At 31.9% G+C, this 65,458-nt stretch overlaps 1 protein-coding gene across 1 annotated transcript; it reads left to right on the top strand.

Annotated features, from left to right (window-relative positions):
• The first annotated feature begins 19,203 nt into the window (after positions 1–19,203).
• On the top strand, positions 19,204–62,218 carry LOC132938574 (POU domain, class 6, transcription factor 2-like). Its single transcript, XM_061005492.1, is given in 3 exon segments — positions 19,204–19,583; positions 60,843–61,585; positions 61,587–62,218. Coding segments are annotated over 2 exon segments (906 nt in total). The 5' UTR covers positions 19,204–19,583; positions 60,843–60,857; the 3' UTR covers positions 61,765–62,218.
• The last annotated feature ends 3,240 nt before the right edge of the window (positions 62,219–65,458 follow it).

The following is a 65,458-nucleotide window of genomic DNA, read 5'->3' as shown; positions in this document are numbered from 1 at the left end:
ATGTTAATTTAAAATGTATAATATACACAATATAATATAATATAGACCTACTGGTATTACAATGATAAACCAGCCACGGGTACTTACCCAAATCTTACTTATTTTTAACCGTTACATTAATGTTAAGGCATCGTTCGAAATTAAAACATTTTTTTATGGTTTTTCAATCTTTTATAAAATCTAGGTTTCAAATCTATACTGATATTTTACAATGTAAAAATTAAATTAAGACGGCGCAGTGAGTAGGCAATTTAGGGCCATTGATTAAAATGTCTGTTTAACAGGGGACTTAAGCAGCGATTAAAATATAGTATTTTAAATTTAATTTCACAGTGGGAATGGTATTTTATGCAATAATTTATTTATTTATCACTAATAAATAGTTTATTAAAATAAATTAAACCTATTTTGTAAGAAATAAATATTTTTGAACTTCTAACAACTTTATTAAAATGCAGATTAAAATTGTTACGTGTTACAAATATATTGTAAAAATCTGCATTTGAAATCCATTTTGTACAGATTGTATGAAATGAAAGTAATTTAACCACAAGAATATTTATGAAGCATTTAATGTAAATAAGTTTAAAATTTGATAAAAACTACATAAATACAGCTCCTTAAAATACGTAATTTGATTAATAACAATTGAAAATTTTAAATTTTAAAAAATTAATGCAACAATTAAAATGTATTTAATTTTGTTTACAGAGTGATGTAAGTAAGTGGTGCTATAATAATCAAATTATATGTTCTTATATTTATATTATTATTATTATTATTATTATTATTATTTTTAATTGATCTTGAGCCCGGCAATTTAGGCCATTAGCTGTTTTGTTTGTTTGTATGTTTGTTAATAGGGAGAGGAACGGTTGAAAAACGTTTTGTATGTGTGGCAAGGATTCGTTGCTGAAAATCCCAGGTGGTCACCCATCCGGGAACTAGCAACGTCGGCCGTTACGTACACTTGGTGCGTTTCCGTAGTTAAGTGCACGTACTGCGCCACACCAAGCCACATGTATATTATTATAAGCTATTTTAATGTTATTTTAAATTGTTTAGGTTTACAATATAAATAGGGTTGTTAATTGAAAAAAAAAAGAATTTTGTACAACCCAAGGACACTTTCAGACACACTTAAAGTGCAAAAAAAGACTATGTATTAGAATATATAGTCAATCAAAGTTTTTAAGAACTCGAAAAATCAGAATTAAAAAAATGCATTATTAAAGGCTAAAAGGGGGTGTGAAAATACTTAGTGAATCACCCTGCATATATTATATTATTACTTTAACAAAACAGTTAGTATTTTGCACAACAGTACAAAACCAACAGATAAACAGAAGATTATGTGTAACCGAATTTATTGTTACACACCTATCAATTTAGTTATAAATTTAAAGTTATAAGGCGTTAGTAAATAAAATATTTTTAACATCAAATGAGCATGATAATATTATGTTAAAAGTATGAATAAACATAGTCAATACATTTGTAAAATTACCAACGAAAGTACTCGATTAACATAAATACATATTATTGTTTACATAATATTCGGTTATGTATTTACAGCAATAGTAATAATAGTATGGTATATAATAATAGTTATAGTAGGTATGTTGTGTAAATTGATATTAAATGCATACACGAGACCCGTTATCGACGGTACCTACATGAAAATTCGGCAAAAAAATAAACTGTCAGGCTCCCTCACAAATACAGTAATACTACATAAATAAACGAATAGATAAAAATAATTTTTTGAAAGTTAGTCACTCAATGTCCGACTTTGTTCAAACTTCAAAAACGGAAACCATAGGTCATTAATAAAGGTATTTGATTTAATTATTGCGTAATAAATAAATAGGAAATTGTGTAGGTATGAGGTAATGATTGTAATAATAATTTAAGAGACTATGTTAAAAAACATGACGTAGACCTCTGCTTATGCATTTTGTTATTTAGTATTTGCCCGTTTTACATCAATATATTAACATAATACTTCCGTCTCATCTACCTATATTATAATTTTCAACGTAAAATTAATAATAAAAAACAATAAATTTTTAACTAATCGTTATTCTTCAGCGAACTTGCAATAATAATATTTATTGTCTAACTGGTATTGACCGTAAAAAAAAAACGATTATATTCGTAACCTTTAAAAAATAAATCAAAGGACCAAGGTAAAAAAATATAAACACTTTCACTTCACAATAATATATTATAGTAGCAAAAACAAATAACTCAATAGGTACTGACTTTAATATATTCATCTTCACTAATTGCTAATCAAGTATTATATTAAAACAATGTCTTAATTTACACAGTAAATATTACGCATATATAAATTATAATATATATATATATGGCATTGATTGTAATGTTATAATTATTAATTAAATATATCTGAGTATATATTTTAGGAATTAAATTATCAAATAAAATACAAAAAATACATAACATGATTATAAATTAACTCTAGTTAAAAAAAAGTGATAAAAATGATTTGAAACTATCTAAAAATCGTGATTTGAGTAGTTTGAAAAAAATATAAACAAACAATACGTTTGAATTTAAAATTCGTAACTATCCATTATACATTACTAAACAATATTACATAATCAAATTGTTATACGTACCTATACGGATATTGGCCATGAACTACAAAACAAATCATTACACACAAAGAACAATTCTGAGCGAAGATTCTGTCCGTCAACCTATATATTATTAAATATATTTTATAATAATAAATAATAAATCAATCATTGATATATATTTTATATTTGAATATTATAAACAAAATGGTTTTTTCAAATGTTTTTATAAAAGTTGTTATTTATTTAAGAATTATAATTCATCGATACTTATACTCATTATTAATTAAACACTTTTTTTCTCAGTTTTTCCTGCTGCCGCTCAATATTACTTTTAGCACTTCGATCAGAAACTTCATGAGCGCTTATAAACAAAATAAGAGGCAACGATATAGTTCAAATGTGTACAATTTAAACTAATAGTATGTACTAAACGAATTAGGAATACGCACATGGTGGATACAAAAACAATTTTCTTCTACTTTATCTTTTACTTCTGAGCTTCAAAGAACATTTTATGAGAGCCCAGGATACCAAGCATACAAATTGTGGAGGTCCAAATTTTTCCAAAAACCTATTATTATTCAATTAAAAGCCCTTGGACCTTGTTATAATGAAAATAGTCCATTATGTTCAATAATTATGCTTACAGAGTATACACGCACAAATAAAATTGATTTTATTAAAACACAACTACGGTTTCATATTACAATTTATTGGTCATGTGAATAGAAAACTTCCAAAATTTAACATTTAACTATGCACTGTGTATAGTATAAGTAACCGGAAATTTTAATAAATTGATAGTGTCTTAGACAGCAAACATGCGTTATTATTTAGTGTTATCTTATAGAAACAAATAATTGTAATTATTATATTAATTAATTGTGTTTCCAAAAGGATTTCAGTGTCATGTATTTCACAACATGTATATTTTATCAAGCTTGGTTATTTATAATTTTTTAAAAATTTTAATTACTAACAATTAGGTGCCTACATATTATATAGCTTTATCAACGTGAATCCTGCAGCTGTATTATAATACAGATACATTACAACTATAATTTTGGCGCTTAAACGGAGTTTTTCAACCTCCTCTTATATACGGGCGACTTGAGGAGGACCGATCAAAGAATTTTTGTCGTTATCGGTCATACAAGCATACGTTTTCTCCGTGTTCGCTGGAGTAAATCGGGCAGATGGTTGCATCTTCTGTGACGCACATACGCCTTGCACCATTGCCGGACTACACACGGTCAACGTCAGCAATGATTATATTATAATACGGCCCTCTATGGCAATAGAAGGTGCCGGCGGCGAAGGAGTATAGGTGGTGGGATCTCGGGTACCACTATATAGAGTCAAGCTTACCGGTTGACCCGCAATAAGCCCGGTTGAGCCGAGGGTCCCGGTTGAGCCACGGGCCCCGGTTGAGTAAGGTGTGCTGTATAGCCCGGCGTTAACGGTGCGGCGAATGCAGCAGTTTACGGAAACGAGAATACATTGTGGCAGCGGTTCCGTAGCTCTGCCACGCCGCATGCTCCGACGTCCGATTGGATATAATGGATCATCATTCCAATCGTGTGAGAACAGTTATTACTCTTCATTGCTTCTCCTGTAGACAAAAACGTGTTTATTGGTAAAAACAATAAATACGAATGACATAAAGACGTATAATTGATATATATATTATATAAATTACTTTATAAGATTTCAAACGAAAAACAGGTGGCGCATATTTCATACGTGTTTTCGATGAAAGTTATGTGTAATTATATTATTAAGGTATATGTAATATATTACTCAATACTTTCTACGGAAATCAATTTCCCAAGTTGTGCACGTTTGTTATCAGCGAATTTTATGGACTATTAATCATTGTTTGACGCGATGATCATCAGTTCTGAGTTCCCTGCATAGTTTGTTTCCATAAACGACTGCTTAGCGTCTGCTCAAGTGCGCCATGCCAGTTTGACATTGGTTTATTATGAAACATTCATCGTACTCACGCAACTGAAATCAAAAAAGGATTATATTATTTTTAGTACTATTAGATCCATAGTCAGATTTTGTTCACCATCACGTATCTTCGTTTCTGTATAAAACCTATTAACGAAATATGCCAACAAAAAAATAATATACATTTTGACAATAACTAATGTTGCGTAAAAATTACCGTTTTCTTTCATTCTTATTTATTTTTCCTGATAAATAAGAAAAGAACTGAAATTTTTTTCAGTTTGACCCATCAAAGAACTATAACTAGGTCCAGTTTTCTACCGAAATTCGTCCTCAAAGATCCAAATCAATTGTATTGCTCCAAAAGGTTATAAAAAACACAGAAAAAAAAATGTATAAATAAAAATAAAATATACACATTATTGTGAAATTAATTAATTCATCGATCTACTCAGAAACTAAGATCTACATATGAATATTATATCAATTTCACTTTTACTCATTAAATGTAATAAAAAAAAAAGTTAAGTGACAAATTATAGTCTATAGAAATTATTTTTTAATTATTGTACAATTATATGTTTTTTACACTATTTGCTAATTATATATATTTTCCGCTAATATAGATGGCCATGACGCCATTAACTTTGTTTGGTGTAAAATTAAATTCTCAGTGCATTAAAAATTAAAACAATGTATTCGTGGTATTTTTGTTAAGGCATTAGGATTTAAGATGGTACAAACTAAAAAAATTGTTTTTAAAAGAACCAAAATAATATTCTCATCTCCGTTACATTAATGTATTAATTATTTTTAGAAATCATTTAGACTTAAAACCATTTAAATATCAATAAATATATAGTTGAGAAAAGTAAATCCGTTTCATATAATTTTTGGTTTATTAATGAGAGTAAAATGTATTTATTTAAGTATAAAATATTTTGTCATAATCACATTGTAATAAAATTGTATGATAAAATAAACCGGTATAATATAGTTCGTAAAAAAAATAAGCCTCATATAATAATAATAGTTTACTTAAATAAATATAATAAGCCATAAAGGCTTACCTCCACATCACACGCATATTGTGTTTGGACTTAGACTAGGTATCAATATGATATATACGCTCTACATAGATTCAAATAATAAATAAGCTTATATTTTACAGTTACGTATACGGTATACCTAGTAAAGAAGAAAAGTTATTTAAATTAATGTTATCTGATAATATTATGCTTATATATATTTATTTTTGGTTAGTTTATGTTTATTGGTTTTTTTTTTATATTGGATTAGGTGAGAAAACTTAAAAAGAGAAGAAAATGTATAGTTACTTACAAAATAACATAAACCATCAAAAAACTAAGCCCTTACAGATTGAATATATTAACATCGATAGTGGTTATATAGTAAGTTTTTTTTTATAGTATCTGCTACAATAATATATTTATGAACAGAGAAAATGGTGTTAAAATGTTATTTAAAAACAAAATGTGCGCAATGTGCAGGAATGCGAGACCTACATATAAACAAACGTATTTAAGATGTTTTCAAGAATTAGTCACACAATACAGAAAATTAAAAAAGTTTAAATGAAAAAAAAGCCAAGATGGAGTGTAAAAAACCAGTTAGGTTTTATCGGGAAAAATGTGAGATGAAGATGTGTATCGATGTGCATTAATATTATAGTATTTTATAATAATGCATAGTGAAGAAGAAGAAGAAATGTACGGAAAAACAGTAAAAAATAATAATAAATATTGCGTGCATATGGGGTTATATGATAGAAATCCGAGAAAAATGTGTAATTATAACACAATACCATCATGTTTATATATCTATATAATATATATGTATGTGTAATCAAGTGCAATATATAAGTGTGAAGAGCGCAAAATATAGATCGGCAGGAAAGTTTTCAATGAATTCCAGTGATTGACAGTATGGTCGACTGTTAATTTCTCACTTTCTTTTCTCGATAATAATTAAAACCATTATAGTATTATATTTATACACTGCAGGTACAGGTACCATCAAATATTTTATATTTCGTTCGACGTATGTACAATGGTCGTCCAAAGGCCATACGTACTTGGATTGTACATTAATATTGTAGTACAGTAATATTATACAGTAACAGCAATAAGTGTATAATATAATGGTCCTAATATCATACTAGCAGTATAATATAACATTATCGTGGTGTATCGTATAGTTAGGTTTAGGTATAATAGTACATTATAAATCTACTCAAATACCGTATCTTACTTTGCCCAACAATTATTTGATTCGAAAATATTAATATTTTTCTGTACTGTGTACAGAACGATCACGTTATACAGACGAAACAATATTACCTATTATTATTATACAATCGGTAATTATTATTATTATTATTATAATTATTTATCGCGAAATGGATATTATTGTTAATCACGAAATAGATAATATTATTTAGGTTTGCCCTGTCGCGTAGGTACGTTATACTAAAATATTCGGCAACCTGTGGGATTTTTCGTCGGAAAAAATAGGTAAATAATAATAATATACACACGCATTAATCATTTGAATGTAAATCCGCTTACTGTAGGCCGTAAAAAATGATATCGAGTACATTGGAACCGCCGTCGCACGCAACGCTGACGCCGATCCTGGTGTAGGTACATAATCGCGTATATACATTATACGGGGTGATCCATTTGACGTAAGCCACTGGTGATATCAAAAAACAAGAACGTTTTTGAAAATATTTCTTTTACAACATGGTTTACTATTTTTTTTTTAAGTTTTTTACCATTTTGAATAACAACGACATACCTACCTATACCTACATTTTTAATTTCATATTCCGAAGCAGAATATTTTCTGAGTTATTCGGTCTATAAAAATCAAATTTCGGACAAGCCAGTATAGCTTATAATATTTTAGTACATTATGTAGTTATATATAAATATTTATAGTCTAAGACGAGCGGAGTCCCCCAAAATTCTGCAGCACCGTTTCACTCATCAAAGTTTTAAATACTTATTAGGTACTCATAAACTACACCACAATATGTATATAATATATAATACTGTTCATAAACTACCCGTCCAAAATATAATTTTTATTGATCGATGTAATCCAAAAAATATTTTGCTTTGGAATAGAGAATTAAAAATGCACGTTTAAAAACTACAGACAAAAATAGTAAAAAATATTATATTTTTTTTTAGGAAAATGTCGTATATAATGATTTAAAATTAAGTACTTAATAATATTTTTTTCAAAAATGTTCATAGTTTTTGAAATAATGAGTGCGTCTCACGTTAAATGGATCACCCGGTATACTGCTGCTTTTGTATAGTGGGCATATCATACACGCGTAGGCACACACTGAAAGCATAAATACATATTATATACCTATAGATATACATTTTATTCATTGTAACATCGCGGTGACTTTAAGTAAACCGAGACGACGCCGTACCATATATATATACAAATTATACACCTATGGAGGTATATAATAATACGAGTATATACTCGCGGTGTAATAATATTATACGCGGGCCGCGGTGAATGGCAAACGGCGAAGAAATACGCACATTTACTGTAAACTTTTTAAACACGAATACTTGTTAATGCGTTATTATTATTATTATTATTGTTATTATTATTATTACTATTATTAATATTGATGTCGACGTATTGTGTTTATGAAAATAATGTAGTCGATATTGGAATAATATCTCTTTTTCGTGATAGCTGTATAATAAATTACAATATGAGTTGAGTATTTAATATTATACTGCAGAATCGTGGGCCTAAAGGTAATAATATATATTATCACTATCTAAAATACATACAATTTACCTGCAGTGGCGTAAACGTAATTTTTGACGTAATAATATTTAAGCGGACGATCGATCATGGTGGAAAAATAAATCTATGCAAAATACCTATATAAAATTATTTCTTCGAGGTACCTGTTGGACAAGAAACCTTTAACATCTATCCATGCAGATGAGTTTTCGTATATATTGTGATTTTTTAAAGACTGATGAATAAATTATAAAATTAATTAGGTAAATACTAATTATCTTGGTATTTTTTAATTGCCGTTTTGTCTTTTGTTATAAAAATTGCGGGGGAGTGGGTAAATCCCACCGAGTAAAGAACTCGACTAGGTCGTCTACACTCGTAACCGTACGTATTACATGATATACTTAATATTATATTGATGAACATGAATTTAAAATTCAAGTCTTAGTTTTCGATTTTAATTAAAATACTAATTATTTACAGCGTTTGATTTATGAATATTACACGTTTATAAGCGGTGTAAATATAAAGGAACCACGAACAGCGTCATATATTATTATGAATTATGATTATATTTTATTATTTGATCAAGCGGGGTAAATATTTCCTAAAATATAAAATATTTTTTAAATTATACTAATTATACTAATTATACTATAACTATTATCAATCAAAATGTATACTATACATGATCATATATTTAAATCATATTATAATATGTATTAATGTATTATTATTTAAGATGTATAGATGAGCCATAAAGGAGGTAAAATAATTAGCAAAATAAATTATGATTCATCATTCGATTTTATTATTTTTTTGTGAATAGGTTGTATAAAATATGTTAATTAATTAATTAATTAAAACAATTATTAATATTAATGTAACAAAAATGAAATTATTTATAAATATCTGAAATAATAATGTACGATTCCGCGGGGTAAATATTTCCCTCGTATACTACTTATTTTTCTTACGCATTTAAAACACAAATAAAAATAGTTTTCAAATAGTCATCATAACAATATTTTGATAAGCTACTTATATTGACAATCAAAAACCTGTTGTACCGATAACCACGTAAAAACCGTTGTACATATATTATATACTAACTGGGAGATTATTTACCATGAGCGACTGTTGACGGATTAAGGAAGTTAAGTGGAGTTGAAAACTATCATCCTACATGGCTATACATATTATATTTTTCTATCAAAACGCGTAATTTATTGTACATACTCCCTAACCTAACATCTTAACCTATCTATAGCTGTGCTGGTAACGCTGTCGTACAAGCGTGTTACCTATTATCATAGGTAGGTACTAGATATAATATGAGATTTGTAGATACGCGTAATGCTGCAGCCTGTTTGTCATAGGTAACAGGTGTTAGTTGTATTGCTAACGTTCAAACAAAATGTTATTTCGTTTTATTATTGTTTGTAAATTATTTGAAAATAATCAACAGCGTATACATTTTTCTCGATATTAAGAAAACTAGTTTTTAAGTTTTTGTTTTTGAGTACAACCATAAGCGAGAATAAGAACATATACTTGCATTCTAAACGAGTCAATAGTATTTCGAAAAATCAGCATTTGCTCAAATTCAAAACAAGCTATAATATAGGTACGGTAAAAATTAAATTTAAAAAAATTATTTAAATCCAACATCGTTAGTTAATAATGATTAATACCTATACAAAGGTGAATTATATATTTTTTGGTTTTTTCTTTAATGCGATTTAATAAAAATAAAATATAAACCACCTCGACCCGAGAAGTAATTTTTCGGTGGGTTCACACTTAAACGTACATATCTATAGACTATATTGTATGCATAGTTAAAAAATATGTACAATTTCGATACACTTTTAATTATTATCAAACATAACATATTTTATGTTATCGAAACCTGTTTTCTATTCAACCATACATACGTTAGATTAAAATCCAACAAATAAAACACATTCATATTCCCTTCTCTTAACTTCGTTAAATTAAAATAATAATAAAAAAAATTGTACCCATAAAGAAACGCAAGTTTCCTTTCCTTTCGCTTGTCAGGTCTTCCGTATCTTTCGCACGATGTTAATTGGCAATGTTGTATGATTTATTTTTCTATCGGGATCTTTCTTTTTTTCACCCTCAACTTTGGCAGTGACTTTAACGAAGCGTATGATAAAGTGATAGCCAATGTATAATATTATTATAGAAAGAAAGTATTCTCAACAAAAAAAAAAAAAAAAACAATGAAAACGTTAATACATATTCATAGATATTGTTCGCTGCAATATCGGTACATCACAATAAATGTAAGATGTAAGCATATAAATGATTACCTATTATAGGTAAGGTACAACATTAGAATTTATAGTATGTATTAGATTAGTGTTCGGAAATGTATAGTATAATATAGATGGTATATTAACTGCAGAAATCGTCTAGGATTTGGGAGGATTATCATTCTGAGTTTCATTAACCCCGTATCTATTATTTCTATTTAGCCCACAGTGCCCAATAGATATTATCATCGTATATATATATATTATTTTTTGGTCATTTTCAGAAACGAATCTTGTAAAAGTAGCGATTCTAATCATTAAAAACATTGTTTTCTGGTTGAAAAATAGAGAAATTCGTTTGGTTCATCAATACAGGACGTATTTTATGTTGATGACCATACGGATAGCAATATCTGAAAAATATACTCAATAATTGAATATAAAGTAATGTACAAATGGTAAATATTCTGAAAAAAAAAAACAATGTTTACCTAATAAAATAGTATACAGGATATCGCTGGTCGTGAATTTAAATTTTGCTGTGAACACACATATTTAATAGCAAGCCTCACTCTTCATATAATATGCAATATAGTAATAATATTATATAAGTACCCGCCCGTATAATAATACATAAAGTACGATATTATGATATCATTATAAATTATTGTGAAACGTTTGATAATATTTAACCGTGACTTTTGAGTATTTTGATATTGTGTTTTCACAAGCAATTTCGACCATCTACGCTCTCGAAACGCGTCAGACTGAACACAACATAATAATATTATAAACATTGCACAGGATACACTGCCAAGCCATTATGGCGCACCATATTATACATATAGGCATTTCTTATTGTCTTAGTTTTGTTCAACACAATAACAATTAATATTATTCACTTCCAGATGTTTAACATGGTTGACCAATCTCATTATATGGTTAATCCGGGGGCATTCCCCTTAAATTTTACATTGATGCAAAACAGTTCACAGTATTAAACACGATTTTTGCAATGATTTTACATTTTTTGCAGTCGGCTGTATCTGCGTCCCTGACACCTCACAATGTAGATGATACCTGAAGATTCACAAACCGGTGCGCGTCATTCATCCGAAGTGTTCGAAACACTGTAGTAGTGTCATATTATTATGTATTGAATATAAATGTATTGATATATAATATAAATTATACGCGATATCATGCATTGCACAGCTGACGTTGTTTTATGAAAGATATATAATATTCCGAGAATAAAATAACACAATATTATTATTATTGTGCACGCAATCAAAACGGATTAGATCTTTGTTTTTGTATAAAGAATTTTCCACGAAAGCGTTACATTTTTCCATTTTAATTACAAACTACAAAGACCTATTTACGTATGGGTTAATATACATTATAGGCATGAAGAGCCGAAGAGTACGTCCTATAGGCTTGGAAAATAATCCGACGTACGTCGGCCAACAGACGATAAAAATACATAAACATTTATAATAGAAATAGGTACGCGAGTAGGCGCGTGCGTTTATGGCATGTTTTATTTGCAATTAGCCGTATGTTATATGTATATAAATTAATCATAAATTAAATTCATCCAGACTTATATTACCGTTTGAGATATGAACAATTGAAAAAAAACCGCGCACGCATTTTAAATTTCACATGCAATAATATATCATTTCACGCGATCATATGACAAGCAAATAACGTTTCGCTTTTTAAACGTTATTAGAGCGAATTGGTCTGCAGATACAACAATGATAAACACGAATATTCCATTATTCGTAATGAACGCCCCGAGCGTTTAAAATACAACGATACTATACCCATACGAATAACTCATCGGTGGAAATTACTTATTAAAATTCGTTAATGATCTACATAAGAAAATAAAAAAACAAATACCACAAAAGTATATTATAATAGTGCGAAAAACATACATATACTAAATTGTAGAACGCAATAAATATAATCGATCGCTCGATTCAAAAATCTAAGATATCTATCGGTTGCGATTGCAGAACTCCTACGTGTAGGTATTTCTGCCTGTGCGTACCTACCATATACTCTACTGCAAGGTGTCTCATCAAGTTTGTCCTCATGATGCACACCCACGACCGACCATCCTACATACTGCTATAATGTATATTTTATTAATTTATAGCCATCTATAATATGCTACCGCACGAGCTTCAAAACGTAAAATATAGCAGTTGTGCGAGCGCTTAATGGAAATTAATAATTAAACTTTTGGAATATTTACATAAATTGATGGCCGTCTTACAATGTTTGTGTAAGACTGTAAAACGATAACGAAAACGAACATTTTGTTTTTATTTTTAATTTGGTAATTATGCGAAAAATGTAATTAAAACTATTGTAAATATATCTCTTAGGCCTTAGCGCAACAATTACATTCAAAAATATTTATCAGACAAAAATGTATTAATCAATAAATAAAACATTTATAGTGAGTTTATTATCTATAGTCTGATTTATAAATATTAATAACAATAGTCAATAATAATAAAAATATTATCATCTGTATAGTTTTTGACGTTTAGTGGATCTAAAATGTATCCGATATCATTATTATTATTTATTTTTTTATCTATTATATAAAGTATAATCAATATTTTTGGTAAATAGAGGGCTTTAAACAGTTTTGAGTTTTTTAGCTGGAAATTTGATTCCGATTGTATTCTAAAGTTTAAAGATTAATCGATATATTTAAAAACAACTAAAATACTGAGTAATTTACGTTTAAACAAATAAAATATAGTAATCCTACATCTTTATTTATTATATATAGAAAGTTAAAATTATGACTTTTATTATTATATAATTACTGAACATTATTATTCTATGCAATTTACATAGAATATTTTAAAGAAGTATCAACTTTTTTTTATTCAAGCACTAGAAATTGTAATACAAGTATATTGTGTCTATATTGGCTATATATTATGTACTTACCTAATCGTTCTATCCAACTAACTAATTTTGAAAAACGCTTTTAATATTTCAAAACGTCCTGTAAACTACCTGTATGAACTGCATGTAACGACGTAAACCGAACTCCGCTAAAAATATTTTTTTGATTACGATATTATCATAAATTAAAAATTAATGAAGACTTGCACTAAAGTGAGCGAATAAGTGAAACGAGTAATAGCTGCAGGAGTACGCAACATAATATGCAGTTCCGGTTTAAATAATTGAATATGACTTTCCTAGAAAAATATACAATATAAAATGTATATAAAATTGACATAATATATTTCATTTAAAATAATCTTTTTTTGAAATCTAATAAACGTCTTGATATTTATTGATATATTTTTATTTACAAAAAATTACTTAAAATGTACCTACCTATTGATAATAAAAGTGGATACATAAATTTATAAGATTAGTTTTTAAACATTGATTATAATACATGAATGTATAGTAAATAATACTACATGCAACGGAGTGATGTATTGCAAGTAACAACAATTTTTTAATACGTTTTCTAAAGATCAAAGCTTTTAGCAAAATTTTTTTGCGTGTTACGGTATTTGGTTACAAGTAGAGAAATTATCATTTAGGTTGTCGTATTCAATTATTTCCAGTTTTGCGTAAGCGACGTATATTATGTGTTGAGATTAAAGATTATTAAACATGATGTGACGCATCATTTTTAAGAAGTTTTTAATGATAAATTATGCGGTGATGGAGAGTTTCTATAGCTATAATGCTTTATATATATATATAATATATATGTATGAATATAACTATATTTGAACGTCTATATAGGTAGCTGTACACTATTAAATTATAGGCATAAATAATTTATATTCTATTACTATAACAGAGCTGGGATTTTGATAGTATGTTATTTTTTTTCTGGTGTCTTAGAACGTAGCTCTGTATGTGAAAAATGTGTACCTACCTACCAGGAGTTACTGATTATATTAATAATATTTTCGTATTGCGTTTATTGATATACTATATACTGATCATAAAACCTACGATAATATTGAACGTAAATTATTGTTGTGCCAAACTATTTGTTGACTGCTGTAATAAAAAACAGCATATTGGTAGATAACATAAAAGTACACACAGGCGCGATAAAATAGGGCACGGGATGCTACACAATTTAAAGGGCAAATAACCAAAATTGTTGGCGCGAATTTAATACATGTAGATTATTTATGAAATATTAATATATTTTATTTTGTTTTAAAAAAATAATGAATAACGTTAAAAACGTTAAAAACGTAAACAATTACAAAGTTACAACCAACTTTCAATCAAAGTTGTACAATATTATAGATTACTAGTAACCGTAAGTTGGTAACAATCTGCTGTTCATTAGGTGTCTAGAGTCTTTAAATATATATTATAATAAATAATATTAGGCAAATATATTTTAGGGCAAGGGATGCTGTATCATCCCATCATCCCAGCCAGTCCGCGCCTGAGTACATGTAGTGGTCAGGTTGTGTTAAATGTTAGTGTTATTAGTATTTTGAACTGTATTCTAAAATATAATTCATCGTTGTATAGCCATAACACCTTACTATCGTATAACTTTTTTAACTGAAGGAATACATTTATAACGGATTATTTTGGAAATATTGCATTTTTATATAGGGTTTTATTGAGATTGTTCAAGGCATTAAAATCCCAGCACTATATCTATTACAATAGGTGGTTTGAAAATATTCACTTATTTATTTTTAAATCATACATAATGTCTTTGATATTATTATAATCTTTTTTTTACATATTTCATGAACCATCAGACTCCACAGATAAAGAAATAAAAGAAGAATCGAAATAGGTTTTTACAAATTATACTACATTTATAAGCTCCAGTATTCCAGTCACATGTCAGGTGAATGATGGTAACGTTGTATTTTATTTATAATAGTAATAGAATAGTTAGGGCATAATGTTGTATGTGATGTATACATTTTTTTAAAGTAATATAATATGACTAGTAACTATCATATATAAGAAGTATCCCCAGTAGTCCTCGCAAATCTTTATGACAAATTTATGAGCCACTCTAAGTTGAAATTAATTATTACGTTTTAATCGGACCCACCAAACTCAGTGTGCCGAGCACCTTAATCACGTATTATAAGTTACCATGTAAAACCAAAAAATCGGTAGTTTTTTATTTTTACGTTTCCATTAAACCAGGAATAAAAAAAATGAGTTTTTTTTGAACATTTATATTTTGGCTTTGATTGAGTTTGGGTTCTAAAAATAATAATTTTCAATTATTATTGTAAAAAGTACATTTTAAACTGATTGTTTTTCAATAATATTACAACAAATCCTGTCACTGAATATATCATAACATAATTATTTCAGTAAGTAAAAAATGTATTTTCCTAGAAACTTATTTTTTTGCTTCAAATCCATAGTACTTTGGTCGTAAATCACAACGTCTCCTAAAGTCATTAAGGACGTCTCACGGTTGCGTTTTATCCACTCTACATTCAAGCTAACACAATGCCATTTTATTCTTGCCTAATTGTTTCTTCTTAATGTGAAGAATATCTGGGTTAGCTAAAAAATCACTTTAAGCAGAAATTTGTTGTGTTTGACGTTATCAGATGTCGAACGAGATTATAATAATTGTGTTATAACCAAAAGAATTATTCACATTATTAGTATAATGGCCTTGGTCTATATAACAATATATCACTGATACAGTTTCTAACATAAAATATTATCTAAAAATTTCAATGACGTTTTTAATTTCAATTACCTTTTTCATACAAATTTATTTTATCAATTTTGTATAGTTAATAAATAACTACCATGGTTTTAGTAGGTACATGGTTAATTTTTCAAAATCAAACCTGTGCTAAACATGTACTTATTACTAAAACTATAATAATAAAATGCTTTGTATGATTAATTATAATAAATTTATAATTTTCAAATATTTTTGACTAAGACTGAAGATAACATTTTTAAACTATAAAAAATTGTATAGCTTGGCAATATAATTTCCGAAACTATGAATATAGTAAGGATGGTGAGAATTTCATAAAAAAAAATTATAAGCTGTTCTAGAGAAAATTTTCATTTATGTAATAATTTAAATCAAGTAGGTAAACTCTGACAGCAAACTAATTTTCTCTTTTCTAAATTAATTTACACCATAAAAATAACATGCATAGTTACAAAAATACCAGTTTTATGTAAACATAGTTGTAAACTATAAAACTCATTAGGCTTGTCGAATTTTAATGACCCATGCTGAGAGTCAAAGTTGTTTAATACAGTGTAGAAAATCATACTCCAGTAATTATTGTATTATCTATTATATGTTTATGTACATAATATTAAATCATAAAGACAGAGAATTTTTTTTTTAGAATAACACCCTCATTTGTTATTATATTTTCAAATTTTTTATGTAGATTTAAAAAATAATATTAAATTTACTATAGCTTGATATTTTTAATTAATATGTCCAATTTTGATTCTATATTTCTGGAAAATATATTGATTATTTTGATTAATAATATTAATGTTTGAAGTTCCGGGACAAGGATTTCAAATATGTATAGCGTAATTATATTATTGTTATTAAGTACTACCTATTGATATATCAGCTTTAATTTTTAAATTCTTTGTCATTAAATAAAAGGTATGTATATCGTAATAAAATTAATTATTGATCGACAGTTATTAAAAAATCTCGTTCATTTTGGATTATTAACTTTCTACGCTTAGTTTTTATACTTTAATTACTCATATATTTTTATATTACCGACTGCAGTATAGAAATATTAAAACAGTCTCAACAATAGTTATAATTTATGAATGCATAATTTTGTTTTATTCAAATTATTCTCAAGTTACCTATGTGTGATGATAATTAAGAAAGCTAAAATTATGAACAAGACGTTCAGCTAAATGCAGATGCATCGTTAATGCATTAATATTAGAAATGAAAATGTTTTGATAGGATTTACACACAATAAGATATACTTCTTGTCGTGAAAGACGTATTTTTAAACACTCACGGATGTGAAAATATTAATGTTTTTAAAACTGCGTGTAATGTAGGTATTTTCGTACTACAAATAATATTCTAGACTGCGTTTTAAGCACACAACAACGTTAAAATATCTCAAACAAAATATAATTGTCGTTGTCCTTTTTAGTTTTTTTACATAAAACTGTCCACACTTAAAAATAATTTGTATTTTTCATTTCACTACAAAAGTTTCTTGTGTAGATACCACAGTAATGATTGTAGTAAAACACATTTTCGCGGAACGCAGAACTCAAGAATCAAGATTCAAACACAAAATAAACCCAAACTCATACGAATCCATTGGACCAGACATATCGAGCAACCTCCCATCAAAGAGCACAGGCTAGATAATCAAATTTAACAATTAATAATATTCGTCCAATATACCTACATATTTTATAAAATATGTATATTTTTTACACAAATGAACTTACGACATATTTAGACGTTGTATAAAAACGCGGAAACCCTTAGGCTTAGCTGATGTTTAATTAGATCAACAAAATAATAATAATTGTATTCGATAGAATTACCAGTAAAAATATGTTTTCACAAGTTTATCGCTTCTACATCACGAATTCGTGGTGTATAAAATATGGACAACTCGCGAAAGTAACGTAAAATGATGGAAAAAAACCTAACCAAAAACGAGTCATCTATACGTGCAGATATAGGAGTCATATATATAATACACCAAATACGGCGAAGAGGATTTGACGCACGTCACATCGAAACACCTTCCTATACGGATATAATGTATTATTATGATTCTACCTATATAATAACATATTAGCAGGTACATTGCGTTAAATTAAATTATCTGATGATTAAAAGTCGGACGACGACTTTCGCGATTCCAATACAGGTAGGTGAGTAACGATACGGTGGTATGCGTGCGGTGCAGAAGTGGCGTGAACGAATCGCTCAAGGTCGGAACGGATTTCTCGAAGGGACTCCGACGCCTCGACGCCCGGCGCCCATCACGCCCACGAGTCACGATGGCGGTGCGGTGGCAGGAAAAAAATTATACGAATAATTTCGAGTCTCCGAAATCGAAACGATACATCGTGATATTTCGCATTATACCTACCTATATATATATATGTTTTAGTTGGTGTAGGTACGCACCGCGCGTGCCGTCGACGAAGGGGAAAGTGTCGGGGAAACGGAGATAATGTATCGTGATAAAAAAAAATATATATATTATATCCGTAGCGCGCGCGACTCGTATGGGAAAAACTGGCCGGAAGGAAGGGAAAATCGGCGGTATACCTATAATAGCCGCGAGTGTTACCTATTTACGTATAGTTGTAGGAGAAGAGGGAAAAAAATCGCGTTCACATGTCCGACAGAACGCATGGTAATAGTAACATTACAATATTATAATATTATACGCGCGCGTCCTGCCGCCGCCGTTTACCTGTCGCTGCCGGGGTGGGAGGCGCGGCCGTCTCGCGGAGACGGGTAAAAACCAGGATGGCGCACCGGGCCGGGTATCACTCGTCCGCGAACGACCGACGGTCGTCGAATACGCCGAATAATATCCGCGTCGCTTCGATAACATATTATTATACCAATAACGATATCACAGTATTAATTATTATTACACCTACCCAAGTAATTTCTGTTACCGTGCACATCTTATTATAATATTATCTCAAACCTACGATACACCGTAGTTGTCGTCTGTACAATATTATATTATTGCAAACGAACTTTTATTAAAAAAAAAAAAAAAACAAATTATAGGGCCGAATGATATCGTGACCCGCGACCGAACACCGACCGCCGACGACTGACATCTCACCCGCTCCCTGTAGCAGCAGCGACACGATCCCGGAACCCTTCGCACGACGTCTGCATCAGCAACAGGTATGTGAAACAGGGCCACACAAGTCGTCTCCCAAACTATATCATATATATATATATATATAATATACTGTTCAATTACTGTGCGATCGTCCTAACTATTATAATAATGTAGGTATCTATATATATATATTATAATATTATATAGGCATAGATTGAACTATCTAGGTTGGTTTGAAGGGAACATTTTGAATCCGGAATGCCAGGCTAGCCCATCGCCCGAAAGAGAAGATCATTACGAATTGCTTGCTAAATTTTAGTGAGTATAGTTCGACTTCGGGGTGCCCGGCAGACGGACCTGGCATTGGAACGCGTGTGCGGTTTTCGTCTACGACTATACCAAATCCTCCATAGTCGGGCTTCCGTTTTTATAATCCGTTTCCGTTTACGACTCGTACATTTAACATGCAAAGACCTTGTACAGACATACTTTATAATATATCGATCAGAATCTAGTGCCGGATTTCAATACGCCTACAATAACCATCCCGTCCATAGGTGATATCCATGTATACACAACATTATAGGTAGGTAATCATATTACGATCCGTATAAACCCATGTACCGCGATCTCCCACGACTCGTTAACATATTATTATTATTATTAACGTATACGCGTGTTACGTCGGCGCGGATAAACGTGAGCAATCAATCCGCTGTGAATTACCCGTGATGATAATAATATAGCGATAGGTATTATAATATCGCATATACAACACTTGTATACGGGTACAATCGAAACGGCCGCGCAGTCAAATTTCTTATGTATATGATGGTAAAATTGAAATAATATTTCGGTCAGGGCTAAAATATATTATGTACGATACGTGCGCTTGTATACTTAACGCGCGCGCGCGGATATTACAAAATTGTTATTAAGAGGCGTATGTATGGGTATAGGTACCTAATAAATCGAGGGCCGCGTGTCTGTAAAATGCGGCGGAGACCATAGACCGACTGGTTAAATACAATTTTTTACTGAATTATACATAAAATTATTATACGTGCGTATTATTGCGGCACACATTGGTACCCGTGCATTTAATTTTGCCGACATTTTAACAATTACAGAATTCAAAAGTATAATCGTGAGCATTAAATAAAATCCCGCGCGGATAATAAATATGTATACGTTTTATAGTTCATTGTTTTAAAAAGTTATTTACTCGTGGTGACTTCGACCAATATGGGTATACCTAGTACCTATATTATAGTGTTTGTTTTCGACGAATGGAAAAGTCATGTAGGCACAAATGTATTGTGCGCATTTTATCCACTGGCGTCGATGTCTATTATATTTGAGTCGTGTATAGAAAAAACATACATTATCTATGTTAGTTTATGACTACAACCAGATATGTGAAATCGTTGAAATCTTAATAGTCATTAGTCTCCCTCGATCGTCCTTCTTTTTATTTTTCTTGTAGATAATAATATTATGCGCGTATCGCGTAGGTACATATTTTAATGGCCGCTGATTGAGTTTACGGAAAAATGTTTATAATTACTTGTGTGCTTTACTAAATATTTTTCACAAACGATCTATTGTTTTTCAACAATATTACGTAATTTTGTGGTTTTTGTTATTTTTTTTTTATTGAGGATAACAGTACATTATAATATTATATTATTATTAAGAAGTTATCAATTTCAACAAAAGCAAGTATTTATTTTTACAAACCAAAAAATTGTATTTATTGTAAATTGTGCATAGCTCTAACCTACAAATAATATTATTAATTACACTTCTAAACCACTAATAAGTAATAATTTGTTATCAAAAAAATAAATACATTTGCTACATTGTTTAAGTTTGATAATAATATTGTAACATATTAGTAAAAAAATGAATTTAAAAGAATAATTTTTAAGATAAAAATAATAATAGTTAGGAAATATATAATATATTAAATGCTTTCTATATCATACCTAAATTACATATAACATGAAAATTGCAAATTATTGTTACTTTAAAGTAAAATTATCTTAGAAAAAAACACATTGCCTATTTTGGATTGTCCGTCACAACGGGAAAGATTTTAATTCTATATTTCGTTTTTTTGCATCTGTCAATTTTGATATGAATCGTACCATAAGTTTTTTTTCTACTTCTACATGATATGTTATATATGCATATTGTATATTATTATTTATACGCGATTCTCAATTTGTTATGACGGTGTATGATTTTTCTTTTTATTATAATATACGTTTTTACAGCGTGTCCAAACGTCTAAGTATTCATATTGATTCTATATAATATATGTTTAATAGTCCAGCGTGTCATTCCACTCAGCTAAATTGTATTAAGGCGTCTTCTGTTTCAGTGATATTCGTGATCATATTATATTGATCCAAATGTAAACTATATTCGTCTGATTCGAGTACTGAACGCGGCGTGAGCGTTTTCGCCTACATATTATTATATTCCTTCTGACAGTAACAGTATAATATAGAGTATATTATAATCGTAAATGATAATTCGCTCTGAACAAATAATTTCATTTTATGGTACCGTACCAGGACACCGGGTACACCTATACGCCCTATTATATATATCCAAAATAATATTATAAATTAAAAGTGTTTGATTTGATCTGGTTTCGTTTTAAAAAGTACTTTGTACACATTATGATTATACCTACCGCCTACCATGATACACGCGTGTGTAAAAATAAAAGTGAACCGTAAAACGACACCCAGATGTCGCATGCAAATATATCATAATATACGTAACTGCACTGAAGCACTTACAACAATATAATAGTAATTTGACTTTTCGCATCAGTTACCCAAATGTGAAAGTATTGCACTTATTTTCGCTTTGAAACCCTACACTCACATAACCATTTAAGCGCCATTAAAATTTTCTTTTTTCCGATGTATAACTGAACACGGGTGTAGCAAAAATTTAATTAATATCGAACAATGCCGGTTATAATAATATTATTATTATTATATGGTACCTAGTGAACGGATTCGACTAGCTGATAGCAGCATTATTAGTTTAAAATTAGAACAGTCTCCGACGCATTGACAAGATACTGTGGTCGTCGTAATTAGATAATCTTAATCGTCGACGACATGTGTGTACCACCACTAGACCAACTATATATACCAGTAAGGTTTATCGTAACGCAACGACTATAAATTGCCATCTATTATACAGTGACAACGTCAAGAATACAAATCGATTATCGGTAAAGTCTTTATAGACGCCACTCACGGTCGCCAATCACGCGGCGCCGCGGATAACAGCTACTCGCGTACATGGGAGGTATAGCTGGTACCTCCTATATACCTACCCACACACAATTATATACCTACTATATAGTATAACATGGTTCTTGACTCGTTCCACTGTCCAAACACGGTGGACAGGTTAGGGTTCGACAGCACAATAATCTAACGAAAAAATCTTACCCGATTTATTTATAATAATAATTAAGGTTTAGCGTTCACGGACGTTTTATATCCTATCCCCGAGATTTCAATCGTTTCCAACTGTTCGACGAGTCGTAGGCATATTATATTATTATTATGTTACCTACCTACCTAATGAAATAAAAATATAAAATTACATTTGTACAAACGGGCACAAAAAAATATAATAATAATAATAATAATAATATATAACAATAATGCGGTCAGATCTAGTTTTTATTTTATTTTTTTAAATCACTCGATTTTCGAGTGAAAGTATAATAGTGCATTCTGCGCTGCTTATCCCGTGCACGCATATTGTCATTATTATATTAACCGTATGTGTATACAACAATTGTGTATCATGTATCCGAACACCCATGAATATATCCATTTACACTCTCTAATTGCATTATAACTCGGACGAATTTTCCATACGCATGTTCTTGTATATATATTATATTATACACGTATGGCCGGCCGGTACGTATGCGTATATGTGTATACGCTTACCTATATAGATTTGATATTATTATTGTTTCCCTCGTAATAATTTCACTTTTCACTGAACCGGTCGCCTGCCCTTAACCGGCGGACGCGATCGCTTTCTACGTATATATATACGCTCGCCATATAAGTGCATAGTATATTATGTATATAATGTATATTTTAATATATACCTATATCTAATGTGGTACGCGCGTGCATCTGGAGTAAATTGTTTTTTCGGCTGGCATGATGGGCGATTACGGCATTTAGGCGTCCGTCGGAAAGTTTTTTTGGCGTACTCCGCGTGTCGTCGCCGGAGATAGATTGCAACCTAGGTACCTACTTACCTCGTACATTATAATACCCATGTGCTGAGCCACCCAACGCGCATACCAACTCACACTCGCGCGCACGCACGTACACTGCAGTATAATATGATATACGAAACTATATCGTCATAATCGTATTCAGCTGTACAAACCTTTTCGCCGGTTTTCACATAATATGCGTACGTTTTGTTTCCTTTATTATGCTGCTGCGGTGGGAAAGCCGAAGAATAGCCTCTGACCCAAATCGCGGACGACCAGACGCCGCACAAAAGGGAGATGCATGCGCGAAATGCACTTGCCGCGCGCTATCTTGCATCGATTAAGATCTACCGCTATATATATAGAGGGTATATACAGGTGGTACACGCCGATCGTTTAAAATAATATAATAATAAAATTGTGTGTTTCATAAAGTCCATACAACGGTATACGCGGAGGAAAGAGTTAAACAATTTTCCCGTAACACGGCTCGTTAGTAGCTATGTGCGCGTATATCTACACAGCATAATATGCTCATGAAAGTTTAAAGGGTAGTGCCAATATATTATACATACGACGACGACGACGACGATAACGATTTATCGCGGACGACGCGTATCCGAATCACATAATATATTACATACCTATACCTACACGTGAACGTAGGTTCAGATATACCGTACGTAACCAATGCGGTCTCCCATTTTTCCGGATTATGAATAAATGGAACTTATACTATATAGTTAGACAAATATTGCCTTAAAAATTATCGGTTTGAGTACCGTATTACAATGCGGTCGTCTACGTTTTCCGGTCACGATATAAACAATAAATATACGCGTAGAATTTACTCAGCCAATATATTTTAATGTCTGAATTCTGTGAGTGATATATACACAGACAATACGTTTTCCTTGAAAAATGTTTAAATTGTTTTCGACGTCACTTCACACCGATGACTATACTATAATAGACGACAACGACGGCGAAGACGAAGGCATTGATTCGGAACAGTGTCACATAATCAATTAGTATATTTAAAATAGTGTCGCAGCGAGTCACATAATTACGTTCGTTTTAAATCACTTACAAAACAAACTGTAAAAATTACATTATAAATCATTTCGAACATATCCCCTACGCTCATTCATCTGGTCCAATAAATATATTGATTAAGACCGTATTTTTCCCTGTATTTTTCCTCCATAGACCATAAATATTAGATACTATATATAATAGAAAATAATAGAACGTTAAAAGTCTGATCTTATCGACTATATATCATATATTTTATGACATGTTGAACCGAAACGACCCGCGAATTTCCAGTAAACACACCGGCTGCGTTCTGGTAAATGTTATAAACCTTCGTTAACGTCACCGACTAGTGACTGCTGCAGCAGTCATAGGGCCACTATAATCTTAATTTCGGGAGCCGAACATTTATGAAGGTAATTCGAAGCGGGCCACATTGTTGAAATGTTTATAAAACGGATTATAAAGTGAAGACACACCTTTTCATTTTATAACAAAAGAATAGGAACATTTATTTATTTATAGAAATAACTTAGAGCCACGAGCCTCGTCGTTGTGGCCACCCCTGACACAGACTATAATATGAAAATGTTCTGCATATTATAGTCTGTGGCAGTGCCCCGACTGCACACTAGACGTCGTATACAGTATATACGTAGTATAGGAGGTAGGTATATTATATCTACACCATACTATAATAATACTCGTGCGTGTATTATAATTTAATAGTACACGCGCATAAAACGATAGCGATGATGATAATAATAATAATAATAGCAGTAGTAATAACGAGACGATAATTTATGCGTATCATATCGGTGTGCGTGTGTGCGAAATCCGCCGCGGGAATCCTTAATACACACATACTACATGTAATATATTATGTATAAGATATTATATTATGATTTCCACGTGACGTCGCGTATTGTACCTATCGTCGTACACGCGTATAATATATTTTATATTATACCGAACCAGCGACGGCGGAGACATTGGGTGACACTCCGTCCTGCTCGGGGTTGTTGACCATCGGCGACGAGTCGTGCAGATACATCCGAATATATAACAACATATTATACATATATATTATATTATTATTAATGTGAAAGGGCCGTGGGTGAGGATATACGGGGTGATCCGATTGACGCGAGACGCTCATTATATTATTCCCACAGAAAACCCTAACGTTTGAAAATATTTTTGTTTACATAATCTTAAGTTGTTACAATACATCGTATTTGGAAAAAAATTATATTTTTTAATACTTTTCAACGTTATCGGTTTTTTTTTTAAAGTTTTTTCTCTTTTCGAATCAAAATAATTTAAAATTTTGATTTCATATTATTCCGAAGCAGAACATTAGTCAGAGTGTTTCGATCTATTAAAATCAAATTTCAGACAAGTAATTTATTATAGTCAATAGTAATAGTGTCATATAAGTATAGGTAATTATTAAAGTTTAAATGCGCGGAGTAGGTATAGTGCGAGGTAACCGTGATTTTAAAAACGTTTATATAGCCATCCGAAATAACGAGTGTCTCGCGTTAAATGGATCACCCGGTGTATAATATAACATAATAATGATAATAATAATAATAATAATAATAATAATAATAATACAAATTGAATAATATGACGCGCGTACATTTATTATAATAATAATATTATGTGTGTGTGTGTGTGTAAAATATTTACACCACGCCCTCTCCGCGCGCACACACTGCACATTACGTATATATGCATATACCTACATAATATATAATATTGGTACCCACGCTGGTATATGGTATATACCTGTATTATAGGTATACGCGGTGTGACAACCCGACGTGTCGGCAGCGTAAACGATTTGACTGATGTGTGGTTAGGACGCCCTTGACGCGCGGCCCGATCGAGTGGAAGGCGCGATATAATATTTGTCAACGGTTATTATTGTACATAATGTAACGACGTTTTATCTCCGTCGGATGCGAGCAAACGCGGTCTATCGCAATGGTGCGCACGAGCAATATAATATTATAATATTATATAATATATCGTTTTTGTTGTTTGTACAGAACGTGTAAGACAAACAGCGAGCACTGTACAATATTATTATTATTATTATCGTCGTGTTGTGTACGACCGACTCGCCCCGCAGACTTCCCGGAAATCGTTTTGTTTGTTTCCCTCGCGTGCGATCGATCCGACGACACTCGTTGTTAATCGATCGTCGCATCATACGACCCGGCCGAAACCATCTGTACAGTTCATCTGTATCGATCGGAGACGACGACGACGACGACGAGTGCGTTTAAAAGTGATACCGATACGATATGATAATGATACGTTAGGTGTAAAATGTTCAAACGCGAACGGGTTCGAAAAAATAAATATTACTAGTATCCCGTTAAATCGTCATATTTCTCATATAATTTCCTTAACCTCAGAATCTCTGCGTGTATAACGGTGCTAACATTATAAGGCTACAATAAGGCGCAAAAAAAACTTACCACATTTTTTTTTTCACAAAAGTTGGATTGCGATGATATTATTATAATATGCTCCTCGGATGAGGTATATAATTTGCCAGATTTTGGATTTGGTTAATCATTTGTTATTGTGGCCGGCGGTGTACCGTCGTCGCCGCGTCCAATTAACCGTTATTGTCGCATTATTATATATTATAGGTATAATGCAAACAACAAAAATGGTCTAATAAGGTGTATAAAAAAAATTTATAATATTTTCCTAGAAATTACGATTGTAGAAAATGTTTGTGTTTACTTGCATATATTATATTACTATAAATATGAGTAAATAAATCTGTTATATAAATACTCAAGATTGAATTTACCTAGGTAAACACGATTGAATTTCGAGTAATTTTTTTATTCACCAGTCATGTCATCAATAAAACATTAACATATATTATATAGCTAAACGTATGACAGTTTACACACTTCGCGACCGTGCATGAGGATAACGCGCCTGCCGTTATGTTATAAGATGCGTCGAGAACCATTGTACAAGAGATAAATAAAACGTGACAGACGAGACATCACTGACAGTATAATGTAGTGAAGTGTTAAATTTCAAATGAATAACCGATTCCATTTGAGTGCGAAATTTCCGACATAATTGACACTTCAGACTGTAGATTTTCTAAAATATATTTTTTCGTCCATATGTGTGTAGGAGGTTAAAGTTGTTATATGGTTTACACGCGTGTGTAACCAATTCTGACGATTTGATAAACGTACTACGGTCTGCGAGAGTAGACGCCAACAATTTTTTTTTCGAAACTTTCAAAATTATGTGATACAATGATAATAGTATAATACATATAATATTATAAAAAAAAAACCATCCGTCCGATTTCACAAACTAATGTCACGTAGATATGTTACACGTTTGTTCGCGTTATTCGAAGAAATATAATATTTATCCGTATCGAACAAAAATAATATTAATATCTATATCAGTTCAAAATATATTTTGAAAGGCACACTCTTCATCTATATATAATGTATAAAAGTGAAATGAACTATCCATCAATGTTTGATCTTTGAGGGTCTCCTAAATGTAGAATGTTTAGTTCGACCCCTAGTGCATGGCCACTCATTAGCTACCAGGTAGAAAATTATTGGGCTATATTTGAACCTTGGGGAAATATATTAAGAGTACAAAAGTTACAAAAATACAACATAGTAAAAACTGATTTGTGCGGGACAACTATATACTACCTCTGTATTTATAGTAGAATTACCAAAATTCCGCAACGCATAGGGAAGAACTTTATCTGTGTCGAAGCGTTTTTAATATTTGGATAACATAAATACACTTAAAGTTATCAGTTTGAAAACATTAAGATTTTTTCATTTATTTATTAAAAATTATTATTGTTTATAGTGCTAACAAACAATAAAAACGCTACGACATAGATAAAGTGCTTCCCATATGCGTTGTGGAATTTTAGTAATTCTACTATAAATACATGAGGTACTATAGTTGTCCAGCGCAAAACAGTTTTTGCTATGTTGTACATTTGTAAGACGGAGATGCAGGTGTAGCGTCCTCATAATATATTTTGGTCTAAAGGCTAAAAGTATATTATTATGTATGTGTACTAGTGATACTACATTTGGGTGAAACGATAGTGGGAAAAATATGAATGAAAAACTATATATTTTCTAATTTTAATTTTCATAATTTAATGTCTATAATATATATATATTATGTATACTGCAATTTTTTATTACGTCGTTGATTAATAATTTTACCAACAATATATACAGGTATCTAAATAAAAAAAAAAAAAACTAAATTTTACTTATACCTTACAATCTATATATTGATTGTAGATTACATGATTTTAAAAACAATATTGTGATTTGTAAACTGTATAGTCAGTGCATGGATGACTGCGAACATTAAACCGTGGTAACGCTAAGTAATAAGTACAGGTACATAATGCAAATATGACGGTGAATAATCTTTGAAGGGTGATCAAGACGATCAAATATTATATTGTTTTATTAATAAATTATCATTCAAAGCGTACTTAATTTTAAGTGCTTGTCAACGAATAATTTTTATGTTTAGAATTATTAAAATTAAAAACCGATTATTATTCAACACATACCTATGCACATACAATGAAACATATTATAGTCCCTCCAACATTATTTCACTTTATGTCCGACCTAGCGATTATTATACTGCCAGTCGCCAGTGCCAAACTCTTATATATACATTTTCAATTCTTCTGTTACCGTTTTCATAATTTTATTGTTGTAATATAATGTTTCACTTCAGAAGGCTATAGTTGAATGCTTATAGTTTTGTATTTAAACCCGAATAAGTTGCTATATAAGGGTGACACAGGAATTTTGGCTCACAAAAATCGAATATTTTTTTGTAGCCATTGGTTTCAGAAACAAAAGAGACTTTTATAATATAAAAACCTGTATAATACGTAAAAATGAATGTGTCTATGTTTGAAGATCAGACGCTCAAAAACTACTCAACAGATTTTGAGGAAGATATTTTTTTTTAGAGATATGGCGAAAGTTTAAAAAATAGTTTGAATCGCGAATCGAAAATAATATACCATTTATATTTGTCCATTCTTTCCATGGCGAAGTCGGGTTATACCGATGTTATAATATGTACATAAAGAAAACACTTAATTTTGATATGTGGGTACGATTAATCGCGTCGCGTCTCGTCGCTTTGAAACAATCGGCCACGGCCGACCTCCCACGCGCAGCAGTCCACTGAGCTGCAACTCGCGTTGTTGCACGGGTGTTGCTTACATTCGGTCTTAATTGGTGGCCTCTGCGATGATTTATCATAGTATGGTTACGGCGATGATGTATTGCAGGACACGGTTTAATAATAAACGTTAATAATCGCACGCACGCGTATATATTATTGTTATTATTCCCCGACCAAAGACGCGTGCAGTATTATACGACGAAGTGCATTTTTGTCGGTTTATATACCTAGATACAAGATCAATAAAATCGACTATTCGACTGTGTGTACTACACGAGAAGCAGAGAAATCCGCGAAACGTCCCTTTCACAGGACGTCGCATTATTTGGCACCTTTGAACGATTTCCAAAACGGCCGCCCGTTGCCGTATGTTTACCTACTAACTATATATAATATACTGAAGGTACACATCGCTTTCTATAGTCCGACTAAATCATGTTCCGCATCCTATTCCGCGTGATATAGTGGTGGCGGTGGCGGTGGCTGTGCAGCAAAGACACACAACAAAATATATAACATTTAATTATATAAAGGTCGAGGTCGGATGTATTTATATGGGTAGGTATACGTTGTACGCGTATAAAATAAAATTATGAGATTTCACGGCAAAACCAGTATCCGGCAGAGCTTTTCAGTCAATTAAACACAATTAAACGATTATCTATTTTATTTTTTTTCATTTATTTATTTATTACTATCTTCAGATCGCGCCGCTCTGCCGCTCGTGTCCGTCTTACACACGCAACACTGTACGACCGCGATGACCTAGTAAAGACGGCACAAAACAAAAAAGGAAAAAAAAAAATCCGCGTAAATAACGGCAGCGACGGGGCGATGGCGGCGCTCCGCGAGATGTTTATCGCTCTCCGTCCTGCTGAAAACCCATAGCTCATACGACGCGGATAGGTAGGTAGTTGTAACTTATAGGTACGCAAGGGGGGTAGGTGTAATATTATTATTTTAACGACGGCGGTCGCATTCCGAACAGGATCTTGCGATTATTTTAATAATATTATAATAACAATAACAGCGATATTATTATAATAATATATTATATTATATTTATCTCGCCTCGCCGTCGAGACGTCGTATACATGCGTGCGTATGCGGTTTACATTTTTTTTTTTTTTCACTATAAAATGTTCACTCCATCCGGACGCCATGGCCGTCGTCGTCGTCGTCGGCACCGTTCGATCGGCATAATATTATTAGGTACTTTATTTTAAATACACTTTCAAAAACATTACGCGAACCCGATAATACACATATAAATAGGAGATATTATAAACTTGATGGTCGGTCAACCGATACGAAACACTCCCAGTCACGTTTCCAGAGTCACCACGGGGTTTTTAATAAACCCATTCAGCTGTTCGTACGTATAATATAATAATATGTATGTGCTATATATTATACATGTTTAGTCGTTGTCGGTTCGATATTTTTTTTTCTTCTCTTTTACACCCATTCCCGTCGTTCCACGCGTAAAATATATTATAATGGTGCACATAATTTTTGTCAATCGAAAGTCCACACATTACCCATATAATATAGTAGTGTATGCATAAAATATAATGTCAAAGTAATATGTTATACATGCGGGTTTGTGACAAACACGCGTTTTTCCAACCCGTTGGATTTTGCCGCTTTCTAGAGAGCTAAGAGATCATGATTGCATATGATGGACGACGGCCACGCCGATACATTGTTATTATTTTAATATTTTTTTCACTTGATCGGTCCATATATTATTTGAACGATAAATACGATACCTATACCGCGGTTACCTACACTTAGCTACGATATAATTATTATAGTATTGCCTTCTCGCCCTGCGTGCGGACGTGTAATTTCGTTTCATACCCGATTTGTTTCCCATCATAGGTTACCCAATAGGTAATTTGTATTGTTTTCTTTAATACTTTATATCATTTTGTGCTAATTAAATACTAAAAATCTTCTTAAATCAAAAAAAAAAAAATAATAATAATAATAATATATTGTGATTCAGTGGCGGCGTGATTGGGTATTTCGTGTGGCCATTCATCTATATTGTCATGTCAGTATAAAAGTTCTCTGCTCTACACTGTTGTAGCGTTGTTATACGTATAACATATTATTATTATATCATCTCCCACGCCCCCGACAAAAACAGAGCTACTCCGAGAGTGTACCTTAAACGTCTTGGCGTGAGTATACTATGCAGGTACTATGTACCTATACATTCGGAAGCCACAACGGTAGCGTTTCCCACAAGTACGGCGGCAGCGGTGGCCGTGTCTTAATTGAACAGCGTAAGACTGTGGCGGCAGTGAAAGCACACGCATTATTGTTGTTTTTATTATTATTGTAATGTCGACTATACACCGCGCGCTGAAACACGGAGGGAAGAAAAATAGTAATAATAAAATAAACAAAGGATAATACCGGGTTTCCAGGTTCGGCACCGAGTCTCTCTGTAGAACAATTTTCCACGTGATAATAATAATTAGAAACGCGCGCACTTTCTGTGTTCGACTGCGCAGCGGATTGTTTCACAAGCGCGCCAGGGACCGTTCGCTTTTTGTACAAGCGATAATCAGCCATTTAGACGTTAACGATATTACATTAGACTAATAGACTATATAATATTATAATACAATAATATATATATATATGTGTGTGTGTGTGTGTGTATAGATACGCGGATTATTATTGTTACATACACGACAGGTAATAAGAATTCACGTCGTAAAATCCTTCCACGTCGGAAACGAGGTTACCCGCGGTTGTAATACGATTATTTCCAGCACCGAGATACCTATAACACACGTATCTATATATGTACGAGTAGTTAAACGTATTCGCAGCATCCGGGAAGATGGTTTTTTTCTCCTTCGCCGGCAACTTCGATATTTTCATACAATTTTAACGATCATTTTCGCTCGACGGCCGTATCGTTTTATCCTCGAACTCTCGCGTATCTATTTAATAATAATAATAATAATAATAATAATAATAATATGGGATTTCGTAAGTCGATATAATAATATGATTCACCGCACTACGGATTTAATGAAATTCCCAATAGGTTCGCTAATATAGGCACAGTCTTGATTTTATTTATAGTTTATGAATCATTATTTCGTTACTCACCGGTGGTCCACCGCTCATATTTTGCTCAATTAATACGTTGATAATTCGGATTCTGTCGAGAAAGTGAAATCATCTGTATGGCCATCGTCTGCCGTCGCGGCAGTAGTTGTACACGATGCAGAAATTAATTAATATGCCGTTATAAAGTAGACACTCTGAAATAGTAGTATAATAATATTATAATATACGTGTAGAATTAGTATATTATACCTATTACCTACATTTCAAATGGAAAATGTGTTTATAAAACGCATATTTTTGATATTAACAATTGTTCGATAAATATATAAATACAATATAATATACCTATGTGATGCATATAATAAATAAAGTTCTGACTATAACAGTTTTCTTTTAATATGAAAAATATAAACAATACATTGTCCCATGTCTCATAAATCAAATTATGACGATTGATATTTATAAAAAAATATATATATAAAAATTATATACTTTTTAAAAATCAAATTGTTGAAGAAAACAATGGCTACGGTGAAAATGTCATAAAAACAGATCCAGTTACTTTTAAATACTATTCATAAACATAATATTGTATAACCAATCTAAAAAAAGAAACCAATTTAAAATGGGAAACAATAAGCAAAATAGTTTTTATTTCAATAGATATTATTGATAGTCTAAAAAAGCCTCAAATATTATTAATTTATATTTTCAGAAAAATGTTAATACTTGAAAAGTTTTGAAACATAATTAATTAAATTAAATGATGAACATATAGTATGTTATTTTACTCAGGAAATATAGTGTCCCGAAAAGTAAAATACAATATTTCGTTCAGCTGCTAAAACATTATGTTAGGTTTAACCTAATGAGGTACGTATGATGAAAACATAAAATATTAATTTACAGAGATTTAATAGTATTTACTGAAGATTCTGGGAAAATGAATAAAGAATGAATAATCTAGGGAAAAATATACGGGAAAACAAGAAACCAGAGAGAAAATAACCAAAATTTAATTGAAAATAAAAATGAATTTTTTGCGTAATTATACTAAACAAATATTATTTTTTGATTTGATTTGTCCATAGTTTTTTTTCCCGACACCCTCGAGAATTTCCATGGTGACGTAATTGCGTTTGTATTTAACAAACGTACAATTCGTTTAATTTTTCATTTAGTCATACTATACCCCGCTTTCCCCTACTTAAACGTTAATAGGTATACTAATTAACTAATACAATATTTAGATGATGATGTAATATTTGCTAATAAGCAATATGTTAATTAGTCGAACGGTCTATCAATATCATATGTCTTACAAAATGAATAATATCCTTATTGAACACTGATATAATACACTTAGTGGATTTATTATTTATCACACAAATTATTTTTATTATTCCCAACTTTAAATCCAAAATATATTCGGTAGGTATTAACGATCAAAATTCTAAATATCAAATTATCTACACTTATAGTACGGTTCCAAATTGTTTTTATTCAAATACTTCATATCAAATCATACGTTTCGGAAAACTAGCATAAAAAACTTAATAGACATTTAAGTATTCATACATAATTGCGTTCTATAAATAGTTAACAATAAAGCGACATTTCTAGTATATAAATTAAAAATCTACTAACTATAATTTATTCACCTTTAGTAGTTTTTTATATTCGACGGTATTCACCGTCTTGGTTGCTGGTGAAATTCGACTAGTGATACACTGATACGTACGTACATACAATTAATTTATTATTGAAAAGGTGAACGATGCTAGGTATATGAGTCATCATTAAACGTAGTTAATTGTAATAATACTATATATTATATATCGACAGTTGAAAAATATGTGTTCAAATAATATTGTAAATGTTCACGGCAGTTATACCCTTGCAGGGGTAACTATTAACAATAATTTACATTGACCGTAAAAATAAATAAAGATTTTATTTTTCATTATTATAATATATTATATAGGTAAGCACTCACGTGTGTCAAAATTTCAAACTCGTATAGCTCATAATATTGAAATACATTAGATACAAGTTAATGGCAGATTCTTATTCTATACGCCCAACAATATGACACGCGAACCGTTTTATATAATGATATAAATATATACTATATACTCATAATTTAAAATCGTCCAAACCGCTTGTTGTTTTTTTTTTTTTTTGTCGAGGGGGTGGGGCTTATCTAGAAGAATTATTATTTAAAAACGCGTATCCAATTAAAATTGTAAACGGTCGATTCTTAACATTATCGAATATCATATTATAGATACGCGCGATCATTGTGCGCGCAAAACCGAAAGTGTAATATACGCCGCTGTAACGCACTTTTCGCGTACCTATTCATTCCGGTGGCGCTTCTTTTTTTTTTCGCCGGACGCATTCACACAGACATATCATAACATTATCATCATCGTACTCTCATTATAATAATAAATAGTGTGCGTTTTAATAGAGGTGCCAACGTCGTCGTGTATTTTACTTTCGTCGTCGGATGTGGCCCCAACCGTAGTGCAGTATACGTCCTACATGTGTACACGCCGCGATCCAATAATGACACCGGCGTTTATATTGTATATTATATTATTACGTTCAATAAACCATCATGTACCAATGAGTAATCTATATAGTATAATATAAGACGCGCCTGAGTGCCGGACGCGTTTTCGTGTGTGGCGATAGGTTTTTTTTTCTCTTCTACTTCGTATTCGATTAAACTACAGCTGCACGCATAATATAAAATATAATTTGGACCCACGTACGTTATCGTTTGTGGAAATGTCCGGGTCCCATTTCACTGCAGCCGTAGTGCAGGCTGTACTTATCGTGCGTGTTCACCGCAAAACGTTGTGTAGCTGCACCGGTGCACACAACCTTTTAACGGCAAATCTTATTCTAACTCTGACATACATCACGAAATCGAATTTACACCTTTAACATATCAATTTTTGGTGTATGATATTATGTATACGCCTATAGAAATCGAACGCGCCACCACCTGACCGTGGAATGCGGCGGATAATAACTTATTATATTGATAAGAGTGCATAATTTCTTTATTATTTGTCATTAGCTAGTACATAATATATGTTATGACTTATGAATGCCATGATTTACGAGCATGCGCGAGTACCTACGCACCGTGCCACTGTGAGTATTTTTCTGTAAGAAAGTTGACGGACAATCGAAAAACATATGTAATTACATTAATCCTCGGCATTATTATTACACCATTAATAACGGTGAGAAAATTATACACAGCGAGTGACTTTAAATGTATATATATTATTATCATTGATGCATCTCCTTCCATAAGGTGCGCTAAAACGTATGTGTACATACGTATAATTATATATATTATGATAAAAGTGTACTCTCACAAAATGTAACTAAAAAGTTAGTTTTTAAATAAATTGATTTCCCTTACATTGAATTTGATAATATATTTATTTTCATAAAAATATGCCTATCTGAGAAAAAAAAAGAATTGATAGAGCTTTCTATATACACGGTACACACTATAGTACACAACAATAAAATAATCTACATTACGTTAAACTATGGAAATATTACTATGTTCAAACATTTGTAGTATTTTTTATCTATTAGTATAGATTGAATTGCATAATATAAACGAGAAAATCTCCACGCAATGAAGATTTAAAATGTGGGTACTATGTTTAAACGTTAAAGCCACGTCGTAAAAATGCTTTTTAATTGTTTTTTATGTCATCGCCTTTTAAAACAATGTAGGTATAATTGCATTGGCGTGTAAAGGTCGAAGATTGAAAGTACAAGTATAAAATAATACACAATATTTTTGGTAGCACCAATTCAATCGTCGCCTTTTTTCGTAATTACCCTTAATTCTTTACTACGAAACAATAAACGAACCCAGTGTACCACTTCAAACAAATCCGCCCGTCGCCACGCCTCTTTAATTCTACTTTATAATATCGTAATGACTCTATCATTAAATCATATACATATATAATTAGACATGTAAGTTTTCTCATCAATTTTCAACTCTTTAGGTGCGCGCCAGTCGTCTAATTTATGTATAATTTATGGTGTTCGATGTAGTAGAGTTGTTTGTACGCATCTAAAACAGATACAAATAATAACATATAGGTAATTAAATATCTGGAGATGTTGACAAAACAAAAATCATTTACTTTAATCGCCCTTAAGGCAACACGACTATTGTACATGTCTAATATTGAAAAACCGTAAAAAATCACATTCGAACGCTTATAGAAACCCGTCTCTATATTATTATGCACAATTAAACATGTCGATGGGCACTACAAATACATATATTATATTATTACACCTATAATATTGTTATACAGACAGCAAAAAAAGAATACATCGATTTGTCGTCGCTATAATATATACTTATATAATAATAATAACAATAATAATACCCACAATATATCGATACCAGCTACGATGGTTGCGGTTAGCGGTATACAGAGGTACCTGGGTTCCTACGCGCGAATGATATTATTTCCGATTGAATACCACTCTACTCACCTGCCACCGGCGGAGGCGCCTGTGGGTTTGATATACATCATCATTACATACCTTTATAATATATAGGTTCAATAGGACCGTATATAATAATAATACGTATTACCCATATACATCGCACGCTATTTTTTTCCGCATATTATTATTATTAAATGTTCATGTGCACGCACGCACGCCCATTAATTGTGTGTGTGTGTCGCGAATCATTGTTGTTGTGCGACGAATAATATAAGAAACGATTTTCCATTCGTCGTCGTCGTACGTGTGTGCTCTATATAATATTATATTATTATTAAACCTACGGCGGGCGCGGGATATCGGTTGACCGTATACCTATTTAATGGTTATCGTTTAATCACCGCGGTCCGAACATGATTGCGAGTCCCATAATGCATACCGGCAACATACCTATCCAGGATTTCTGATGATGGAAAAAAAAAATTCAAAAACTCTTTTTTTTAACGTTAACTGTATATTATTATATATTTTTTTTATAACGTTTCTAAAAATATATATACCGACAAGCCATGAAATACCGACATGAACAAGTCCATTCTTATCAGTGTAATTATATCTATTTTTATGGTTTTAAACTAATAGTAATGACCATACTCTTCTTTTCAACCACACATTAGCTGCTGTGCCCTTATAATATTGTTGTGCGCCTATGTGGTGTACGTTTTTGAATAAATTATATTTTTACAATTTGTTAAGTTTTTGCAAAATATTTTTCTGGGAATTTTTTATTTCGAATTAAAAATCTAATTTCAATTAAGATTAAGAGGAGCAGTTTAGTGGGCTATTATTTTGCTTCTGTGCCACGCCACTGAAAATCATGTTCAAAAACGTTTCGAAATACTTTTTGTGATGATAGTGTCGGCCGTATTTTAATAATCACCTATAGTACTAGGGAAAACTAGCTATTATGCTATATGCGACTATACGAGTGTATACGAAATAAGCGAATCGGAAGTAACCGTCAATTTGTGCAGTGTAGGAGGCGTCCTCTACCTACTAACTCTCCTCCGGTCCGCGAACAATCGCTTTTACGCTTAACGGTACATAACGTCTTCATCGACGACTCTATAAATAATATACGCCGATACCCATTATAATACGTGTATAAATGAGTGTGTGTGTGTGCATTATATTATTATATCGCGTACTTGTATTCGACGACAATGCGATCGCGTAAAAAGGCAACATTTACCGGCGAAAACGACGACGTGTAGCCGACCGTTTAAGGACATGGCGGCGGTGGCTCGGACAAAACTCAATGATATTTAATAATACCATATTATTATGTACCTATTATCGGTGTACAACACGCATACATACCCGCGTACCTATAGGTAAATTGTCATTATATTGTCCGTTTCAATATACACGTTACGTCACGCCGGGGCGATTAACGCGTCCCATTAGGTAGATCATAATATTATTATTACCATTAGTGTAGAAACTGGTCGGGGAAACGGAATGAAAACAGTAAATAAATAAAACGGACAAATGACATGCCGCTGCCGCCGCGTAATAAACGAGACCGTCGTCGGACGTCCGCTGCAGTTGTAACATGACTATATAGGTGCATACATTGTATTTATATATATATTATACAGGTATATTGTCACTATAATATATACTTAGGTACAGAAGTATGTTGTGCGTAATGTATAAAATGTCGTATAGAATAATAATAATATATACCTGTGTTATTTGGGGCGAATGTGCACAAACCCAATTTAAAGAAATTGCAAATATTTCAAAATAAAACCTTTAGAATAATAGCAGATGCTTTATGGTTTTTTTTTTTTTTATTGATCAAGTAATTTCTTACAACCCGGCATCTAAGGCCATTAGTTACAGTTAAGGTGGCATAAAAGTTAATTTTAATGGGTATGGATTATGTTATCATTTTCTGAAAAAAAGAAAAAAAAGTAAAAATAAAGGAAATGTATACATAATTTTTAAATTGTGTTGTATAAGTTGGTTGATTTTAGGAAGTCTATCATCTTGAAATTGTCTTCGGTTTCTGGTCCTAGTGCGGAGTCGAGTGACGTGTTGATTCCAATCCTTTGTCTGTCTTGTTCATACTTGAGGCATTCGGTTATTATGTGTTTCACTGTCAGCCTTACACCACAAACTTCACATATTATGGGAGCTTCTTCCTTAGCCATTAGGTACCCGTGGGTTAATCTCGTATGTCCGGTACGCATACGGTTTAGTATTGTTTCTTCTTTCCTTTTTAGAGAGCTGTTAGTCCATCGGATGGTGGAATTTTTGATTTTGTTCAGTTTGGTAGTTTGGTGCTTTCATAACCGAAGCCATTTGTCGTTGGACATCTGGTTGATCTGGGTTTGTGCTTTATGGTTTGTAAGAAACCTTAACATATACAAACACCTCGAAACTCTCGAGACCACACTTAGAATTAGGCAACAGGTTCAATGCATACAACACATTAACTTATAGCTAGAATCGCCACTCCAACGCCGCTCAAAACGAGGACATCCTCGTGAATTATTTATTTTAACTTCATATTTTAACGTATAGAATCAATAGCTACTAATCACGTTTAGTTGCACTACTCCATTACAATTAATTAATTTTATCGATCGCAGTCATAGCAGTAAGACGAAGCATGTATATAGGATGTTTATAATCCCTATGCATAGATATAGATCTAGGCGTATATAGATAGTGCGAGCTAGGAATGTCTTATTGTATAAAAAATAAATACATAAAAATAAAAAAAATGTAACATCGGTTGTACGTACGGTTAGGTCAGTTATACACATGCTCTTGTCCTGCGAGGGGAAACCAGTCGTACGATAATATTATTATAATACCGTGGTCGCGACGGCGGCGGAGATGTGTATCCGAGATACGCGCGCGCTTTTAATTCGACTGTTAGAAACCGTTTGATTTTATTTATAAGTCTTATTCGTAAGTCGTGTACATTAGTATACTTCAAGGGTGCCTACTCCCTACCTATACCTATACGAAGCGTCATCCGATGGCACGCTCGAAACGCATAATAATATTATACGTCGCTGCCACCGCGATACACAAAATAATAATAATAATAATAATAATATATCGAATGTATGGCACTGCGCTGCACGGGCGGCGTTCAATTAAAAAACACAGTCTCACGTTATAGATTTCCAACGGAGATAATACGACGTATAAATTTAAGCATTATACATGCGTATCGTTTTAGATAGTAAAACTGTGTGTGTGTGTAGAGATAATGAAACGTTATAAACACGACCTATTTCCGCGGCAGTCGTCATAAATTACCGCGGCAATCAATAAAAACACACACATTTCTACGCGCGTATCGAAAAAAACACACATTTTTTTCTCCCCACTAGGTCGGAATGGTATTCAGTCAACGGCATGTGTATAGTTACATCTATGTATAGGTATACTTACACCGGATACTTGGGTCCGTCACGGTGAGTGTGTCACGAGACTTTGGTCGTCGCGACGCTTACCACACACGGCGGCGTGCACTATACCGTATTATAAAACATCGGTGACGTGGTGAACACAAGGTCCAAATGGTCTCACTTGTAGGGAATTTTAAAAGACCATAAATCAAATAGAAGGTGGTTAGTGAGTGTGTCCGTGTGGCAAACAGGCTGGACATTAATGAGTTGAAAAGTTTATTTTATTTTAACTTAACATGACTAGGTTTTGGCATTAATTTATAATTACTAACTTAACTTAATTGTTTTTTAATTAACGAGTAAAATCAACGAATTTAACTTTCATTTTAAGAAGTCGAGTTAATTTTTTTTAGTTTTCAGTCAACAAATATTTCGAGTAAGGTTGATGTGAATTGTTTTCTTTTTTTTGTGACGAAAACTTTTAACGAAGTACTATAAAATACTATATAAGTATACAACAAAACTGTATGAATACTAAATAGCTTTGACTTGGTAAAAAAATAAAGAAGGCTAGTGTTATAAACAAAAAAAATCAACTCTTTCAAGGTTTGCTAAGTTAAAAAAAATTGTATTAACTTTAAACTTAAGACTAAGCTATAACCAAATATAAAATTAAATTACAACTTTTTTTCATAAACGAATATTTACTAAGCAGAGTTAATAATAATAATTAACTTACCCAGCTTTGACGTGTGTATGTTATTTGTGTACTTATTAAAATTTTTTTTTTTATATATTCGGAAAATGTACAATCAGTATTTGTTAACACATTAAGAAAAAATAACTGATATAAACAAATACATAATAATATAAAACAACACATCAAACACAAGATGACGGAACCTTCCAGCGATGGAACCCTCCGATAATTTATTTATTAAATCAATGTTATTTTAATAGGTCACGGCACCAACGCCTCTTGAGGTGGCGTGGTAGGTTGTCAGGAAAATTACGTGATGATAATATGTGGGAGACTAAAGGGTTAGGATGGTGTTGCAGTTTGGACTGTTTGGAGTGAAACCTAATATAATATATTTTGGTTAGTTGGTCAACTGTTTCAATTTTTAAATCTTTGTGTAAGGATTTATTAATTTGTTACTTACCCAGAGGCCGAGGCTATTAGGCGAAGAGTGATGGACTGAAAGGCTTTGATGGTGCGGGTTTAAGAAGATTTAGCGCATCCCCAGATATGCATACCATAAACCCAAATTGTCTCAGTAGAGACTTGTATACAGTGTGGGTTTTGTGTGAGTTGGTAGTTTGGATTTGAGTATAGGTCGAAGCAGATGGAGGCGGTTTAAGAATTTATAGAAGTTATTATAATATTGTTCGGCAGTAAACTTAATGAATGATAAATCATTATTCATTGATATTATTATAAAGTCATAAAATAATAATTTTGTTCTGTCTCCTTTGCCCGTAGTAAAAAATATCACACCCCGCTGATAAACACTCATCGTTGAACTTGATGATACATTGTAACAGACATTATCATTATTCATGGTTCTATATAGTACCTGTAAAATATGTTTATTGTTCAGCGGAGTTCATCGCGATGAATGTATGATGACGTTATCCCTACAGGCTAAAGCAGTTACTATATATGTATTAAGTACTCCAACGTTATAATATATTATTATTTCGCCAATTCTATGATATTAATTTTTGATTATTTCGTATTTATATACATTTATACTAATATACTATAATATCGTGATATACGTTGCCACTTGCCAATATATTATATTATTATGGTAACCGGTATTTAGCACGTGTCGTTCGTATGCGTATGTTTGCCGTTCTTGCAGTATTCCTATATACAGTCACATATACGTATATTAAACATTATGATTTTGCAACATAGAATATTAATTAGTGATCATATTTAATTTTAGATTTTTGAATAAATTACGCATAGAAACCAGGAAGTTCAGGTACCTATGTATATTTTTACTCATCAATTAGTGTACCTATATATAAGTATGTATATGGTTTTGCACAATTATGTGATATTAATTGTATTTTTGTTTGATTATTTTAAAAATTAGAACTTACTTTGTTTATCATTTGGTTCTCCCAATCTTCAGTATACATAAATAATAATAGATACTTTCGATATAGGAGTACAAACATCGATGCGCATATTTAATTTAATTGTGTAAACTTTTTATCGTCTGAACTGTTATAAAATGCTCAATAATTTTCAAATAAGTATGTGTAATACAATCTATGAGAGAAAGCAGTAATAACTTCTAATAAGTTTAAAATGTTATGTTTGACATGTTAAATGTGAAAAATAAAAAGGTAAAAAAACAATTTGAACTGCGGAGTGTAAGAAGTAATAAAATTATGTTAAAAAAATTATTTCATACCCTTTCAAATTTTTTTCCTTATGGTCGTTTTAACGATATTGTTTTCCATATCACGTGTGTGAGTATTGTACCGTCGCATTTCAAATTAATACACCTACCGTTAACAGTAGCTATTTAACACTGAAACAGCCGAACACAAATAAATCATTGACGATTTGGATCGCATCGCGTGCGTTTAACCGATGATAGTATATTATAAAGAATTTTGATTCATTATCGAACGATGTGTTTTATACAGTATATATCAAATATAAATACTTTATAATAATATATTTTATTAAATAAATGTTTGTAACTATACAGGGTCATTGAAACGAGCTGGTCTAAAGGACTTTTGATCGCACACGCTTAAGATAGCTATTTTAAAATATAATACCTACATAAACATATACCTAATTTACTAACACACACCATCGTCATATAACACCTTACTCCACACCATGTTGGTACCTTATATGGAAAACTATAACGAAACGGATGGTAAACTAAAGTGCTTTGAAAAAATCGTAGTCGTATGTAAAAATATATAATTAATGTTAAATGTATATTGTATAATGTATATACATTATAATATTATAATGCGTTAAATATTATGCAGTTATATTATATTATACTAATTACGGGCTTGCGCGCGAGGCATGGAAAAGATAAATTGAATAATCAATAATTATATAATGATATAATGATAATATATTACATTCATGTCAATCATAATACTATGTTCTATAACAATAGAGTAAACATTCGAAGAGGAGGAAAGAATTAATAACAAATTAAAAGTATGTAAATTAGGATTATTTTGCTAAGCAAATTTATGTAAGGTTGATGAAATAATAGGTTAGCCAATTTAATCTCCCACCATCTTGATTTTTTTAATTCTACTCGTGTTAATTTTAAACTAAATACTGTATTGCTTCTAAAAAAACCACATTTTATCTAATTATTATTATTACTTAATATTGTTACTTGTCGTATACATTTATTATTAGTCATTTATTTTTAATTTTTAAAACATTATTTAAATTTTTGTATTTTTATTAGCTACTTAATTTATATATATTTTGATTGTTGTCATATTGTTATATTATATACTTTGTAAAGGGCTATTGCCCGTTGAATATATTCAATAAATAAAATAAATAAAATAATGAACATTTCTAAATATTGTCATGGAAGTATTGTTAGATCAGAAAACTCGTGTCAATAAATGTTCACAAATTATAGATGCAGTTGGTACTATATCTACTGAACATGGTATAGGCACCTATAATTATTAATTATTCTACACAAATCTTATTGAGTGTAATTTTAAAGTAAAAATTGCCTTTTAGCTATAGTTTTTCAATGTGACGTGACACGCGTAACCATTTTAAAACACCATTAACACCATTATCAACGTTAAAATACTGCTTTTGCGTTACATCGAGTCCCAAACTATGCTATAACCCGAGGATATTTCCTTAAATATGATTTTAATACTTCTTAGACGATCGCTTCTTCTTAAGGTCGTTGCAAGTGGTTGTTTTCAAAGTCACTAAACACTATTATAATAATTCATTCCACCAAACTGATTTCATTTAAATACTATCGATTTCTGAATAGGATAAACCTCAGTTAACTATTATTTTTTTTCAAACTGCAATAATACAGAAAATTTTCAAGTGATATAATAGCATGTATCCAGTCTCAGCATCCCAATTGTACTTAGTATGTTTTTTTATTAGAGTTGGTACCTAGTATTACAGACAGAAATTAATCGATCATGACGTTTGCAAGAGGAAGAATTCAAAAAGTCAGGATTTTTACAAAACATCGTTCAAACTGAATTAATATTGTTTTCAACAGTTTTTTACATGAAATTAATTAATTATATCCAGCAATTCCACGGTCTTAACTATTTATTTAGCTCTTCCATTGACAATTTCTACAGAAAGAACTTTTAGTAAATACTTTACGTAAAGCATAAGTTTGGACGAAAAATACTAAAGGTGATAGTCACCTAAATGGCTTATGTGCTTAATATATGATCTGTTCGTAAATAGTTGGATGTTAAACTTCACAAGTTCTGATCTGATTAAAGAAATAAATGACAAATAATAGTTATATCTGGTACCTCATAAAACAGAACTGCTAATTAGTCATAAAAAAGTTTTTTTAATTTTAATATAAATGTTCTGTAGTTTTTCGTAAAATTTGTAATAGATAATATTTAATAATAATGATAATATGCAATAAACAATAATAAAAATAAGTGAATTTCAAATTATTTTAGTTGTTTTCTGTTAGTTTAAAATACATTCATCTAAAAATAATATTGTAAAAATGTATAGGTAAATAGGTATATTGTACAACCAAAAATCGATCCCCCCTTCAAAAATTCATGATGATATTGTTGTAATAGATATATGCAACCAAATCAACAGCATTAATACGCTATAGATTAAAATGTATTAATCTGAGATCATGTTATTATTGTTTTTTTAAAAATATGGTTTGCTCCTTCAATTGACAGTATTGCAACTTTACTTACATGTTTGTATATGGTGTAACAACGTAAAAAATGAGGCGCGTAGTTAGGATGCCTACCTAATATTCGATGTTATTACTGTCCGGTATGCACTATTTTCATCAGTTCACCATAATTAATCAATGTCCCTAACATAGCAGTGTTTATGCAGTGATATTAATTATTAATTAAATCGACTGATGAATAAGACGATGGCATTTTGGAATTGGGAATAAGGATTCCTAATCCAAGTTCGTTATTTTTCAAGGAAGACAACAAACTAACTTTGGAGTTGAGGATAACTCGTATTTTTGCTTTCAAATAAAATAATAATCGATACTCAAATGGTCACAGCAGTGTCACCAGTCGACATGACAAAATATATTCTACAAAATGTATATATAATCCAAAACCTCCAAAAACGGACTCGGACTTTTTCCACCAAACATTGCTAATTTTTATTTGTTACCTATACTATTCTTTTTTATAATTAAAGTGCATTCATAATATATTTTTAAATTTTTTTTTATTATAAACCGTCACCAAAAAAATTACTTTTTTATTTTTGACGATGGGACTACCGAAAACAATAACAATAGTATTATATACCATAAAGAAAAAATATAATACATACAATATAATAATTAATATACTTTACCTAGTCATAAATATAGAATATTTTTTTATAAATTAAATTTTTTTCTTTCGGTTCGGCCATTCCCATGGATTCTAAAATTCGGTATGATAACCCTCTAATAATTAGCAAATGCCCATTTTATTACCCCCCCCCCCCCCGCCACCTAAAAAAATAATTAAAAAAATTCAGAATGTTTCCATTGAAAAGCAGAGAAAAATTTTCATTTCCAAACAAAAATGTAATTATGACATTACCAGCCACTATTAAGAGGACGCGATACCCGCATGTTTGATGTTTGTACATCTTTAAATACTCATAACTCGTTTTAAAATTAAAATATATTAAAACGCTTATGAGGTCGCCTAGATAACAATCTTATCTTTAGATTTTATAAGAAGTCAATTCGCTCTAATTTTTAAATTAACGGAGCTACACATATTCTGCTGAGCGTAAAATTTGCCATGTTACGCACTTGTAAGACGGAGACAACACAAGCAGGTATCGCGTCCTCTTAATGATTACTAATATTAGAAAGGTAATATTTAATTTTTGATACAATTAGAGAGGTCATTTAATCAAAGTTGTGTTTTCTGACCTATACAACTTAAATTTTAATATAGCCACAATAATTTATTAATTAAGTCTAAAGAATATGCCTATTTCATAACACATAATATTATTTTATAATTGGTATTTAAAGCCGGTCACAAATATAAATAAACAACTATATTATGTCTTTCTCAGTATTTATGATATTTGTTCTATTGTCCCAATTACTTTTAGAAATCTACGAGTTGTGTATAGGTATCTGAAATGTTTTAAATAATATTTATACGTTTAAGTAGGCACATCAATAAATATATAAATATTGATTGGCATCATCAACAATATTGGCAAACCATAACAACATAAAATAATAGAATTAAAAAAAATATGACAATAATCATTCTGTTTATTTAAAATAAAGAAATTTAAACAATCAACAGATAGTTAATAATTAATATTATATTGTTTTTATATTTTATATACCTATATATAATAACTTTATCCATATATATAAAAAAAAACAAACCTATATATGTAAATTATTTTATTTATTTATTCAAAAATACTAAATTAATATTATATATTATTGAGTAATGTTTCTTATAATAATTAAACATAATATTTCGCACACATTTTAAGTCAAATGTTTACGTTTTACCAAAGATTTTCTTAGAAATTCTGAACATCACGTCTTGTGTTTATTTTTCTAAAATGACAACAATATTTAATTTTGTTGATTTCTCTCTCCCATCACAATGAGTTCATAATAACTCACACTTTTTAGCTCATGTACCTACTTCATTTCACATTAAGGTCACTGGAAAGTGATATTAAACAAGGAGTTAAGTGTAGGCAATCAAAGTGATTTCACTGTAATAATAATGTGTATAGAGTATAGACTAAAGATACATAGAGTTTAGACCTAGAGTAATATATATATATATATATATATATATATATATGATTAAAACAAGTTTAAATTAATAATACTCTTAAACCAAGTTTTGAATTGGATATTTTTAATTTTTATGAAAATACGTTTGCTATAAGAGTATAATATTCATAATTTAGTTATTAAATTGATTTTCGGTAGAAATTCAAAATTATAATTTTATAAATACGTAAATAGTAAGAGGTATAACTGGGTTAGCCATTATCCAATGGATCAATAGTTATTATTTAATATTAAGTACAATAAAAATTGAGTTTCTAAAAACTCTTGGAATTGAGGATTAGATAGAGGCAGTCCAAGATAGAGATAGGCGGTGAAGTGTAGTAATGGCGGCAAAAACTCTAAGAGAGTAGTCAGAGAAAGAAAAAGAAGATAATAAAAATTAAATTAAATATATAACTTTTATAAATAATAAATTCTATGTTCGAAAAATATGTAATTGGTTAAAAAAAATGGACGACATTTTAAATGTATTTGAATATTTCAAACTCGTGTCTTAACCTTATATGTATCATACAATATACAAATGTAACAAAATATAATAAGTTCAATGATCGATCGTAAAAAAAACAGCATTGCGATTTTTATTCAACAATGAATTTATATATTTTGTTTCCACGTCGTTGCCCATGCTCATTGTCAGTTTCATGATAGGTGATAAAAAAATTACTTTGCTAAAATAAAATTATAAAATATCATCCGGACTCAAGAAAGATATATAGTATGGATATTAGATATATAGTATATACACTAGAAACAATTTAATTCATTGAGCATGTTTTGGCGTTTTGCACACCATTTCCCAAATTAATTTAACATTTAAAAATGTTTTTAGACTAACTTTATGAAATCCTGCAGAATAAAGTATATTATATTTATCATTTTTTTTTTATTTTTATTTTACGTTTCAAAAGTGATAGTGATAATATAGAATTACTCGTAGAATTTTTAGTGTGCATTAAGCATTCTTGAATTCTTTTATTTAAATAACGTATGCTACTATGCTTTTTTTTAATTTAGTAATGAAAACTTTGCTTTAATGTTATGCAATATAGTTACACAGATAAAATAAAATTGGAAGATAGTTTTAAATATAAAACTTAAAATATTGGCGCCCAATTTTAGTTTACACTGCGGAACGTCTATATCTAAGTATAACCTAATTATGCTATTGAATGTTGATTATAAATACGATAGTGGTATTTAAACGCATAACTTATAGGTAAACTACCTTACACTTGTTAAAATCTAATTATCACAGACATTAATTGGAAATGTATAACATAATAATAATTTTATTTATTTATTTGGAATACACTTTTTTTTCTTGTTTTTGACTTTAGATATAGGCTTACATCGATTTTATGAAAAGAGTTTTATACGACACGTGAAATGACACGAATTTTCTGATAGACACGCACCGTGTCGTAGGGCAATGTTGTAATAGCGTTCAAATTATTTTTTATACACATTCCACGAGTGTGATGTATAATAATATTATGTATATTATAACATATTTTTACGTCGGTTATTATTATGTGGCGTAGAACGTCAAACGCAAACATAATATTATATTTATTATATATCACACAATATAGTGGACGAACACGATTTACCGTTTTCGTTGTTTACGTGGTACTTCTATTACGAGCCTTAAGTGCATAATATATTATAATGTTGTATGCGAGGGACTTCAGCAAAACGGACTTGTGTAATAGGACAACGACCGCTGGATAATAATGCGATATTTTTTACGCTAAAACGCTGTAACGTCGCAATCCCTCCGCGTGACACCCCTCTGCTGTGTAGTACGTCAACAAGGAAGAACAGACTGTCCGTTCGAAAAACCCAAAACTGAAAAATAATCTGTGATCAACGGACAGAAACTAAATGCCCGTGAAGATATTTTCCTTGTTCGAATATTTTTCGTATGAGTGCCAATTGGGTGCCGACTCAAGTAGGTATGAAAATATGATTAACAAAAGTTCGATCGAAGTCATCTCATATTTTTCGAAGGGTAACCAATAGTCTAATGATGTATCGATGTTAATCTTAGTTATTTCAATAAAAAAGACGTACCTATTTTATAAATATCCACGAGTGTTCAATCATTTTTTAGATTCAGCCACGGATCTATTGTACATTAATATAACCTCAGTCCTACCGCTTTACTTTTTTCAGTCTATTTATCTTCACTACCTGTTATCTATTATATCTACTTACTTGACTGCATTGCAGTTAGCTAAATGCTCTTCGGGGCGTATAATCATCAAATAAAATAAAATAACATATTATGATTTAACGCCTATAGAGAGAGAGAGAGAGAGAGGAAAGGAAAATCTGAAAGTTCTTATGCATACTTAGGTATAGTATCTATATTATTACCGAGAATATTGTATGTACCTCGCTAGCGCATTACATTATTGTCGCCGCCGTCGTCATCGTCATTGGTCTGACGCAATTGTAGCTTAAAGTTTAAACGAATTTTGTGCACATGATCGTACACGGGATACATGGTTTGTCTGCAAGCCTTACAAGTATAGTATTATATTATAACGTGTACGTAATAATACTATAATATGTATTTTAATTCGTATGCATAATAATATGTAATATTTTATAATATACAAACACGTGATGGCACGGAGCAAACTATACTCTCATATTATAGTACATCACTCATATAAAATGTCCGAAATCTTATTATTGAGTTCGGACGAAATTACGGGTTTGCCGGCATCACGTATCCCATTTTGCCGGAAACCCATCCACGTGCACCTATACCGGCATGTATTATGGCGTAACATACACCACCTAGAACTAATTTTTGCCCACTTTGATACCGCAATTGAGATCTCTGCGATCTCGATTAAACGTCGTCGTCATCATTGCCGCCGTCTCAGAATCTCGGTATTGCGATACCTATAGAGGCGTATGTATACAGGGTGATTCACCCAACATATCCTCAACCCCGTTTGTTTCTATTATAATTTATAGTGCATTTATCCAATTTCTGATTTTTGGAATTTTGAAGTTTTTAAATATATAGGTACTCACTTAAAGCCTGAAAGACTATATTTCAAATTCCCAAGATATTTTATACTGCACTTGAGGAGTGTCCTGTACTCCTACGGCGTAATAATTACCTGTTAAATAATTGACTGTAGATAAGGGGGGTTCTCATTTGAAAAACAGACATCTGTCTCTCCACTTGACACTCCACAAGTAGTAGGTATACGTACAGAAAATCTCAAGAATTTGAATATCAGATTTTGAATGACCGCGTCATAATCAAAGAAAAAAAAGGGTGTGAGCATAATTTGTGAATCACCCTGTATATATCCGATATTATATAGCTTGGTGTACAACAATCGTCGTGACCGCCTGTAAACCGAACCTAATTGTGTATATTATAAAAATATGTATTCCATACGTTTATCCGTGTTATTGTGTATACCGCGTGCACAACGCGCCATCATTACGACATTAGCCGTTTTTACGGCGTGCGAGTGGAAAAACGGCAGAGAACCCAAAACAAAAACAAAAATTATTCTAATGGCGAAATTACATTATTACATTATTACACGAACAATGGCAACGCATATAATTATACCCGACAAATCGCAATAATATCGCTGGCCGAAACGAAAATATGTACATTTTTTTTTATTACCTATTATTTTGATTATTAGTATTCACGGACAGACAAAAATTATACGAAGAATAAAAGAAACAATATTCAAACGGCTCTTTCGATGAAAAATAAAAACATAATGTTGTATACTATGCTAAGAGAGAATTAAAATAAAAAATGTGGCCGGCGTCATACCTATAAATATCTAATATTATCGTAAGCAATGCCTAATACCTATACAATATACCGCGTATTCCTACTTACAATTTATAGTAGCAATCGTATTTTATTAAGTCAAAACTCATTCAATATCAAAACTTATTAAACAATCTTTTGCCGTCGTTATTCCGCTGCTTTGTATTACGCTGGTAATAGTTTTCTAAACCATTAACACGTGTACTGTGTAGATAGGAATGTACTGGTCGTATACGGCAAATAATAAAATTAAAATGTTGACCAAGCGTCATGCTGTATGTGTGGTTGGGAAAATAAGAGAAAACGACGAGTGCCTATACATGTAGTAGTACAACGAGATAATATATTTTTCACGTTCTAAAAAAAAATATTAAGAATATAATGACTTTATTTATTTCATTTTATCATCATCTTGACGTTTCATCGGAAATAAAACAAAATAATTTAAAATAATAATATATAATAACGCGTGGTCTGATTTTTACCGACGGGCTTTCAAGCATTTTTTTTCATCGTGAATACAAATTGGGTATTCGTTTGAAATTCGTTATGAGGGGACTGATTGGAATTATTGGAGAAATAAATAATTTATATAAATAATGAAAAACAACAACAAATATATAACAAATAACTTTTTTATCGTCTGTACAACAATAAGTTTCTGCGTGCGGTGTATAAAATAAACACACACACAAACACACACACACCCATATATACTTATTCAATATAATATGTATTCATGACACGTAGGTATATAATATGATACCTATATATATGTATAATAAACTGAACGCGTAATTATATTATATGTTTGTTTTTTCTGAATTGTTTTATTAACGGCGCATTGTCTATTGCCTCCCGCAGACGTTTATAATAAGAGGCATATTTAAATGTTGAGTTAGATTAATTTATTTATTCATTCATTGCCAACTACCCCATACTACCACCCACGTAATATAATGCACCGCTTTCGATTTCGTTAACATATCTAATGTCAACCCGCTGCACTGTTATGGTAAAAGCAGAAACAGCAAAAAATTAGATTTGTTGAGAAAAGTTTTGTGTTTTGGTTTTTTTCTAAATGAATTAAATATGTCAAGTACATGCCTTATTGCTGAAATAAACGGGAAATTATGCCAGAAATTCAAAGAAGCTATTTATTTTTTCGGATAAACAAATTATTCTTGATGTTTTTCTCATAATTAAGAAGTCACTGCTTTTCACTTTAGTAATGTATCATTACCCACATATTAAATACTAGTGTGCATTTATGAAATGCAGTATCATCAATATCACTCAGCATTGCTAGTAGAAAGTGGAATACCTAACTACAGTGACCAAAATAATAATATATTTATGAATGATTATAACAATTCTATTAGATGTTGTTTTATAAATCGCTTCATGAGAACAAAGCTGAACAACTGTTATGGACTGTGGTAGTATAACAAGCGAAATTGCGCAGTAAAAGCAACGGACGTTTTAAGTCCTGACCGTGAACGCACTAACTGCGTGTACCGTGTACGCACTACGCGCTGTTTTTAACTGTTGGGATAATAATATTGTTGCTTTCTTCTAGGAAATGTAGGATTTTTGGAAATGTTCCGTAGTTACATCATTTTATAATTTAATTTTTAGGTTTATACTAGATGTCGTTTTTTCTGTATTTTGTCTTGTACAGATAAATAATTATAATATATTATGAAGAATAATTTGATTTATAATATATCATCAGAATCTCATTTTTGATATTTTTGCATTCATACTGTCTTTAGGTACATATATATATATATATACAATGACAGTATTCAGTTATAAATAGTATTCGTGACCCGGGGTTAAAGTGGTTGGGACGCAGGGGATCTCAGTCTCCCTACCTCTGATGGCGGTTAAAAATAGCGTCCACACTCCCCTTTAACAAATTATTCCTTTAACTATTCAGGGTTAGAGTGGGATAAGTAACACAATCAATGTTTATACATAACATAATATAATACATTAGACATTATATATCGAACGTTTAAAATGTACATGGAGACATTAATCCCCGATGGAATATTTTCCCACTTTAAGACTTGTTCGCGACGAGCCGCCCCAACCGTTTAGAAAGATCAACGCGGTGTGTCGGACGCGACCATAAATCCGCGTGCAAAATCGTATAAGACACCGTGTCGGTTGCATCCGCACCGTTTTTGTTTTTCGTCCCTATAGGTCGTATACGTTAAACGATTCGCAGAAGCTATATAGGCATAGCGTTCCGATTGGCGTATTACGCGATTACGCGGTTCTCGTTTCTACTACACTCGTCCAAATCGAAATCTGAATAAAATTTGACTACCACAATTTGGCGATGTAACTCGACTTTTGAGGAAGGTAAAAGCCTTGGAACAAACCAATGACGTACGAAGTATTTTACCGGCGCAAACCGGTGACATCGTGTCATTTTTCGCGTGCATATTATTATTATTATTATTGCGAACGACGACAGTTTCCTCGGAAAGCGAAAAAAAAAATAAATAAAAATAATAATAACTCGACCTTGCAAGGCCGCCGCCGGGCCAGTGCACTCGTTTGACCCGGCCTACCTACCGTACATACACGGGTACTGGTATATACCTGACGGACACTGAAACGTATACGCAACACGCACGCCGTCTGAACGCGCTGCGCACACGGCGGCGGACCACCTCTGCGGCGCGCGCACGACCGTTAATTGCACCGTCGCCGCCCGACGAATTAACGGCCCGCCGCGAGCGACTGCCGCCGCGCGCACACGACGACGTTGCACCAGCCGCGGTCTCCCCGACGACCGCGATGCGACCGTTGAATAATAATTATATAATTGTAAATTATTGTTGTGATAATGTTATTACGATGTACGTCATAGAGCCGTATACAGATTGTGCGAGTTTCAGAAAAAATGTGTTGGAAAAAAAAAAAAATTCACGCACAACCGTCGGCGACGTAAATCGCGTAAAAATTACAGACACCGCGTATAGTAGTCCGTCTGTCTGCCCGCGCAATAAAGTATACGCTTATCAATATTTTATTGTGTTATAATAATAACGATCCTCCGTAAGTGTACGGTATAGTAATCGCCCTGTGTAACGATATCGCAAAGATAAGAGGCGCAGTCCTATATTATTACGGCGTGCGATATATATATATATATATCATGTACGTGTACCTAGGTTTATGGTGGCACACGCGCGGCGGGTCGTTGTAAATTGCATCCCGTTTTTAAATTTTTTATGTTAACATTGTGGCCTGCGTGTGTCTTATTCGTTCGTAAATATTGCGTCGGGGGAAATTTTTGGAAAATCAATATTTTCCATCCGTTTTTCAGACCTGGGACCGACATTACAATAACTGTATCAATATACAATTTAAAATATTGGTTTTGCTGTTTATGTTGCTCATGATTAAAACACGTATCATTCAAAGTTAGAAACTGGTAAGCTTACAGTGACTGGTAAGAATAAATTTGTACATGAATGTACGATAATTCCCACACCACAATACTTTGTCTGAACAAAAAAAATTTTTTGCATGTAATTCTTTTATTTTTCTTGCATAATATAGATGATGTATCTCTTTCAATCATTTTTCTACTTCCTTATTGTTCCCAGAATTTTCGATAACTTACGCAATTTACGTATATTTGAAAAATACCCGGGCCGCAATTTACGAAGAATATGACTTCGCGCAGTAGTTATTCGGCTTTCTATACACAGAAGGTATAAAAAAATATATATATAGTATTATTATTAAATGCGTTATGCGTGGGCACGGGGAAACTCGGACGCGAATTTGTTCGTCTATACCGCGACCGGTTATGCGAAAATAAAACGTGACACGCCCACGACATCCGCACGGGTGACGACAGACCCGAAACGACCGTTCTCCACATAAATCATTATAATATTATAATAATAATATCTGCGACCGTTTATTTCATACGCCGGCGGGTGAGACCGCGACGGTACGTATTGTAGATATTCGCGGAAATTTATTCCCGGCAAACGGGTTCGTCTATAGATACACAAACGTCTGAAGGCGACGACGAGGAGAGATGATGACCCATTCGGGGGGGACCCCCCTCAGACCGGGTCCGCTCGTCTACCGGATAATATCGACGAAACAAGATACGCGTGCCGTTGCCCAAATACGAGACGCTAAACCGTCGCGGTTGTATTATAATAATTACACGCGGTTTTTGATAGGTACATTTGTATACATGCGTCATTATGATATCATACGGTAAGGTCTCGATAACTCGCAAGCTCAAGGGCGATAAAAATAAACTCGACTTATGTACACTATAGCTGTTAGAGTAATGTGCCCCAAACACGACTTAAAAACACTTCAAGGGGCAAGAAAAAAATGCAGTTATTGAGTAATACCCGCGACTTTAGTTTATTACGAGCAACCGATTTTCTTCATAATATTAATTCGTGGTCGTATATTTTCCGATGGTTATAATTTTTCTTGCCCGTACACTCTCCTCTTCGGAGGTCGCGTGATGGACCGTCACCGCGCTCCAGAAAACATTTCGTATGATATTGTAGTGCACAGCCCGTCACGGGTTTCTTTATTACGACGGTGCAGCTTCTTCACTTCCGACGTATGGTTTGAAATGAGAAACGTTGTTATAAATAATATAACACGAGACTTTGAATTTAGTTGAAAAGTATAATGATATATTTTATTAGTAGAATAATGAATGTTAACATTGGTTATTTGATTAAAACACGGACACGGCGACACTAAAAACTCCGCAGGAGTCCGCGTGTCCGCAGTGAGTACTTACAGCGATGACTTAAGTCTAACTTACATAGTGTAAAACACCTATATTCATATGCACACTCGATGTCATATTATATTGGGCTGCGTGCTACATTTACGAGGAAGAATAGTTAAATAGTAATTGACCAATACTTTTAATACGTGAGCATCGTTGTCCGAAGGCAACAGCCGTCCCCGCACACTCAGAATACTAATTAATACGCGACACCTTGACGTTTACTACGATATCCTACGTTATAGTGTATTATACTTGTACACGTACAATGTAAGGATGAAATTGACGATGCGATTATTATATATATTATTATACCTGCAGTACTGCGCGGCTGTACCTGCACGTATAGACACACGTAACATTATCGCTCGTAATGACACGCGTATATGGCGTGCTCCAGAAATACAGACCATCACTCGGTCGTCGTCATCGAAGTCGTGACTATCGTGTGCGGGTATATTATGTAAGTAGGTAGTTGACATTCGTCAAAAAAAAAAAAAAAAAAACACGAAGATATTCCCACATTATGACACTAAAACCGTTTTCCGGACGTCGAAATGCGTTTATACTTACTAGGTACCTGGTATCCGCGAGTAAACGTTTTTCAGTTATCTAAAAGCACGAGCGACGCAGAGCTGCACAGCAAGATGTCTGTCCGACATAGGCACTAATGTCTCTATACCTACGCGTCTGCGATTGCCAACACGAACGATCTTCATACCTATATTTATTAACACTGCAGTGTTTCACGCGGAAATGTTTAAAAGTAGATCACTATTCGCTATATTCTGCCCGACCAGCATATACCATCGCGGGTAACAATAACACAGAACAATAATAATTATTGTTGTGAGCTAAAAAGATTTACATGTCTTGTTCGAATCCGAAAAAACTTTTTTTTATTATTGATCTACGCGCAGGATAAGACCTGTTGCAAGATTTTTTCAAACATTTTTTTTTTTTTAATAAAACTTGTCTGTAATAAATCAAACAGATCTACAAGTAGTGTAAAGACCAAGTAAAAAAAAAAAAAACAAGACTGAGAATATATATTTTTTATCGGCAGTATGACATAAAAAAACCCATATATCTGTACGTTTATCTCTATACAATTACATTTAAACAGTAATCACTACTCACAAGTAATATATTGCCCAGCAATATTATATCTACACATATATAAATATATTTCATATAATCTCTGATAACAAACAGCAACTGGAAAAAAAATAAACGGAATTATAATTTATGAATGCAAATGCTACAATATTGTAATTAGATATAGGTTCAATACTTCAATATAGGCACAACGAAAATTTGTTCTAATGTGCATTTACTATAATGCTCACATGTTACAATTTTCAACGGCTATAGATTAATCTTTTTACCATAATGTACAATTTTGTACGTAGTAAGTAGTAGGTAGTAAGTAGAGTGTGATGATTTCTTGCATGTTTAATAATCAACAGTTAAGTTTCAAGTCAATAAAGTAATTAAAAATTGCTAGTACATATTATAAATTATATATATATAATATTATATATACTATAACGGAAATAATACGAAACTGACCTATTACAAAAACATTATTTTTAATTAGTTTTGAAAAAATAATTGTTGTTAAAAATATTTATGTGTTTTATGATATTTTTCGTACGTTAATGAATACGTTAATGAATCCGTGCATACTAGTTTTCGCTATCATATTAGAAAAATGTATTTACCGTAAAATACATTTTTATTCAACTACCATTATCACTGTGGCCGTGGGTTGTAGCGTAAAGTTGTATAATATACCGCTAACCAAAAAGAGAAAAATAAGAGATTTTTACCGCACATGCGACTATACAATTTTAATACATAACGTTATTCTTGAGTTCGTTACATATGCGCAATAAAAGGTTAAAGACGAACAAGGCTCATTGCTAAATAAAATCCCGTTGATGGTCTTACATGCCATATCTGCAAAGTTGAGTTACATTAAGACTATGAGGAATCGTTTATAATATATATATATATATACGCATTTAGTGCGTTCGTTCACGGCCCCCATGATGTCAATACTCGTGTCGGATAACGTAAAAACAACGGGTTATTTTCAAACATTCATAAGTTACAAAATATAATAATGTGTGTACCTAGGAAATTATATTACCCACATCAAAATCTTACGAGGAAACTATAAAAACATAGAGGAAAAATACGTCAGGAGGTGAATTTTTTTTTTTTTTTTTATTTGGGTTAAGGCTTCGACTACTTAGGTCATTAGCCTGTGGTACTGTAAGGGGGGGGGGGGGGGGTTGGTACTGTAGATTTGTTTACTCGCGTGATTTTGTTTTGGCAGAATTTTTAATTCGGGCACCCGTAGGTATCTGTAATGCCCGGGTGGGGGATGGCGGGAGGTGAATTTATTTTGAATATTTCGTATGAACATATTGTTTTTACATGAACATTAATTCGTACACCGAAATTATCCACTAAACACACAACGTTACGGCAAAATACCATAGCCGCCATTATTAGAACCGTCCGTACACAGCAGCACAATATCCATTAAATTATACCTACCTATTCGAAACTTGCCAAAAGAAAAACCTACTTTCGCCGTTTGCGTGTAGCATTCAGTATTGGAATTTAGAAACCTATATGTACTAAATTAATATATAGGTATATACCAAAGGTCAACAATTAGACTTAACCTGCAGCTCATGCCACACAATAATAACATACTTGGGCAGCTGCAGGTGACCCGCTGCGGCGCTGCGTACTCTTTATGATGATGATTATTCATTAAATTATTATTACAATACGAGTAATACATCCCAAGCCACATACCTATGGGCTATGACTTTTAAACTCTGAAAACTTAACTTTTGGTGAGTTTGAGTGGACCATGCCTGACCAATGACTACCTATATACATTATGTAATACACCAACAATACAGTTTTTCCCTGTGTTAATGACTATATTGACATAGTATAACGATGATTGTAATAACGTGCGACGTGCGTGCAGTATATATAATATATTATAATAATATTATTAAATATTTAATAGTAATGCTTGGTGTATAAGTATACAACGTATAGATATAGGTGCTTACGTATTATATATAGATCATATTCATATATTCATATACCTGCATATATAATATATACCTACCAGATGAGCCATTTAATGTAAGACATACCTACATTATTTCAAAAACTATTAAAGATTTTGAAAATATTTTTTTAAACTTAATTTTAAGTTTTTAAATTTTAAAAACATCGCTTTTCCTAAAAAATATAATTTTACTATTTTTATACATTTTACATTTTTAAATTTTTTTTTTACTTTTTTGAATGCCAACATGCATTTTCAATTCCTTTTTTCGAAGAACAATATTTGTTGGGGTACTTCGATGTATAAAAATCGAATTTTGGACGAGTAGTTTATGAGCTAAATATATAAGTATTTGAAGTTTAGATGAGCGGGGTGTAGTGGTAGTTACAGAGGTACCCTGCAAAATGTTGGTCCACTATTCCGCTCATCTAAACTCTATATTCTTATATCTATAATAAATTACTTGTCCGAAATTTGATTTTCAAAGATCTAAATACTGATAGATAATATCACTAATAACGATTTCAAATAGTAAAAAATATAATTTTCCAAAACCGTATTGTTATTTGTATACCTTAGTAACGACTACTTAAAAAATATGTAAAAGAAATATTTCCAAAAACGTAAATGTTTTCTGAAAATATATTATACGAACAGCTCACGACGTTAAATATATTATATTAAATATATATATATACATATAGACGATTATATGCGCGACGATTTATATAATATTATACGATCTTCTCATATAATACATATTATATTATATATATATATATATAGGTACCTACCTATCTCCACACACACACACACGCACACACGCACACACACACACACACACACACACATATATATATAATGTGTGATTTTTAACCGAGTGTGTATATATTTGTACAGGTCGCGGCGGTTATTATGGATCTCACATACTTGGTCGTTGCCGTATTCGGAATGTGCGTCTTGCGGCCGTGCAGTTCGCTGCCTGTAGCCGCCACCGCCGCCGCTGCTCCTACGCCTACCCCGTCGTCACCGCCGTCGCTGCAGGTCGCCGCCGCTGTACCGGCCAACCACAATGACAAAAGGTCCAGGTCGCTGTTCCAGTCACCGCCGCAGGCTCCGCATCAGTACCATCTCCACGCCGGCGGCGCGGTCGATCTGTACGACGACGTGATGGACGACTTACCGTATTACTTGCAACACCAACAGCAGCCGCACCAGCTCCAGCTCCAGCACCAGCAACAGCAACAGTTGTCGCTGCAGGATCCGACCGACGAGGACGAGCTGAGGACCGTCGACGACGGCAACGCCGTCGATCAGGATATGCGGCTGTCGAGCCGGGCGCGACCCGCCAAGCCCGACTCGCCCGTGTACTTTATCCGGTTACCACCGCAACCGTACATGTACGTGCCCGGTTACGGTTACGTCAGCCAACCGACCCGGTTGGAACCGCCGCCGTTCACGCAGCGGCCGCACTCGCCGTTCCTGAACCTACCACTGAGCTACGTGTCCAACGCTAAGCCCGTGGGAATATACACGCTGCCGCAACAGCACCACAACCAGTACCAGCACCAACAGCAGCAGCAGCAGCAGCAGCAGCATTTGCCGGGCAAGCCGCAGAAACCGAACAGACGTCCGCAACCGTCCGTCCACGCCATCGCCACCACCCCCGCCACCGCCACCGCAGCAACAGCAACCGGATTCGCCGATCTACCATCTAGACAAAGGCCCGTACGTGTTCAACGGCCGTCCGACAGACGTGTTCCTGTTGCAGAGCGCATACGACAATTTGTACTCCGAAGTGCTACAAAACATTTACCCGTAAACGACCGTCACGCGATTTATTATAGACAATAGACACAATATTATTATATAATATTTTGTAATTTATTATTATTTTTATCATAACTTATAATAATTATTATTAATTATCAATCACGGCGCCGACCGTCGTCGTGATCACCAAAAAAGACTATCCGTTCGCGTGATCTTACGAATCAAAAAAATAAAATAATATATTAATTATTTATCTTATAAGAGATGCGGACGTGACCGCTGATGTAAATATATACGTACTCGAATGACAATGCGTGTTACATTATATTTATTATTATTATTATCTTACATATTATTATGTATTGTTATTATATATTTATTCGAATTTTTGTTTTTATAATTTATTTTTTTTTGTCTAATATGAGATTTTTTTTAAATAATTGTTATACGTTTTTAAATATTGTACATAATATTATAATATATAAAAATAGTTAATAATGTCATCTATTTTCCTTGTGTTCGCCTTCAAAACACTATGCCGGACTATAATAGTAGTCCGTACTCCGTAGTTGTTATCAATGTTATTTTGCAAATTCAAAAATTCAAAAAAAAAAAAAAATAATAATAATCCGTTTTCACGCTTTACACTGAATTGTAGTTGTGGTTTGAACTTCTAATATATCAAGTATGATTAATATAATTATATAATATGATGCAGTACAATTTATATTTATTACCTATCGAAATGTTCGGAAAAACATTCAGTATCGGAGTGTAAAATGTATACGTTATAATATCAAGGGTTGTCGTCATTAAAAAGTACAAAACTTTACTAACAAAATAACGAGACAAGTGTTTTGAAATTTATCGCTGCTATAAGTTATAACTCATAATTATTATTACAAGCAGAGCAAAAATAAAAATATAATACTATTAGCGTGGCACGTTAAGCGGATCACCCACCGCCATACCGCTAGCTGCTACCCGGTAATTGGTATTCATATGCATAATAATATGTATAACAAATTATAAAATAATATAATATAACGCACAGCGTTAAATCTGCATCGGTACTTTCCACACGATGCACACGTGAGAAGTGCAGTGTTATATATTATTATAGCTTTTCATTCGATTATCGGCATTGTCGTCAAACCCTTTGAGTGTTTACTTTTTATTTTAAAAATTTGCAGTGCGCACACACACGCGCGGGTGTACGCGCTTTGAACTCGCATATTATTATTACTATTACCCATATTACATTCACTGTATCTACCTGCCCATAAATTTGCCGTCCGCAATATATTATTGAAAATAGAAATGTGTGTAATTAATTAGAGATCCTTATAAACGTAACAGGATTTAATTTATATACCCGACGACGAAACGACACGCATTAATCCTTATTCTATACGCGCCGCCGCGGCGGTTTGGTTAAAAAATATATTATATTTTATATATTTTATTCAATCGATCCCCCCCCCCCCCCCGAGAATTGGACGGACACAATACAAATTCTACATCTATTATTATAAGCCACTCGCAGTGAGTTGCCCGCGCTCTGTGGCACATTCTTCTATATGCCGGTGAACAATGTACGTTTTATTTTGTTGTTGTTTTTTTTTTTTTTGTTTTTTTCATAAATAACATATATTTTATCATTTCAAATGCGTACCTACATAGTTTTTTACAAACACTAATTATGTTTCAATTGTTTAATTTATTGCTGATTTGAGAAACGACGTGAAACCATTAATCCTATTTATGTAGGTACACAAACATATTATTATATGTATGCAATGGGTTAACTATACATACATTACCTACCTATTACTATGTCTGAACTATACTGTATGTATACTATAGTATAATATACTATCAGCATACAGCTACGTCACTTATATTATATGTAAATATAATATTACCATGTCTTCGTTAGTGTTTAACATCCACCAAGGGCCAAGACATATCCATTCGCAGTTTCACACGTTTTATAAACTATATATAATATATATATTTATATATGGTTTACCTACAGTTTATATACACAGTTATGTATAGTTTGTATGTATATACCTCGTAATGTATCCTTTATCTCAGACCTTCATTTTGTACACACAAACCTGATAAAGTTAAATGCTTAAATGTTATCGAATACCAGCTATACAATATATATTATAGTAGGATTTCGATGTTCGGTGTTTACTTATCCAGTTGGATATCAATCGCCTAAATGTACAATAATTAAGATTGAAGGTCAGAAGTCTATACATTACCCATATTACAATGTGTTGCTTGAATAGTTTAATTTTTCTTAGTTTGAATTGTGAAAACAATAATAATTTACTGTATTCTAAAAATGATACTGCCTATATTATAATATGAATATCAATATTATCATTACAAATAAACGGGAATAAAAAATAACCATTTGAAAAAATAATACACTATCAACCTACTATACCTACTGCCTAGACATCACTTATATTATATATTTATATATAAATAATATTACCAAGTTTTCGTTAGGATTTAACATCCTTTGTGGACACTACTAGCCTATTCACAGTTTCACGCGTGAATAGAGGTTTATGCCTCTTAATGTATCTTTTATCTGAAACCTCTATTTCGACACACAAACCTAAATATAAAGTCAAACCCACCATTACCTAATATTATGTTTCAATTGTTCAAAATTGTGAAAACAATTTTAAAACAACAATGTACTGTATTTTAAAAATAATACTATACAATAATATTCATGTACCAATATTATCATTACAGTTAAACGTGTATAAAAAAAGACAATTTTTATAATTGAAAAATATTAAATTGGTTTAGTAGTCATTCATTTTTTTATAATCACTCAATACAGTGGCGTACGCAGGATTTTTCAATGGGGGGGGGGGGGGCTTGAAAATCAGTTACAATTTTATTTTTATTTTGTCCAGTCTAATAATTTCAGACGTTTATTTGAGGTATTTTTAAATGTTTGTAACTTCTGAACTTTTCTGGTAGAAAAAATGCTCTGATCATAAACTTTGATGCCCGATGTATGTTTTTGGAAGCAAATTGGATCTAGTTGGTACTTTTAGGAAGTCCAAATTGAAAATGCTCAATGCTTTTTAAAACAATCGGAGAATAAAATGAAAATTTGTTAAAATTGTTTGGTAACCAGCTTGGTTATACCGTCCTTGGGTTGTATTTGATTAATTAAAAAAAATTTTTTCTACCTATATAAATGTCAATAAAAAATTATTCATCCAATCAAAAAGTTTAAAATGTAATACGTAAGTTTTTATTATAGCTAAAATATTAACGATACATATAGGCATCATGGTTATTTTTTATAAGCATTTAAAGTTCTAATTTCGTCAAAACCGCAGTTAATCAATTAGTAGTTCAAAACTTATAAAATATTAAATGTGTATAGCTAAGGCTAGACAATTTAATACAAGGTTTTTCATACAAGTAGTTCATACTTTTATCAAACAGTTACGAATAATTTTAGGAAAATTGGTATGCAAATATAATGTTTTTTCAACAATTAATTCATTCTGGTAAGACGTATATGAAATTCACGTCTTGCTTACTATAGTTGACAGTTGAAACTTGATAAATATTTTTTTTTTTAAGTAATAATAATACGGGCAATGGGGGGGGGGGGCTTCGGCCCGTTAGCCCCCCCCCCCCTGCGTACACCACTGACTCTATATATGGTTCTATGTAACATGAAATCTATT

Source organism: Metopolophium dirhodum, chromosome 2 (genome assembly GCF_019925205.1).
Source record: "Metopolophium dirhodum isolate CAU chromosome 2, ASM1992520v1, whole genome shotgun sequence".
Taxonomy (NCBI): Eukaryota; Metazoa; Arthropoda; class Insecta; order Hemiptera; family Aphididae; genus Metopolophium; species Metopolophium dirhodum.
Note: the sequence above shows the minus strand (reverse complement) of the source record. Positions and strands in the feature narration are given on the sequence as shown.